The 72,089-nt window shown below is 37.4% G+C and overlaps 1 protein-coding gene across 1 annotated transcript; it reads right to left on the bottom strand.

Moving 5' to 3' along the window:
* Positions 1-24,177: 24,177 nt before the first annotated feature.
* On the bottom strand, positions 24,178-68,877 carry LOC103066754 (gamma-aminobutyric acid type A receptor subunit alpha1). Its single transcript, XM_088134749.1, has 10 exons — positions 68,760-68,877; positions 66,457-66,545; positions 62,190-62,302; positions 49,238-49,305; positions 41,507-41,727; positions 40,597-40,679; positions 38,891-39,034; positions 32,270-32,422; positions 29,290-29,492; positions 24,178-24,504 (listed from the first exon to the last, which is right to left on the bottom strand). The coding sequence occupies exons 2-10, from the start codon at positions 66,522-66,524 to the stop codon at positions 24,190-24,192; spliced, it is 1,368 nt and encodes a 455-aa protein (XP_087990875.1). The 5' UTR covers positions 66,525-66,545; positions 68,760-68,877; the 3' UTR covers positions 24,178-24,189.
* Positions 68,878-72,089: the final 3,212 nt, after the last annotated feature.

The following is a 72,089-nucleotide window of genomic DNA, read 5'->3' as shown; positions in this document are numbered from 1 at the left end:
TACTCTCAGAAGTTAGAAAAGAGTTTTTGAAAGTCAGACAGTGTACCAATTTACTTTAATTTAAAGTCTGAATTCTTCTTTACCTTCCATTTTCAAAAAAAATTAAGTATCAGATTCTTCCAAACCAAACTATCTCCTAATTTGTTCAGACATGGAAATGATTCTTACTCTATCATATATTTAACCTCTTTCTTCTCAATGTCTGCAGAAAACACAATCTATCTCCCTCTAGATAGCAATCCCATATTTTTTACAATATTTCCACTTTTCCTTCTAGATGGAAAATGAGATTGACAGCATCAAAGGCTTAGCTAATTTCTGGAATTTCTGTTCAGCAGCTTTGCCCTCCTTCCTAAAACACAGTTCAGCTCTATTTAAAGATTAGTTAATATTGGTTACATTGCTCCCTATGTTCCAATTAACCCAAATTTAACAGTTTACTTATGTGTGAAAAATGTGTGTGTAAAGAATAGTTCCACTAGATGGCAGCATGACAGATCAAGGGAAATAGAGGAATACAGTGAGCTGTTCAGTTACTTTGGACCTTTTATGCGGTTGCATAAAAGATCATCACTGTAGTCATCTTTATAAAAGTCTGTCCAGTAATGACCCACTTCCATAGTCTGGTTAATTGGCTATGAAATGAAGCCATCATATACAGTAGATGGTGATTTTCTCACATTGCACTTTTAATAAAAGATTTTCAAAAGCTGTTTTTTAATCAAGATTTATGGAATTTATGATAGCATACCAAATTATAGATTCTTTACTGTTCTCTAGTGAATCTTGTTGGGGGGGGAACTAAGATGTTTCCAGAGGGGGAAAAAAGAAGAGAGCTGCTAACTCTGGTCACTATGGAAACTAGAATCCACATTTTAAAAATGTGTGTGTGTGAGAGAGAGAGAGAGAGCTCTGAAGAAAGTCTTTTACACTGAAATTCTCAAAGGTCACTTAGAATGGACAGTTTCAAGACTTAATTATTTCTATTGTGCATCACGTACGGTTTCGTGTTACTTTAAATAACATGCAAACCAAAATAATCTTTATATACGTTTACATGTTTTCTGTAGCCCACCCATCCCACTCCTATTCAGTGCTGGCGAAGAAAGGAAACACTGGGTTAAAAAGTAGAAATGTGAGGAGCTGGCCTTTGCCTCTGATGGTGCTATGGAGCTGACTATTATTGCTGTCTGGGTGGTCCATCCACATAGCTTCCTCTACCAAACAGCAATCCTGAATGAACAGAGTGCCAGTCTCCATGTGTAAAGGTTCCCCTTCAGACCATGATGACCAGGCATTAGTGAGAGAGCTACATGCCAAGGGGAGGAAAGGTTTCACCTATTTTCACTTGCCTTTTCAGGTGTTCAGGCTGAAAGCCTGGAAAGAGCTTCTTGTTGCTCTTAGTTTCACTGTCACTCTGTCCTTCCTCTATTTTGGTTTTCACTAATATCATTGCAGAGCGTAATATATGACTAATTTAATTTCTGCTATAGAAAGGTGATCAGTGAAGAGGAGGATCACAGAATCATAAGCTTGAAGAGGCAATTTAGGCCACTGAATCCAACCCCATGCTCAGTGTGGGAATCCAAATTAAACCATCCCTGAGAGATTATCTAACCTCTGCTTGAACACATCCAGTGAAAAGGAGCACCCCCTACACTCACACACACACACACACACTTTCCTATATAATTGGTTTTGCTGTTGCACTGCTCTTACTTTTAAGAATTCCTTTTTTCTACTATTCAGTTGGAATATGCCTTCCATGTCCTGCACTCTGGAATGATGGAGGACAGGTTTTGACTTTTTGGGGGGCAATATTGCCCCTCGGTCTTCTCTTCTCAAGAACAGATATTCAGCGTTACTTCAAGCTCCTTTCTTAGAAATTAGCTTCTCGTTTCCTGATCTCCTTGTGCCCTTGAATTCTTCTTAAAGAGTGAGCAGCAGGGAAATATATTTATAAAGTGAAAGAAAAGCGAATATCAGATGTTTGCCTGCCCTCAGTCTACAGGAGCCATTGTTGGCTCTACATGAAGGAAGAATCTGTCTGAAGCCTTCATGAAGAAATGGGTAACATATGAAAAAGAGCCCTTACAAGAAGTTGTCAGGCCCCAGCCAGCAAGACCTGTTTTAAGGCATTGTGGAAAAGGATCCTTAAATTATTCAGAAAACAATAGACTGAATATTAACCTAGGAGTTATGAAATGGCAGATGCTACAGAGAGAATTGCTAACCTGGATTACCAAAATACATCATATACTAGCCTCGCCCTTTTTTTAAACAGCAGTGAAATCTGTCTATGCTTACCAATACTAGTGGTGGAAGTTTAATCAGATGAATGAAGGTATAGCAGGCTTATTTCAATGGTATGGGATTGGGGTAGTGAGAAACTCTGTAATTTCAAAAGACTTAAAAAACATTGGGAAGAAATGCAAAGTTCATTATTTCCTTATTTGCATTATGCATAGCTTAAAATAATCAGCTGGGCCATTTTAATGTTCTAAAGTAGTTGATTGTTCTTTAAAGACACACCACTCCTCTATAAGGGTTTACTCAAATCCAAAGCAAACCTTGTTAGTTATTCTTTGAAAGCAGTTAGTTATTCTTTCAAGGATGGCATAGTGTGGACTTGCATTGTGTTTTAATTGGAAGAGATGGGACGTACGCTTCAGATTTGTTGGTCTAACCCTACTCACAGTCTTTTTGAGGCTTGCATCTAGGGTATTTCCTTCCAAGGGAATTCCTCACAGAGGTGTGATTGACAGCTATCATTCTAATAGCGCAATCTTATGGATTAAAAAGAATCAAAGATGCAGAAGGTGAGCTACAGTTAGGCCATTTTGTTCATTGATGGCTTCTCCATCCCTTCTTAGTGTAAGTTGTACCATATTTTCCTCAGCTAAGGAAGAAAAAAAAAGCTAAATAGTATGTATATAAACATTTTAGTGATTACTCTCTGGAAATCTTTGTGTCCAGGTCACTTGATTTTTTACTTAGCAAGCAAGCAAGAAATCCAGGGGAGTGGGGGAGGATGGCATTTTTTAAATGAGTTATGAAAATAGTAGTTTCCACTTCTGACACTTAGAATTTAATTAGTGATACTAGCCACCAGCTACAATTTGGGGCTGTGTTCATCCTGTATCCTGAACGAGACTGGCTAACCACATTTTAGCTGAAGCATATTGTCGGTTTAGTTCAGCATGTTGTGCGCACCCAGAAAAGTGAGTTAATTCAGTTTTGAACTGAACTGTGGCTCAGTTGAGCATGGGTAAGCATCTCATGCAAACACAGCCTGAAGCTTTAAGATATATTTACTGTGGTTAATTTATGACGAGAGGGCATTACCACTTATAGGGGAGTATATGAAGGTCAGGCTTATGGGATTTTAAGGGGAAAAGCCAAGTTGCCACCATTATTTGGATGTTGATATTGAGGTTCCCTCTTATGAGTGAAGTGTAGAAGAGGTAATTAATCCCATTGAGTTCTCATGCAATGATTGTAATTCAACAGAAACAGAAGATTTTTTTTCCTCCAAAATTCCCTGTTTACTTACTTCAGAATTCCATGTTATAGGAATACAGCTATAAGTTCCTGGGCAAGGAAAGTGTCAGAAGAGAACTGAATCCAAGGTCATCAGATCATGACAACAGCTCTGGGTGGCTTGGTGTTGCTATGCAGGTGTGATGAACACATAGGGGCATTGTCAGACCAGACTAAGAAACAGACACCATGCAGACCTAAAGCTTTCCCCTTCCCTTCAAGGCCAACCTGTTTACTCACTCTAGATGTTAACACTGCTAAACTACAGCCACCTTACATCCCAGCACTGACTTAGTGAAGGAGCTCCTCTGTTCAGTTACAGAAATAATTCTGAAATATTTTTTCAAAAAACAAACTAAGCAAACAGCTTCCTAAAACAGCCTAAGAAACAAACTTATGATGTTTGATTGCAAGCTAAAAATTGGGGGAAGAGGGAAATGAATAAATTACTGGATTATTTATCAGATTATTTGGCAAATGGAGAATGTCAATATAAGGAAAGATAAATAGCTTCCCAAAATAGAAAGAATCCCTTCCAGATATAGCCTGAATTTATTCTCAGCGAAGCATGATGATTATGGTTTAGTATTCAGTGGCTAAGGCTGGAACAATAGTCTTCAGCAAAGCTTTGCAGAACCTTTCAGATAAACTTTTCCTGACAGTGCGGTTATCTGCTAAAGCAAAGCAACAGGTTAATGTCGCTCATCTCCAATCTATTTATAGCAAGTGCTCAGGCATTTTTTATTAAAAGGGGATTCAGACTGCCAATAAAGCATATTTTAAAACCTGTGTAGAGAGGGAGATTGATTTTACCAGGTAGAAAATAATTGTTTAAGGAAATAGTTGTTCAATCTTGGCAACTGTTTCAGAAAGAATAATTTTTTTGCACTACAGAATATAAAGCTGCCAATAGATTAATATATAGCTGGGTTTGGAACACTAGATGATGTCTTTTTCCATCATACCTGGTAGGAGGTATATGGAGATTACCCAAAATTTTTGCCACAGGATATTTCTATGTAGGGCTGAGAATCTGGGGTGACAAGTCAAAGGCCCCACCCCAGCCATGTAGAAATCCAAATCTTGCTCCCCTTAAATAAGCAGTCCCCACCCAAATGGGACTACTTACTATTAATAATAATATAACAGTTAATTTGGTCCTCAGACATTTTATTTATTGATTTCTTTATTTATATATCAAATTTGGCACTGCTCATCTTGTTAAAAAACAACTCTGGGTGGTTTGCAGAGAAGCTAAAATCAATTAAAAATACAATATAAACTAGTCCTGAATAAATAAGAAATAAATATAGTCCAATTTATGTTAATTGGCAAGTAGCTTGGGGAGTGTCATCAGGGCACCAGCCACCCCCGGGATTGATTAAGATTCTTGTTGCCCCACGCAAACTGGCAGAGCCAGGTCTTTAGTCCTTTCTGGAAAGCCAGGAGGGTAGGGGCCCCCTGCACCTCTGGGGGGAGAATATTCCAAAGGATGGGGGGCATGGCAGAGAAGGATTTCCTCCTGGGCCCCACCAGCCAACATTCTCCTGCTGACAGGAACTATAACATGCCCTCTTTGCCTGACCGGGTGGGACAGGTTGATGTGATGGGAGTGAGATGGTCCCTCAGGTAACCTGGACCCCTGCCACGTAGGGCTGTAAAGGTAATAACCAACACCTTGAACTGAACCCAGAAGCAATGCAGACATGGTGTCTGAATAACTGCAGTATGAAAGATAGAGTGATTGATGACATCTATTTCATATCTATAGTACCAAGATCCTTTCCTACTGTAGATTTATGATCACACATGATTGGTAAAATTCTCCCAGCAGATGCAGATTCAAGAAGAAGAAGGAGGAGGAGAAGGAGGAGGAGGAGGCGGAAGATATTCTATAAGTTTTCTTGTCTAAGCACCTGCAGTTATGATCTGAAGGAGCATTGCACAACTATCCTGTTGAAGTGAATCATCTCAGGTTTTAGGCAGCATCTGGATAAGAGGGTGCCAGGAAATCTTATTTATACTGTACAGAGCACTACAGAGTGTACCCTATTGTTATCCTTTTAGTTTGGCTATGGCAAAGGATCACAAAAGAAAAGAAAAATAAATAGCACACAGAAATAAGAATGGTTTAAAAAGCCTCTTCTAGCTTTTGAACCAGGATCATTAGGCATAAATCAAATACTATAACCACTGAACCACTCAGAAAGACCTACTATATAAGAGAAATTACAACAGATTTTCTTGATGAAAAGTTAGGAAAATGGAACAAAGTATATGTATATGTATGTGTATATGTGTATATGTATGTGTGTGTGTGTGTATGTGTAAGTGTGTGTGTGTGTAGGGGGTTGTATTAAAGGTAGTTGTTATACCTGCATATATGTGTATTTTGATGCTTTAACTTTGTATGTATATGAATTTAATTTAATGGTGCGTGTATGTGTATAAAATCTCCAGTATAAATCTCTTTTCCTGGAAAGGAAGTCGGGAGGGTCCAGCAGCAGGGGAACTGCCGAACTGAAGGGCAGTGCTAGCCTGCAGTCTGGATTGAAGCCTTTCCAAACCACGTCCAAAGTGTCTCAGGCCACAGTCCTGGCAGGGATTTTTGGCCTAGGACAACAATGGCTTAAGGCCAAACTGCTCTTAGTGAAAGCTACTTTCTTACAGGGAAGCTTTGCAAAAATTATGCTCCAGTCTTTTTTTTTTCCTTTTGTTTAAATTCCCTGGAACTCTTGGGAAATTTATTTATGAATTAACATAAATAAATGTGACCCCCCCCCCCCCCCGATTATTGTCCTAAGCTTTACTCCTAGAAATCTGGTCACCTTAGTTACTATCTTTTTTGCATCCATGCAGGAAGGAGTTTGCGGAGAGTATGAATGTCAGATTGAGATGTTGATTTAAAATTTACTTTTTGAATATCCATTTGGCTTAGGAATGTTTTTTCTGGCTGGTGTGGGTCTTCTGGGCTGTGTGGCCGTGTTCTGGAAGTTTTGTTTCCTAACGTTTCGCCAGCACCTGTGACCAGCATCTTCAGAGGGCAGGAGCACAGACAGGAGCAGTTCTCTCTGTGCCCAGGGTGATGTGGCCCTTTTGTGGGTATTTATAGAGATCTGAGGGGGAAGGAGGGATTGGGGGGGTGGGGGGATGGGGGGTTGAGTTACTGAGGGGCTACTTGTTTTGGTGTCAGAATCTGTGTGTATCTTCCTGGGGATTAGGCAGGGTTTTTTTTCTTTTTTCCTTCTATTGAATTGATAACAAGGGGCTGCTGGGGGTGATTAGCAAGTTCATTGTGTGAACTGTTCACATGTCCCGGTGGTTGAGCTGAGTTCGTTGACCTTTTGCAGGCTGTATTTTTCAGGATTGGTAGCCAGGTTTTGTTGATTTTTAGACTCTCCTCTTTTTTGTTGAAACTGTGCTGGTGTTTGTGAATCTCAATGGCTTCCCGGTATAGCCTGGTATAGTGGCTGTTGGTGTTGTCCAGTATCTCTGTGTTTTCAAATAGGATTTTGTGTCCAGTGTGCTTGAGAGCATGTTCAGCTACTGCAGATTTTTCTGGTTGCTGTAGTCTGCAGTGTCTTTTGTGTTCTTTTATCCTGGTCTGGATGCTGCGTTTTGTGGTCCCGATGTATACTTGCCCGCAACTGCATGGTATGCGGTATACTCCTGCGGCGGTGAGGGGATCCCTTTTGTCTTTTGCTGATTTTAGCACTTCTTGTACTTTTCTGGTGGGTCTGAAGATTGTTTGGAAATTGTGTTTTTCCATCAGTTTTCCCATGCGGTCTGTGACCCCTTTGATGTTAATTGATGGACCCAATTAAGGTGGTTAAGTCCTACAAGTGAATGGCTACTCCAAGAATGAAATAAAAAGAGCCATCAAACCAAGAAAACAACATGCAACTGAAGAAGAAAAACAGCCACCCACCAACAAAGTATTTCTGCCCTACATCAAAGGGGTCACAGACCGCACGGGAAAACTGATGGAAAAACACAATTTCCAAACAATCTTCAGACCCACCAGAAAAGTACAAGAAGTGCTAAAATCAGCAAAAGACAAAAGGGATCCCCTCACCGCCGCAGGAGTATACCGCATATCATGCAGTTGCGGGCAAGTATACATCGGGACCACAAAACGCAGCATCCAGACCAGGATAAAAGAACACAAAAGACACTGCAGACTACAGCAACCAGAAAAATCTGCAGTAGCTGAACATGCTCTCAAGCACACTGGACACAAAATCCTATTTGAAAACACAGAGATACTGGACAACACCAACAGCCACTATACCAGGCTATACCGGGAAGCCATTGAGATTCACAAACACCAGCACAGTTTCAACAAAAAAAGAGGAGAGTCTAAAAATCAACAAAACCTGGCTACCAATCCTGAAAAATACAGCCTGCAAAAGGTCAACGAACTCAGCTCAACCACCGGGACATGTGAACAGTTCACACAATGAACTTGCTAATCACCCCCAGCAGCCCCTTGTTATCAATTCAATAGAAGGAAAAAAAAAAAAAAACCCTGCCTAATCCCCAGGAAGATACACACAGATTCTGACACCAAAACAAGTAACCCCTCAGTAACTCAACCCCCATCCCCCCACCCCCCCAATCCCTCCTTCCCCCCCCCTCAGATCTCTATAAATACCCACAAAAGGGCCACATCACCCTGGGCACAGAGAGAACTGCTCCTGTCTGTGCTCCTGCCCTCTGAAGATGCCGGTCACAGGTGCTGGCGAAACGTTAGGAAACAAAACTTCCAGAACACGGCCACACAGCCCGGAAGACCCACACCAGCCATCGTATGCCAGCCGTGAAAGCCTTCGACCATACAATGTTTTTTCTGCTGCATTCTGAGCAGGCACCTGATTCCAGAGGCAAATTCCAGTCATTTTAGCTGTTGTTGTCATTTCATGGAAATCAATCTTCATAGATCTAAACTTTTCTTCTTTTCTCACATAGTAATGAGTTTCAAGCCTCTTGCGCTCTCACCTTCACAGTGTTATGCTTTTTGTTCATTACAGCTGTGACGCCATTAACGATTGTATCAACTCTGCAGTCCTCTTGCCTGATCAGGATTCCGTGGGGCCCTACAAAAACTCTATCCCACACATTCACTCCCTCCATCCTTTCAGTTAAGAGGTCTTTCTCTGTCAGGGTCAAAAGAGTCTTGGGCAGCATTCCTTTGCAAAAATTGTCATCCTAAATCAGCCCCATCTTTTCCCTCTCAGCTGAGTTAGAAAAACAGTTAATGAGCTGTCCCCTGGGCCCATCTACCGAGTCAAATGATTTATCCTCAGCTGCTGATTCATTGCTCAGCAACTCAAGGGACTGTGTAAGGGTTTTCCTTTCCCAGAAGGATAGCTATGCTTACAGACACACAGAACGTGGCAGAAGCCCTGCTGAATTCAGTGGGACCAGCTTCTAAGTGAAGCAGGCAAAGCAAACTGGACTCTAGCCTCAGGCAACAAGGTGAATTTTGGGGCTTTGGATGGCACCAATGCTGGGTCAGTGAAGACAGAGGTTTCTTAAAGGAGCAGCCTGAGCCTTTAATCTGCAACCTTTTGGAAGCTTCCCTTGGGGCAGAGGGAGAATGCAGTGGGTGGGGCCATGACACCAAATGGTTGTAGTCATATTATGCAAGTACATGGGTATATAGGCCAACAGAGTTGTCTCCATGTTGCCATGTTCATCAATGTGATAAAAGAGATTTGAATGAAATGATTTCAAAAGAAAGAGAACTGAATGAAAATCTCATGGGTGGAGTATGCTGTTGCATTTCCTTGGGAGCAGGGTAGATGGGAATGGGTGTGTGTGTGTGTGAGAAAGCTCTGCCTTTCACTGTATAATCATCTTTCCAGCCAGCTGCAACCTCTCTGGCTTTCAAAGCCTCCTATCCAAAGGAAGATGTAATGAAGGAATTTCTCCATTAGTTCCATCATTGTGAAAGGGGATCCCACATTTGGGGAATTGTTGATATTTTCTTCTTCCCTAGAGAAGCCATCCACCCATTTTCTGTTGCATATATTTGGTGGTATCCCATGTTATTCTCTTTATATTTAGAAGTGTAAGGTTCAGGTTTTGTTTTGGTAAAGCTGATGTTTGTGCTTACACTACCCTTTTCATGTGTTCCCTAACTCAAGTTGATGAAAAATGTTCACACTGCTGAATCTTGGATAGGAGCATATAAAGGAGTCTGTATGTGCTGTAGGGCCCACATGCTGCCCACCCATTCATAAAAATGTGGAGCATTGGCATTTTACTTCAAGCAGAAGTAAACCTGGTGGATGCAATCTTACCACATGGCTACTCAGTGTTCAGATTTCTGAGTAAAAAAATAGTATTGGAAATGGCTATTCCACATTGAGGTCCTTCTTCCCAATATGTACTGTAATACTTAATTGAAGAAATGAGTATGCCCAGTCACCATTCCGTGTATTTCTTTATCCCAAGGAGAATTCATCTGGTCAGCCTTTTTAAATGACTTAATTTGTACTTCCTGCATTAACACTATTTTAATTGCTGTTTTGTTGTTGCTGTTTTGCTTTTGTACTTAGATTGTATAACATTGTTGGAGCTAAGGCTACTTACTGTGAATGGCTTTTTGTTTTTGTTGTAAGCTGCCATGAGTTGGTGGCATGCTAATAATAATAATAATAATAATAATAATAGAAGAAGAAGAAGAAGAAGAAGAAGAAGAAGAAGAAGAAGAAGAAGAAGAAGAAAAGAAGAAGAAAAGAAGAAGAAGAAGAAGAAGGTGGTTATCTTATGAACTCTGCTCTTTTCTCAGTTTAGTGCTACAATTCTCAGCTAAAAACTGTGAGAGAAAATTGCTGTGATGGGTTCTTTGGAGGGAATGGCATGGATCAAAAAGTTTACTGCCGGAGCTGTTGACCCTTCAGCGCTTGGCGGAGCTGCCATTGTGCTCATCTTTCAGCTGCTTGTGCATCTGGAGCCAGGTCTGCTTTTCTGCATGCCAGTAACCAGTGTCACGCTTCACCACTGACTTTGTCCTGGTGTTTCTTGCTTTCCTCCTCTCTTAACTGCAACCTTCTCTTTCCCTTACCATTGAAGAGGTCCTTGGGGATTGGCTTGAAAGAGCTGCCTTAGAACAGGACTGTGTTAAGTTCCATTAAGAATGAGAGCAGGGGAACAAAAACCATCAGAAAAGAACCCATAAGGAGTGGGATGGGGGCAGCTGGCAACCTCTCAAACCAATTTGAACAACCTCTTGGAAAGAAAAGAGCAGGAAATATGAAGAAGGACATTCTGCTAATGAGAAGAAAGAGAAGTCTGAAAGGAGTTGGAACCTAGAAAAGATGGAAAGCAAACGTAGAGGCAGCAATAGCTTGGGAAAGACAAAACCTGGCATGGCTGGCATCTCCCTCAAGAGAGCACCCAAGCATATGCAAAAAGCCTTGGCTCACTTCTCAGCCCTCTCACCACAGAAGGGAGTTGTTAGCCCTCTGGCTGATCAAACAGCTGAATAAATTTACATTTGTCTATTCCTCAGACAATGCAAGAGAAGGGATAACTACCTATAATGCTGCAAGAAAATCAAGGACATAATTGAATGATATATTTCTCCCATGTAATTTAGAGAACCATGGAGCTTTGAGGTGCTTCTTCAATCCTCACCCACATTAGGACAGCAGATCACGTATATGTGAGGCAGTCTGAATTAAGGAGGAATTCTTGGCAGCCAGGATGTCCAGGGGTTTGAAACTTAAATCCTCAGAAGAGTGATTGAGAGAACTTTAGCTGTAAATAAAATGGTGAGTTGAAAAAAAAAAGAAACAGAATGTGTTTAGCTTGAAAAGACAAGAGTGAAGAGGGATTTAATAGCATTTTTGAAACAAGTGAATGGTTGTCCAACCAAAGAAAGCCATGACTCAAAATATAGGGCACAGAATAATGATCTCTAACTTACAGGAAATCAGATTCTGGTTAAATATTAGGGAAACTACCTAATAAGCACACCGAAAATGAGTTACCTAGAGTTACCTAGAGAGTTGATAGTTTCCCTTTCATTGGACAGCAGAGGCTAGAGAGACAGTTGTGGTAGATACTTTGACTGGGTAACTTAAACAGATCCTTCCATCTATAATTTAAATATGCTATAAGAAGCAACTTCTATTAAATCAATCAGCATAGCTAAATATTGCCCACACCAGATCTCCAAGGTTTCATCTATGAATCTTTCTCAGGAATATATAAAATGCCAGAGTCTTGGACCTTCAACATGCAATGCTTGTGCTTTATCACAAAGTGATAGCTCTTCCCATGAATGATGAATCTTCCTTGAGTTGGTTTATTGCTGATGCAATGAAGCTCTCCCACCCATTGGTATCCAAGTCATGTTCAAGAAGCAACAGTTTCTCTGCATCTTTTCATTTGCAACTTGATGAAAACCTTCTGATGTTTTCTCAGATAGTCTCCCCTACTGGCTATTCTGATTGGTAAATAAGGTGAGTTGTAATCCATCATAGTCTATCCTCTTAATGATAATTGCATTTAAAAAGAAAGTTAAATCTTTGACAGATTTGTGAGGATGGAGGAACTGATTTTGTTGTGCTTTGGAGTGTTTTTGTTATTAATGTTCTAATGACAATTGACTGAGGGCAAAGAGAAAGAAGAGATGTGTCTATTAATTTTATGTTTTGCATCAGTTCCTTTCCATAGATCAGCTATGCGAAATATTGTTTGATATTTAGCCCACTGAGTCCTTAGAAATTAAATTCTGGGGCATAGCTATATCAGAGCTAGAGTTTTCTAATGTTGACATAGGATGCCCTGAGCAGGTTGCTCTTTGCCTGAACCCATTTTACCTTCAGCCCTCAAGCTCCTTATGGAACAATTATTATCTCAGCTTTATGTTTTACCTGTCTCCTAACTCATAGGAGTCTTTGGCAACAGTGACAATAAGATAGGTATATGCATTGTTGGAACACCTGAAAGACCAGGCTAGGGACAGATCGTCATGGAGAAAATTTAACTGTGTAGTTGCTGAAAGTCAACACGGACTTTATGGCACATAATCAATAAATTATCATTTTGCTGATTCTGTATTTGCTTTTGCTGCACTGATACATTCCACATGGTGCGTTTAAAATCTTACTCATGATCTTTGCATAATAGGATCATTGGTGCTGCTGGCAAAACACTTTTCATTGTTTTGAATTCACAAGACCCTCAAAACCCTGCCAATTCTGTTTTTTTCCCCCATAAAGTAAATTCCCATTAGTTAATTCATTTTTAATTAATTATAATATTTATAATGTATTTCAAAAGAGCCAGTTTGGTGTAGTGGTTAAGGCATCAGGCTAGAAAGCAGGAGACCGTGAGTTCTAGTCCCACCTTGGGCATGAAGCCAGCTGGGTGACCTTGGGCCAGTTATTCTTTCTCAGCCATAGGAAGCAGGCGAGGGCAAACCACTTCTGAAAAACCTTGCCAGGAAAACTGCAATGACTTGTCCAAGTAGTCACCAGGAGTCAACGATGACTTAGAGGCACCAAACAAACAAACAAAGCATATTTCTCAAATTGACTAACAACTATTTAAAACTGAATTAAAATATTAAAGATATTTAAATAACCAAATAATAGTATCAGAACAGTCCTTTTTCAGTTTAAAGACCCTCTCAAGTCAAGTTCAGTTCTTGATGACCAGTGGACAGATCAGTGGCAATAATGTGGAAGAATTTTGCCACTGCCGCCTTCTAGGATTTCTTTCTTTTTTCTTTTTTTACTTCCTGGTATGACATATAGTTGTGGGATTGCCCAGTGATCTTCCATGCGACTGCTAACCATGCCTGTTAAGCTCCTAAGTCCAGAGCAGCCCCTCAGACCAATGGTGCCCTGCAGACTATCCTGAACTTTTTTCATGATTTAATGTTATCTCAGACATTTCATCTGGTTGCTAACAACTCATTAGTAGCAAGGATCATGAGGTGGGTTCAAACGTTCTTCAACAGTAAAGAATAGCCAGTCTTCCCTATCACAAAGATTTTGTCTGTCAAGATCTGAACCAAGCATTTTGATAGTTGAACTCTGGAAAGAAGTGAAATCAAAAGCTGAAAATTTGAATAATATATTTTGAAAGAAGACTCTTTCTTTAGGATCACTATCAGTTCATCTTGGAGTCAGGTTTGGGTTGCCATCCATAGCACTAAGGTAATTGTTTATCAGGAATATGGGTACAAATGAAATAAATGAAGCAATCCCATTCCACAGACAGCTCTATGTGATATCAATCCCACTTCCAAGTAAGCATATATAGCAGCCTTCCCAAAGCTAGCAAGTGACATAAGCCCCTTAATTTGCAACCACTCTAGATCTCCTATTGGAGAAGAATAGTGTACAGCATTGCATCTCAGTTAAACAATGTCAGTTAAAACAACTAAAGGTTAGAGGTTGGGCCTATAGATATAATGATAAACTGACAGGATATAATGTAAGGATTTAAGGATATCAGACCTTAGGGCTATTTTTTTCTGGCAGTATATAGAAAACTGGTAAAATCATGCCAAAATGTAATAACTTCAAGTGTTGAATTGTATTTTTTTTTAAGCATGTATTCTCATATACATATATATATATATACATACATACATACATACATACATATATTCTCTTGTAATTTGGGGAAGGGGCAGGAATTCCATGAGAATTCGTGGTAGGTAAGTAGGTAGGTAGACAGACAGACAGACAGACAGACAGATACCATAATGTGTCTAGGAAGCTGCATGCACAATTTCTAACCAAATTAATTATTCAGATTGTTAGCCTAACCCCAATATTTCCATCCTACTTGAGGCAGACTCAGCTCCAACTTTAGCAAACTGAAAAAAAAAAAAGGATATTTGAAAGGGAATATTTGCATGTTTGGGGGTGTGACAAGTACAATTACAGTTCTTGATTACTTGCAAGATGTTAAGCACATTCAGATTAATATTGTGAAAGTTCACCCGTCTGAACTTCCACTCAGTATAGGTTTTGGCTGTCGTGGTAGCAGTGGGTAGATTTATGGCAGGGCTAGTGTGTGCCATTCAGGGAGGTTCTGGACTATAATTGCATTGTTTCCTAGTAAAGTAACATAGCTGCTACTTTTTGATTTGTCTGATTTATATGCTTTGACCAAAAAGGTATATTCATCGAATAATATTCTCAGTACAGTTGTAGTTATGTTCTGAAGGGACATGAATTTTCATTTCCTATTTGTATTGAACCTGCATTTATAAGGCCATAAATTTACCTTATCTATCAAGTAGACTTTCTTGGTTAATAGAACAGTAATGATAGTAAAACAAAGTAATAGTTGATAATGCCCTTTGTGAGTTCAGGATACATAAGGATAATAGCTTGTCTGACATTCTTTAGAGCCAATATTTACCTTTATAGCTACTTATGGCCTCCTGAGACCCATTCATTGTGTAATTCCCATTAAGAGCTGGTAGTAAAACAGCCTGTTGTCTTACTATTTTTCCCATTAAGAACACCAGCAGTTATAAATAGCCTGTCTTATATATAGATGTATAGCAAGCATGTTTTTTTCCTAGAGGTATCTCACTTCTTGATTTATAGGCCACACTATTTCTTTCTTTTTTTAATTGTTTTTTTCTTATTTCCATTTTCTTTCCACTTCCTTCTTTGCACTAGACATTCATGACAAAACAAAAGCTTACATCTCTAGTCACATGCTCACCCATCTCATGTGATTCATTTTTCAGTCTCCCGTTATCAGTTTCAATATAATAGACTTTGAAAACAGTATTTTGTGATCCATAATTTGTAAAGAATCATCTCTAGACTTCTAGTGTCCTGGTGCACTAAAAAACCTCTAGGTCAGACTCTCTGAAAGTCTTCCTGTTTGGGAACACATATAGGAAGTATTAGTTTATAGAAGCAATAAGATAATACTTATATAATTATTGTAATAGCAGATTTTGAAGAAAAGGTCTCTTCCTATTCCTTCCATTTGGAATATATATTTTTCAGTTTCATCCCTAATTTTCTAATCTTGGCTCCTTTTTTCACATTGTTATTGATAAGGTTCACCTGTGGATGAAGTTAGCAGCATTCAAGACCATTCCTTTCCCATGTAAACATTTGCTGCTTCCTTTCTACTTATTTCAAGGTCCGAGCTCCTCAAGCATCTCCCCAAAGGCCTGCTGCTAAATATCCATGGTGGCTACAGATATACTATAGTGTCTGGAGTCCCCAGTCCCATTCAACATACTGGGTGCAGGAAAAACTGATAATGGGATAATGGAGAAAGTTCCTACATCCTGGATCATAGTTTGCATTAGACCATGATTTGTCAAGGAAGACTTGTTGACAAATGTTGAAAGATAGCATTATAGCCACTTAAGCAAATCTCCCCAGATAATTTCAGTACAACCTCATTTGCTTCTGACTTCCATTGCTTGGTATTACTGCCATTGATGTCCTTCCACCTGTTATTTGGTACTAAGGGTGGACATCCCGGCAGAGCATCACTTCTGTAGGTTCTGGATTCTGGAGCCAAAGTTCTCTATTATGTAAAGGCAAAGAGGCAACGTTTTCTATTATGTAAATGCTACAGCAGCTGCTGCTGGGGGCTCTTGGCACTATACATGGAAATCATTTGAACTGGAGAGACAAAATTAAAAAAATGTGATGCACAAGAGGAGGGGAAGGAATGTGGAGAAGAATAAGGATGTGTTTCAGCAATTAAAACAGAATTATTGTAATGTTTTATTTTTATTTTTCTATCTTTTCTAGATTCTCACTGGCAGGATGAGATCTAGATCTTTTATTTTTCTATCTATCTTTTCTAGATTCTCACTGGCAAGATGCTCACATGCACACAGAGAACACTTCAACCTGAAACAGGGATGTCCGCCCTTAGTACCAAATAGCAGGTGGAAGGACATCAATGGCAGTTATGGCTCCAGCCGCTAAAGTACAGAGAGGTTCAATAAGGGAGAGAGAAAGAGCAAGGCTCTTGAACAGTTAAAGGAAAGATTAGAAGAGAAAGCAGATAATTGGATCAGGAAAATTTCAGCTCCTAAAAAAGCTGGAGATACTAGAATTCTCCCTTTAGTTACTGAAGATGAAAATGTTCCTTACATCTCAGGGAATTGACTTTTTGATGGACAAGGCAAGACCCACATAAGCAGGCCAGGAGCATGGGATGCTGCATAGGACACCCTGAGGTCATTTGCCTAGTAGTGAGTGCCTCCATAATTGTGCATTTAAGGGATTTACACCCACCCAAAGATATTTGAAAAAGTCTTTCAGATTTATATGAAAAAAAAGATGCATAGTCTCCAAAGTGTCATGCAACAAACAACCAGAGGTGGGGGAGGGAAAGACTATATCTACATATCAAATAAAAGATACTTAAATCAGTGTGAGCAGCTAAACTTGACTAGACAAGAAGAAATGCTAGTTGCCTTCATTTTAAATTCATTGCCTAGAAGTACCAAGCTGTGGTTCATGCAGTAAAAATGTAAAAGGAAGCCAATATTAATTTTGTGATAAATTGTTTACAAGACCATATTTCACATAATTCTGAAGGAGAGAATGCAGTTCTTATTCAAGAACCTGCTTGCAAGTCTAGGAGAAAAGAAGGAAATGCTTCATTCACAGCGGCTCAAGTCATTTGCAACTCAGTTGTCCTAGAAAAGGGTGACAAGACAAACTATTAGACTACATTCCAGTATAAGAAAAAGTTAGAAGGAGGTATAGCAATGAATGCAAGAATGGATCAGTCATGACATAGCATCCATTTTGATTGTGCAGCAATTTCTAATTTCATTAAAAAGCAAGAAAGTGTCATTCAATTAATGAGTATGCCGTTTACTTAGCAAATAGATCACCTCATCCAGGACAGGCTCTATAAGATTTCATTATGCATTAGACAATGCAAAGGCACTCATTTTAACAATTAAAGCTACTTTATATATCCCATATCTGGAATCAGTTTGCTGTCAGTAAAATATATCACAGAGAAGGGCTAGGACATAAAATTTAATGACAATCATTGTTATATAACTGAGAATTGGGAATCACGTATGAAAGGCCCCCTCCAGAAAAACTGACAATACAACTTAGACTGTGTAAAAGCTACAGCAAAGGCAGCAAAGAATTGCAACCACAAAAATGGTGTAACCAAATGGCACTAGAGGAGGGGGCACAGAGATTCAGATGCTCTTGTAAATGTGAGGGCTTAAGCAAAAGGACTAATATTACAGCCATGTGTAAATCAGTCCAGGTGTACATGAGTTATAAGTGGCAAAAGCAGAAAGCCAATGAATGTGGAGAGAAAAGAAACAAGGAAGCCTTTAGTGCTAGTTTAGAGACACTTGTAAGTGAATGTATGTCACCATACCAGATGGAAGCAGATATATGCTCACATTCATAGATAGTTATACAAGATGTGTATTTTGCTACTTGCTCAGTGAAAGCAGTGAAGTACCAGAGAAATTTAAAGAATATATGAGTTTAGTAAGCAATAAATTTGGGTGAAAGCCTCAAGAAAAAATGGGGAGATTATACAGCAGGCAACATGGAAAGCTCCCTGAAAGAGGAAGGCTTAAGAATGAAACCACAGGGGCCTATACACAAAAATGAAATTGTATAGCAGAGAGGAGATGGGGTTCATGCTGCAAGATGCAGGACAGCATCTTTCTTTTTGCAGCAAGGAAATCCTGGTAAAATAGCTTGGAAGTGACTCCTGCTATTTGGTATCCAGATAGAAAGAGAAGAGGATGGACATTATCTCCTCTACCACAGGGCCAACAAAGCCAGTACATCTATGGAAACTCACTTCCTAAAACAAACAATAAGCCTATGCCTGAGGCTGACAAAAATTCAGGTCTGCAGGTGGAAAGCTCCTGTACTTTCCCATATTGACAATGGGTAAGTCATTTACCAGGCATTGCTAAAGCAGTTGGAACCCTGTGTAGGAAGGTAAGTGCACAGCCAAAGGACTGGAGTCAAGAAGGTGGATAGATACCTAAAGGGCACACTGAAATCTCAGACTGGCAGCCAACAGTAATATCAGACTGGCAGGCTACATGGACCCAAACTGGACAGATCACAAGTCCACAAATGGACAGTTGTTCCTGTGTGTGTGTGTGTGTGTGTGATCATTTGGGAAAGCAAAAAGCACTCAGTCACTGCCCTATCATCTACTGTAGAAGAGGATGCATTTGTAGCACAAATGTGCCCAGAGCTATGTAGCTGCATGAATGGACTTTGGGATAGATGAAGCAATGCCAACAGTCCTCTTTGAGAGCAAATAAGGATGGATTCAGTTCCCCAAATGGAGCAAACTATATCCAGAACAATTAATGAAGTACTATTATGTGCAGGATGCTTAAGAATAGAGACTTCTGAACTGAAATGCTGCCCATCAGAAGAGATGCTGGCAGATGCACTTTAAGCCTTTGCCCAAAAATCAACCCAAAGCCCTTTGAGAAATGTGGGAGCGGTGACTCGGTGCATGAGCCAGTAAGAAATGGAGGCCCGCATCCAATGGCACTCACTGTTCAGCACCTCCTGACCTCCTGACCACAGGCAGACAGGATAGTTTAAACAGAGAGTCAAGGATTTTCTGTGTCCGTCTTTGTCTATCACTCTGCACATCCTGTACGTGCAGGGCATATGCTCTTTTGACTCTCAATGCAGATAGTGAGGTGCCAGTTTTTGCCTACCGTATAATGAATTTCCTGTAAAGAAATCTCCTTTCTATGATAAAAACCTGCTTCACTAATAATTGCACAGGTCAAAATCCTACTCTCTATGCCCACCCAGAATGCTTCATCCTCCACTGTGGTTGGACGTAGAGGGGGGGGTGGGATCATTGACAAGCCATTCCTTTCAGTCTCAATCCAGTCTCTGCATGTCCATTTGTCTTAAACTTGCAGTGTTCTATGGGTTTTATCAAAATACACAGGCTATATTTTATTCAGTTAAAAGTAATGTTCTTTTTTTTTAATAGCTCTTTTCATTTTTCCCGTTAATTTCCCTATCAGGATAAATGGTGTTGGGATGATACATTTTGGATGGCAGTATATAGGTCTTCTGTTCCTAAGACCAGGAACTTTGACTGAGGAGATCACACCAACACACTGTTGTTTTTGTTACCTTCTTTAAATGAAAGTAAGTATATCCACATTGGTATACCCATATTCAGGAAGTACTCATTTCATAAGCTGATGTTTCTGGCCAAGACCACAACCGATGTTGTAGGAAAAATTCTTTCAATTCATTTCTTCAATATTTCTAATATAGTAAGTTCTGCGTTTTCTTGGTTCTTGGCACATGATTCTGTTTTGTATATTGGGTCAAAGGACAAAACCAAACCTATTTTTGTTTGGTTTGTATAATATTGGGTCATAATTCCCCTTGACCTTTGATGGGTTAAGCTCATAATGCATCACTGGTTTTACAAGACGTTCAGTAACCAACACCCCTTTCCTGCATACCGGAGAGTACTATAAAAAGAAAAAAGTAAAGAGAATTTAGCTCTTTGTTGAAAAGTCTGCAATTGACAGCTATGCTGTGAATACAAAATCTACTTTGACATTTCAAAACCCCCACAGCAGTTCAATCAAATGAGTTTATCAGCATCAGTGAAGTTACTCTGTCTATTTAGATGGACCTGCAGTGAGACAAAAACACAGAAAGAACCTTAAGGCTCTAGCGTCTTGTCTTTTAGAAGCTTTTAGTTTGACCATTCCACTTGAATGGAAGAATCCTAATTTGTAATCAGATGTAACAAGGCAATGACAGAGTGATAATTTCTAATCTCCACAGGAAATCTTAAGAACTTTTATGCCGTTCTGTTTTATTGCATTGATGTTTGCCAGTGAGAAAAATGTAAATTTCCACAGTCATATTTTAGGTTTTTAAACGGTTCTGAGGATTTTTTTTTTTTTTAATCATTGGGCATTAGGGAGGAAGCAATGATGGTTGCACACCTGGAAAGAAGGGGAAAAAGAGGTGTGTTGTTGGAAGGACTGGTGTGATTATTTTTTCTACAAATGTCAAGATGGCTTCTGCAAAAAAAAAAAAGCAAAAAAAAAACAACCTAGGAATGAAATCAATATCACTCTGATGGACCTTGGAAGTGTTGTTCTTTTGAAACAACACCTTTAAAGTGTATAAATGATAATGTTTCAGTTACGTCCTCTATGACTGGATCAAAGTTGTAGCTAATTTCATTATGTTTTGGATTTCATCCAGAGAGACAGATAGACAGACAGACAGACAGACAGATGCCTTGATGCTACGTAGGTTCATAGTTCAGTGCAGGTTTACAGATTAATTACATATAGTCTGATAAAAAGGGCCAGAAAAAGTGCACTCTCAATTACTATTGTGGAAGAGTTCCATGTGGGGGAAAAAGATAAAATATTGGGTGATTGATTTCTATATTTATGATAAGCCCTTCATATCTGCTTCAGCTCTTATTTTTATTAGACCTTAGGAGAGCCGTATGTAGTAGATGAGAAAATGTCTTCAAGTCATTCATTTTTATTGGGTTGGATTTGAAGGGCTGGAATCAAAGCATCTGAAGGAACACTAACCAGCGCTTTATGTTTTCATTTGGGTTGTTCTCTTCTTGGATTTACTATTATTTAACAGTCCATCTCGAGCCATAAAGCATGGGTGATAAATCAAAGGAAACACATCAAGCAAGGACTACGTTGTTCAAACAAAATAGAATAACTCTTCAAACAATATGTACAAACAGCAGGAACTTTTTTTCACATCTCTTGTCAAATTTTCTGTATTCTGACATACTTTCTAAACCACTCAGCCCTTCCTATAGCATGGCAAAAGGGGCATTGGCCTGCATGGTCATTTATAAACATAAATAAGCCAAGTAAAACATTCACTTGTGTTACTCATAGTTTTTTTTTTAACTTTATTAGTATCATAGAATTACAGTTCAACATAAAATAATGAGATTTTGCTAAACTCTGTAAAGCATTACATGCATCTGCCATAAACAATCTCTGTTATAGATTTAGGTCTTATTGCCACATTGCTGCACTGAAGTGCAATAAACATTCAATGTCATCTTGTTTAAATTATTCCAGGAGTAAACAGAAACTGACCTCTATAAGAGTGTATCATTATTTTCAAGGAAGACTTACTATTATTACATGGTTTAGCAAAGCATTGTAAAAAAGCTACACAGAGAGTACCTTGTCTTTGATAAATGTGCAATCAGATTTATACAGGATACTGTTCACAGAGACTAACAAACTAAGAGATGAGATAATGCATCATTGCATAGCAAAAAAAAGAAAGAAAAAAAGAAAAAAAGAAGGAAAAAAAAAGCAGAACTAGTTAAGTAATATTCATCTCTAATGTGCCAAATGCAGACTGAAAATAGCCAAATGGATAACTAGGAAGGTCAAATGCCCTTGATGAACACACTAGATTAAACGCCAAAATAACAAGATAAACAAATACTGAAGTGAAAGAGTCATATTTTATTTTGATTGTTTTTCTATACATATATCTACACAAAATGCCAGAAGATAACACATCCTCTTTAGTAAGCTTCAGTCAGATTAGCTCATCAAGTTTAGACAGGACTAAATGGTAGACAATGAAGCGTTAGTTTTTTTTAAAAGTCACCTTTTCTAAAGAAAAAGTATTCTATTTCGTTTTGTAGATACTAACTGTGCAGCAACCTTTTGATTTATTGAGAAAGAGTATATAAAACATTGCCTGTAACATATATAGATATCAACCTCACTATCGTATTAGCTATTTTGACTGAAGGTCCATATAGCCTTATTTTTAAAATGCATTCACTACCATGTGTTATGGATTCTGAACCCCTGCATTAACACCTCCCCAAGTCTTTCAGTGCTTCAACTCTTTTTTTTTTAATATCCATCTCTGTAATTTGATTTTTCCCCCTTTAAAATAATTTTTCAGCAGAAATGAAACTGGGTAGAATTATTTGGGGAATACTAAGTACTTGAAAAATGGACATTTTGGATTTAAAGCCCTTACATATTATTCCTACAAATATATTGCTACAGTAAAAATGAAATGTAATACGTTTTACTCAATAAAATGTATTTTCCTGTACATTCGTTTGTGTATTTTTTTCTGTATTTAATGCTACATATATTACATCACTTATTGTTAACAGTTATGTATCAGCAAATATAGCAATAATATACAGATGACGTTTGTCTTAAATATTTTACCATTTTCCTACCAAATATAATTCCATATTTTTCTATTCACGCATTACCTGAGCATACCAGTCTTTAGCCTAATAGTATACACTAGATGATAGTTTCAAATTGCAAGCTATCGTACAGATAACCGCTTTACAAATGGAATATATTGTATTCCAAGCTCTCTTCCTTGTCTTTTTCTCCCTTTTCTTTCAAATGCCACTGACTTTTCTTAAAAGAAAAAAGTGCAGGTTCTAAATGTTTCTTTTAAAAATGCAACATATTAAGAGTTTAGAGAAGTAACCCCTACACAGTATAATATGAACATAAAAAAGTAAAAAAAAATGTACAATTTCATGATGTATATGTACACATGTTACTGAAATAATACATTTTGTCTTTCATTTTGCCATATGTTGCAACCTAAAACTTTTCCATTGCAATCTCTCTCCATGTTGACTTGAAGGCAACCTCCATGGGCCATTTTATAAAATAATACATTCAATGTACCTAGATCTTCTTAAATAATCTTTTCCTTCTAAAGCAAACGACTAAACAAAAGCCTGAATTCAAATACAAAAGCCCAAAACGAGAAACGACCCTGTATTGTTTTATCTAACAGGACAAAGGGGTTTAGAGCTCTGCACTGAATGTGCCATTGGTCTGATATTATTAAGTCAAGTGACAATCTGATGCTTAAAATAAGACTGAAGTGAGAGAGCATATTAAAGCATTCATTATATGAATCCATGTGCTATTCTGTGAGAATATCTACCATTAGGAAATAGACTTTTTTGTATGTAAATATGAACATTAATTTGCTTTAAAACTGGTGTTTGGGAAGTTCAGCAAATAGGAAATCTAGGAAAAATACTATATTTTCTGGAATCCAGCACTCTGGATAGATGCATATCCTATAAAAGAATTCAAATAAGCAGCACTCCAAAAATGGAAACTAGAATACCTTATGTGCAACGTGAACATATATAAAGACGGTTTTACCTTCTATCATTTTGCATAAAAATATTTCTGTTCTGACATATACAGCGTCCCTTCTGGGAAGATCCAGCAGTAGGCTATCGACAAGCGATTTGGATTTCTTTCATTTCTCTCTCTTGTTCAGAGTCACGGTTCAGAATCTGGTGTCTACATCACGTTATTACAGCCCTAGAGTACAGAGTTAATATCTTTTCTATTTTTATACATATATATATATATATATATATATATATATATACACACATATATATATATATGTGTGTGTGTGTGTGTGTGTGTGTATATATATATACACACACACACACATACACTTTTGCTTTATAAAATAAGGGAATCTCAATTTCTTTAAGACAGAGGCAATGAAGCAAATGAGAACTGCTGTGTGTTTAGAACCGAAAAGCAATTCCCAGTGCAAAACAGATGGACAACTGTTATGGATGATGGGGCTAGTGTGGAGGGTTTTGGTCCTTAAGCTGGGGCTCTCTATTTAAGTAGGTTGCCCAATACACTAAATTGAAAATCCCAAAGAGCAGCGGAAACGCTATCCTTGATAGTCGATCGATTTTGCTGACGCTGTTAAAAGTTTTCTTGGGTTCAGGTGGCTTCGCTTCAGCTTTCACTTCTTTCGGCTCTATCGTTGCACTTTTAGCAATGGTAGCTAGTCCAGGGTCCCTTGCAATATTTGGGGTAAAGCTGGTTGCTGGCGCTGGTGCTGTGAATGAGTTGTTTTTCATAATGAGAGGGTCCTTTACTTTCTTTGGCTACGAATAAAGAACACAGATTTTAAACTAGGCATCTTTTCATCCATATAACAGTATTATTGCTCTGAAATATGAATACTTGGTTCAGCTCAGTTGTCCCAGACAGGCATGTAGAAACAGAAACTTTTTTTTTTCTTTTTCCAGATATTGCACATGGTCAGGTAGACTGCAGAGACAGAAAATAGGAGCAGGAATATTCCATCTCTTCTGTTGAGAAACCAAATGTCTTTGCCTGTTCAGATGTCACCATATAGTCATTCCATCCAGTTAAACAGTTTCCATTCTGGTTTATCATTATTAGAACTGTAACTTCTAAAAAGTGATATGAATGGAAAAGTTGGACTGGCATTCAAAAGAGTTATGAGTGGGTGATGCAGAGAGTTTTAAAAATTAATATTCAGGTGAAACCAGAATTTTTCTTATTAGGACTTAAGGACAATCAACTAGAAAAGGCTCGTGTACAATTGGTGTTATATATGGTAACTGCAGCAAGGCTATTATATGCACAAAGATGGAAGAATACAGAAATGCCCATAATGGAGGAACGGATTGTGAAGATGGCAGAGCTTGCAGAAATGGCTAAACTGACTTGTTTGATTAAGGAGGCAACAATTACTTTTATAAAAGACTGGAAACCCTTTATGGACTTTTTGCTGAAAATGGATGAAAATGAATTGGTGATTTCAGGAATTATTGATTAAAAAGGTTTGTTTATAGGAAGAAGGAAGCCATAATGTGTAATTTGGGAGAGTAGAAATGGTAATTACTATGTTCATAACTGCTGCAAAGATCAGAAGATGCTTTTTCAGATATCTTTCTTTCTCTCTCTCTTTTTCTTGTTCTTTCACTTTTTCTTTTATTTCATATTTCTTTCTTTTTTCTACTTTTCCTTTTATGTTTCCATTGTTTTTTAATTTTATGTCAAATATTCCTTTAATAAAATTATATTTAAAAAAGAGTTATGAGTGGCATGCCAAAGATGCGATAGGAGGATGTGTAGAATACAGCTTGACCAGCAGAAAGACAAAAAAGCATCAAATGCGCTAGATATTGAATTATATTTTAATAATATGTGTGTATGTGTGTGTGCGTGAGAGAGAGAGAGAGATTAGGTGAATAGCTAAATAATGTCCTCCTTGGAGCTTAATCAGAGGAGTAGAAATAAGGCTCAGTAAAGTGTCTCCATTGCATCCTTTGATGGGCTTCAAGAAGGCAGGAAATCATCAGAAATATGGCAATATAGTAGTCGTAGAATTATTTATCTCCCAACTCTATGTTCCTAATGGTCTATCCTCATTCATAACTTGCCCAATGCCATAGAAAAATTACACTTTCTTTTTAGAAACAAATATATGAAGGAGCACCGTTTCTTTCTGTCATTTTAGTTACAGAAATGAATGGAAATTTAAAGGAATAAGTTCTGGATGAGAAGTCAATTTATTTCTTATTCATTTCATATCTTTTTTTTTATACTTTCCATTATGGTCTTGCTAGAAGTACCTTTTAAGGTCACAGAATGGCAAAATCCAATGGAGCTGGCATTCTCCAAGACCAACTTTCCACAATACTTCTTCAGAATTTGGCATGGAGGGACACACTTATCCTAAAACTGTAAGCTGCATAGGCAATTTCTTCCAAAAAACACTTGCCCTTCCAACACCCCCCCACCCCCCACCCCCCACACATTCTTCTTCACAATCCCTTTTCTCCTACTACTGGACAGAGGCAAATCCTTTTTGCTTCTGGTCCTTTGCTTGAACCTCTCAGAAACCATTTTTGGTGGCTATTCTGCACTCATGGACGTTCTCCCTTAGGCTGTAAGCAAAGATGAACCCTAAACTGCTTGAATATTTGTTTTTGGAGTTCCCAGTGGTAAATTTCTTTCAGGTGGTTTGTAGATTCTTCCTGTATTTCCATTTATCTCTGGAACTGATGAAATTAAATACTAAATCAATGGGTATTTAGGAAAGTCATCCAAAGACATCTTTTTCACCAAGCTTTTAATTCTTAACTATATTCATGGCTGACTTACATTTTTGTTTTTATTTTAATTATGTTAATTTGATATGTTTTATGTTTCTTTTGGAATAAACAAAAATGTGGGGTAAAACTTCAATAATAAATAAATAATTCACTGATATTTTTGAAGATAAGAAATAGTGCATGGATAGAATAAATCCTTTAGAAGCCTTTTGGATAAAAAGTGCAGGCTATTTTCATCTAATAAGCAGAATAAACACAGTTAATCCCATTTGCAGAGCATGATCCAAAAATCATTTATTTAAAGTCAAGGATACTTTAGTTAGCTGACTTTGTTCAGCATTGGTTTCCAAGTTCTTTCTGATTTTTTTTTTTTTAAAAAAACTTCCAATATTTTTCTTATAATCCTATGCAGGGCAAAAGGAACCATAAATCCTTGTCACTTCATCTTCTTAATTCTTAGAAATGAACCTCAGTGAATGAAGCAATGTGTTATTGAGATCCCTGGGGAACTGCCATAGAGGTATCATTCACTTCTTTCACTGATCTGGGGACTAAAGTCTTCTTTCTGACTGGGCAAAATTGATCCATAGGCCAGATCCTGACCTGGTCATCATTTCTTGGCAGAAATAGCAGGATTGAACAGTCAAGGTTAAACTTTGCTTTGCAAAGTTTGAAACTTGGGTGTGCTTCGGGCTTTGCTGCCAAATACTGTGAAGGAATGTACAGCAAATCTTGAGAATAAGGAAGGAATGAGCAATCCATTGAGGGGGGACTAAGCAAAGATTATTCCATCCTGAGAAAGAGGAGAGTGTGAGGAAGAAACCCAAAACAACCCTACTTTGATTTTTTTTAGTATCAGAAAGGACATAGAGAAACTTGGGCAGGCATTCAAGATTCTGCCAGTCTATCTTACTACAATGAAGAGCTCTGCTGCCATCCCTGCTGTGTTGGTTTCTTGACTGGGCCCACCTCAAATGACTGTCAGGTACCTTCACACTTGTGTTGAGATCCTTTTAGAAGCCAAAGAATAGTCTCACTTCCAAAGCCTTCTTCTGAGGAGGATGGGGTTGCGGGGGGTGGGGGGGAAATCAGACCTTCTATACTCTAGCTCAGTATTTCTCAACCTTAACAACTTTAAGATGTGTGGACTGCAACTGGTTGAATCTGAAGTCCACACATCTTAAAGTTGCTGAGGTTGAGAAACACTGAAATACTCTATAGTTTGTAGTAGAGTGGCAGCCTTTTATTTTATTTTTATTTTTTTATTTTTCCGATTTACAGTATATAGCCACCAATCTCAGCACAGGTAACTCTGGGCAGCGTACAACAAAGCTAAAAACAATCAATAAATACATTAAAAATATAAAAAGCAAAATAAAACAGAGAATAAAAGGATGTTTAAAATAAGGGAGCCACCTCACTAACTTCCCCGTCCCCTGGGCCCCCCAGGCCTGCTGGCATAACCAAGTCTTAAGGGATCTCTGGGAATTCAACAATGATGAGTATTATCCAAACACTAATAATATTGATTATTTTCTCTTCCAGGAAATGAAAAGCAGTACAGATATAATTGTGATGGAATGGACTTTTGAAGGCCAGGCTCAGGGAGATAAGCGTGTTCTTAGCCCCCAACAGGAGCGTGGGAAGTTCAAGAAGATGAGGCTGGCACCTCCCTAAGGAATTCATGGTGTTGTGGCTGGCTGGCTTGGAACTAGGGTTCAGTCTGGTGAGATTTCTGTCTTGAGGTTGAAGCTAATAAACGCAACAGAACTGTATTTGCATTGTCTCTTGGAGTTCTTTGGGCTGAACCTGACAATAATAGATCTAATCTAATCTAATCTTTTATGTGTGCATGTGAGAGAGAGAGATTGAGAAACACTGCTCTAGGTTCTATCAAGTATTGTCAGAATAAAGTAGTGCTATGTGGGAAATTGTATGAAATAGCCAGTGGACACACATTTTATCTCTTGCCCTTGGTCTCAGAATTGCTCCTTTCTGCAATTTCTTTTTTTTTTTTTTCCCCAGACTCAAGAGTCTGAATCACACATGCATATACATCACTTTATGTCCTATGGCATGATGAATCATCACTCAACAACTTGCTGCTGAATGTCCCAATTTTCTCTATTGAAAAGTCTTATTTTTAGATGGTAATAAGTGGGTGGTATGAAATTTCTTTTTGAGGATTCTGATGAGTGATGGCTGTTTCACATATATCAGCAGTTGCTTGATAATCCCTGAATAAATAGCATGCATGTGTGATTTTGTCCTTAGCAGCTATCTGGAAAACAGCCAAAACAAATGAAATTTCTATACAGATTTAATCATTTTGATTATTTAATTAACAAATGCATTAATAAATACCTTACTTGTTCATATCTACTATGAAATTCTACTTTCTGGATTATTTTGAAAGTCATTGTGGTGTTGTATAATACCAGTTTGTTTAGCAGGGTCGTAGCAGGTAGATCAGACCATAAAATCAACTCCACAGGAAGGTACTTTCATTGATATTGGCTATAATAACAGGATTTTGAAAGTCTGATTGTGCTGTACCTCTTCCTCCTTCTTATAGTTCAGGAAATTAAGGAGGTGTCTGCCTGAACGGCTTTCAAATGTTATCTGAACATTCTGGACTTTAAAAACGCTGTAGCCCCTTTTGCCTAAGCAAAGTTTCTTCATATCTCTGTCAAGGTCATCTTCCTTACCCTCTCTATATTGCCCATGGTATATGCAAGTCATAAGTACACAGCAACCATTTCAAATAGGAATAAAATATCATATGAAGATTTGCCTTATTACCTTTTCAGGAACCACACTCTTGCCATCCCATGCGTAACCTCTCTTTGTAAAGTAGTTCACTGTGGCAAATTCAATCAGCGCTGAGAAGACAAATGCATAGCACACAGCTATGAACCAATCCATAGCTGTAGCATAAGCTACCTTGGGAAGAGAATTCCGTGCGCTGATGCTCAAGGTGGTCATTGTTAGCACAGTTGTCACCCCTAAAAAACAAAACAAGAATATTTCCAAATCTTTCAGGCTGCCATTCTGTTGCCATTTCTCTTCAAGAAAGCAATAGATTTTGCTTGTTTCCTGTACCCTGCTGAAATTAGCTGAGTGTGTCAGAAAGAAGTTGGGATATAAATTCAATCAAATAATTAAATCAGCCAATCAATAGGTAAAACAGATCTTTCTGGATCCAAAAAGGCCATTTAATAAGGCTGGGGAATTTGAGAGACGAGATCCCATTCATGGATAGAAAGCAATCAGTAATAGACATTTGAGGGTTGTAATCCAGGAATGAACATGGTTCCACACTGGGTTCTAGTTTTTCATTTGGTGATTTCTCCTGGATAAATGTTAAGATTTAGATTTAAGAACATACACTAGAATCTAATCTTAGAAGCAGATTTTTAATGCCTACTCCCACCAGTCCTAGCTAATAGAGTGCAGTTCAAGGGATTGTGGGAGTTATGGCTCAAAACAGCAGAGCAAGTTGCTTGTTCTCATCTCAGATTTATCTGCAATGATCTTTCTATGCCATATTTTTCATTCTGTCTAAAAACCAATAATAGGTGGTGAATTGAAATTGCACCCAGAGGGGAATAAAACCGAATAAAATGGGAAATCAGAGGCAGTTCATTGGACAGGGTGAGATAGTCTACCCGGGACAAGTGATCATAATGCACTCATAATTTGGGACTGTATTAAAGCTTTACTTTACTACTTATTTATCACTGATAGGTGTCATTTTGTTTCTACCTCTTAGATGGGTTTGTGCCAACCCAGCTGTTTGAATTGAATTAAAGATGCAATTTTGTTTGCTCTGGTATAATCTTAAAGTGAAATGGAAGGCATTTTCTGTTCACTAGCTCATTTCTGAAACCCGTCTTGAATTCTCCAGCCAGTTTTTGCAACTGTTCACCTCAGGTTCAAAGGCTAGCTATTCATGCTAAGTTAGGAATGGCGGAAAGATGCCACTGTGACAATACCTTTTGCATGTTCTACAGCGTTGTTCCTCACCTGCTGCTGAATAGTTTTAACTCACCACTCAGCTTTTAGTAAGAATAAAAAATCTGCATCTTTCTCCACTTTCTACCGTTGCCTTAAATCACATACTCACCAGTTACCTTGACAACTGCAGACGTTTCAGGTATTAAACCTCTGCTATATTTTGAGGTTTTCACTCACAGTATATTTTCACTGTGTCAATTGTTAGCCAAAACCGACAGCAATGAGAAATATCTTGCACTATCCATATTCAGATGCATTATTTATGGAACATAATCTGACTTTTCTATTTTCCATCAGCCCTGTTCAGACTGTATAAAGATCCCCCCCACCCAAAATCTAACTTTAAGATGGGAATTCTACTCAGAGGGAGGATTTTAATTAATCTTAATTTAGTTATATAATTGTGATGGACCCTATTGTCCTCATAGTTGCAAGCTATTTGATGGAACTTTACTTTCTACCTCTCTAGTTTCATGTGCTTACATTTATATGAAATATTTGAAGCATTCTTCTTGGGTTACTTAAAGGAAAAAAAAAATCCATCTCCACCCCCACCCCACACATAGACAAAAATTTACATAGAAAGGCCAATGAAGCAAATACCATGAAATGGAGACTTGGAATCATTCAGACAAGCTGAAATTAAATCCAGACTGGCCAAGAAGCAATTTTGGTAAGAAGAAAATTAAACTTCAGTAAACCTATATTGGATGGTAACGAGCTCCTCCAGAAAGCACAGGTTCACACTTGGGGTGTTCTGCCTGACCTCTACCTGATAGCTAGTATATCAGATGGAGCTAGTATATCAGCTGCAGCTTCTCTTGGGCTGACTGGAATTAGTGATGGTTATCCACACCTTGGTCACATATAATACCCTTTCTGGGACTCTACCTTTCAAAAGCCTCTAGAAATTGGAATTGGAGCAAAATACAGCAGCTGTTTTGCTGATATATGGATTATATGATGCCTGTTCTGAATGATGTGGTTGGACACCAATTGCCTACCAGACATTTTAAAGTATTGATGTTGGCCTTTAAATCCCTAAACAGTTTAGGTCTGACTATTTGAGGGAATCCAGGAGGAAAGGCCAGTTCAAAGATTTCCTCCATTGCCAAAAGCTCACCTATCTGCCACACCAAAGAGGGCCTTCTCTTGTGTGACCACTCCCTACCCTACTTCCCGGTTATAAAATATACTCACCAAGGAAATGTGCTTAGCCCTCCCTCTACCAATAAAAATGGTTTCAAAACCCACTTTCACCAAGCTTTTAATTGTTAATTGAACTGAGTTTCAAATAAATCCATAAATGTTAAGTTAGAATTTTTAAATCATAGTTCATTGTATGGCCTCGTTCATACCAAACACTAATCCATAATGGGAGGAGATTGCAAAACAACAAATCAATCAACCACATTATGATTTATTGTTATTAGTATTGTACAAAGCTTCCAATCAGTGCTTTGCTTTGACAAAGTTCATGTCACACACACACCACCCTACTCCCCCACCGCAATGCAAGGCAGATATGTTGTTTCCCTCAAAAGCCTTGCCCAGCAGGTCCAAAAGCCCTGATGAAGCAATTGCATCACCTCTGCTTCTCACCAAGACAAATCATGTTATTTTTGCAATACAAAATGCCTCACTAAGACAAAGTGCCACTGCCATGGACACCTTAAGTGTGATATATAAATCAAAGGGCATTAATGCTACATATGTTAATGCTTCTAAACAATTCAAACAGATTTGGATAATGCAAGACACTCACCAAACACAGTTCTTGCTGGAACTGATTCTCTGTTAAGCCAGAAAGATACCTGGGATAGAATTACTGTCATTATGCATGGCAGGTATGTTTGAATGACAAAGTACCCAATTTTTCTCTTCAGATGGAAATGGGTGGTCATCACAACATATTCTCCTGGATATGAGGGGGAAAAAAAACAAGGAAATTTCTTAAAATATAAATAAGGGAGGAGGGAAGGAGAACTTCTTCAAAGTCTTCCATCAGAAATATAGTAATTCAGAAATTACTGTACCTTTATTGCTTTAAATTACTATTTACATTTTTCACAAGAACTAATCTAGAACATCGAGAATGGTTCAGCATTCTAGTCTGCTATTTTAGAAGGAAGCAGTTGGCATTTTACAAGAATAGGAAGAGTCCACACATGCTCACCCCACACATACAGACAACTCCTAAGCCTTTGATTCTAAGATATCATCAGTTGGACACATAGTAGAGTTGAATAAATGCCCTCTCTTAGATTCAATGGATTTTGCAAGTAATCCAGGATTTCCTCTCCTTTTGTCTGTATATGATTTATTTGATCTCAATAGTACAGTTTGCTACTCACTGCATTTGCTAATTATGACATTTAGAGGTAAAGAGTTCTTCTGCAATCATCTGCTTTTTTTTCAGTCCATATCATGGCTTCCTTGCCTACTTGTGAGTCATCAGGCTGAACACAGCTTATCCTCCTTGTAGAAGCAGGGATGTCAAACTTTTTGTGAATTAAAGGAAATTCTTGGTCATTGAGTGATATGTTGAGAGCTGCACTATGAAAACATGTGGGTGAAGCCCAACACTTGGATTTCATATCATTCATAGTTAATTAACACGGATACTGTTAATATGATTATTCTCCAGTCATTAAAAATGTCAATCTAGTAACAATTTTGGAGGTACCTGGTTGTTGTTGTTGTTTAGTCGTTAAGTCGTGTCCGACTCTCCGTGACCCCATGAACCATATTGCGCCAGGCCTTCCTGTCCTTCACTGCCTCCCTGAGTTTGCTCAGTTTCATGCTCATTGCTTCAGTGATGCTATCTAACCATCTCATCCTCTGCCGTCCTCTTCTCCTTTTGCCTTCAATCTTTCCTAGCATCAGGGTCTTCTCCAAAGAGATCTCTCTTCGCATTAGGTGACCAAAGTATCTGAGCTTGAGCTTCATTATCAATCCTTCCAATGAGCAATCAGGGTTGATTTCCTTTAAGATTGACTGGTTTGACCTCCTAGCAGTCCAGGGGACTCTCAAGAGTCTTCTCCAGCACCACAGTTCAAAGGCATCAATTCTTCGGCGCTCCACCTTCTTTATGGTCCAGCTCTCACAGCCATACATTACTACTGGGAAAACCATAGCTTTGACTATGCGGATCTTTGTCGGCAACGTGACGTCTCTGCTTTTTAATATGCTATCTAGGCTTGCCATGGCTTTCCTCCCAAGGAGCAACCGTCTTTTAATTTCATGGCTGCAGTCTCCGTCTGCGGTGATCTTGGAGCCCAAATAAATGAAGTCTGTTACTGCTTCCATTTCTACCCCTTCTATTTGCCAGGAATTGATGGGTCCAGATGCCATGATCTTAGTTTTTTTAATGTTGAGTTTCAAACCAGCTTTCGCACTCTCCTCTTTCACCCTCATCAAGAGGCTCTTTAGTTCTTCTTCACTTTCTGCCATTAGGGTGGTATCGTCTGCATATCTGAGGTTGTTGATGATTCTCCCTGCAATCTTAATTCCGGCTTGTGATTCTTCCAGCCTGGCATTTCTCATGATGTACTCTGCATATAGGTTAAATAAGCAGGGTGACAGTATACAGCCTTGTCGTACACCTTTCCCTATTTTGAACCAATCGGTTGTTCCATGACCGGTTCTAATTGTTGCTTCTTGGCCTGTATACAGATTTCTCAGGAGACAGGTAAGGTGGTCTGGTACTCCCATCTCTTTAAGAATTTGCCACAGTTTGTTGTGATCCACACAATCAAAGGCTTTTGCATAGTCAATGAAGCAGAAGTAGATATTTTTCTGGAATTCTCGTGCTTTCTCCATGATCCAGTGAATGTTGGCGATTTGATCTCTAGTTCCTCTGCCTCTTCGAAACCCACCTTGTACATCCGGTAGTTCTCGGTTCATGTATTGCTGTATATACTGTTAATATGATTATTATTATAATATATATATTATTATATATAATATATATATTATTTATATATAATAATATATATAATATATATTATATAATTATTATATATTATGTATAATATAATATATTATATATTATATTATATTATATTATATATATATAATATAATATAATATAATATAATATATATAATAAATAATAATAATAGTATTTACTGTTAATATGATTATTCTCCAGTCATTAAAAATGTCAATCTAGTAACAATTTTGGAGGTACCTGGAGACTCAATCAAATCTTCCTGTTGCCATATGTAGGCCTGAAAGGCCACATGTTGTACCCCTTGCTCTATGGTGATGTATAACATAAAATAAGACTCTTCTTTTACTATCTGGGTAGAATCCAAAAATTAAGGTCATGGTATAATATGACCGCTAGGCTTGTGCAAAACCATTTAGAGGGATACTGTACTGGGCCTTCATCTGAGCTGGCTGCCTGAAGTGTGGAAGCATCATATCTGGGCATGCATGTTGATGTTGCTTTCCTTTGATACCAGTCCAAGTGACCTTCCCTTGTCTTGGACAAGGAAAGGTCCTTAAAGTAGTTGTGCTGAGCTTTAACAGACTTAACAGACTATGACTGTTTGATGCTTCAAGCAATGGTTTAAAAGGGTCAGTTTGCTTTCTTTGCAGAGCTCCTCTTAGAATGGTTTTGTACAACCTTAATGATGATCAGGCATTAGCTTCATAATCACATGCTTACAGGGCTTGGCACAGGGCAACCTGCAATAGGAATGAATGGGCTGACTTCAATTAATGAGACGCAATTTACCCATAGTTCCTTTTGGTCTCATTCTCTTTCTGCTCACTGTGCCACTTTTAGATTTCTATTTGTTTTTATAAATAAGGAGAAGTGTTCAGTTAAACATTGATGGTGACTGTTCACTATTTAATTTCTTTTGTGAAATGGGTGTTTTCAAGAAATTAAACAACCATTTTTAGTTTCACCTTCTATGAGTATTAGTTTCAAATTTAATATCTTGGAAAGATCAAATTCCTTAGGGGACTAATAATACGCTATTACATTCAGCACTGACAAAACAGAAACAAAACAAATGTTAGTTGAAAAAAGAAATGAGAAGGCCTGAACTCAAATAAAAAATCTTCTTCCTAAATTAGAGAAGACATATAAAATAGTCCTGGGGATTTGAAAAATCTAGCTTCAATCCAGCTCTATTGAAGATCAGGCATTAGTGTCTTGGATGAAGATGTTCATTCTTTAAACTATTGATGATGATGATGATGACGATGATGATGATGATGATGATTTATATCTATAGCCCATCTTTCTTTGGGAGTTTAAGGCAACAAACTCCTTTCTTTTTATGCCCACAGCTACAGTCTTGTGAGATGGGTTAGGTTGAGATGTAATATATTGTTCAAAGTCACCTAGTGAACTCTATGGTTAAGCAGGAACCTGGATATGGGTCTCCCTGGAACAAATCCAAAATCTTAACCATTTCATTATGCTAAGCTAATGCTATCCTCTGGCAAATACACTGATGGACCTTTAAGCTTTGTTCACTGTTTGCTGGGTTGGAGAGCTCCCATAATAAAGAGGCTGTCTGCTAACATTTGCTTGTATTATTTGGGCATAATCCTAGTGTGGAGTTCTTGGTGCTCTCTGAGCTTGGTTGCTTGCTTGCAGCCATTTCATTACCAATCTAGTGCCATAACATCATCACTGCCATAATCATAATCTCATTCCTATTCCCCAGCCATAGATTTTCTTCAACCTATGGAAACACTCTTAAGTAAGAGCATTGTGAAATAGACACCTCTAGTTCTGTAGGTAAGCAAACCATGAACAGGTTTTTACATCCTGTCTTAGGAACCTCCACTTCTAAATCTGTAACAAATCCACACACTACAGAAAATGCAGCACAGCCATTTTATCATGATTTCAATAAACAGTACTGCCAATCTCCCATTTTTCCATCATCCAAGAGGTCTCAACAGGGAAATGTGAAAATGTCCATCTAAATAAGTATATTACTGCTCAGTTTTCATTCATTTCAGTGAAGTCTGATGGGTAGTATTTTGTCCAGCTTTCATTGCAGAGTGCAGCAAATCCTGTTAAAGTGTTCTGGTTTTTATTTTGTAAGTGTTCTGAGAATTTGATTCAGATTGTCCTTCTTACGATTTTTCTATTAGTACATAAAATTTGTACATGCTATTAGTAGTATATACTATTAGTATATAAAATTTGTTTGCTAGTTAGTTGGTTGGCTTTATATAACATCAACTACCCAAGTCTTTCAGCTGTTTGGAATAAATTTTTGAGGTTAGTTCTACAAATTGCTCAGATCTAACAAAATATGATAGAACCATGAATGATACAATTATAGTACAGAAACTGTTTATTTCCTTTTTACATTTCATTCACAAAATCATTTAATAAATAATTTATTCTTTTCAGTGTTTGCCTGTAAAATATTGTAACCATCACATCTATAAAATATTGGAAGCTTTTAGACTGCTACAATCCACAGACCAACTAAACTGGAGCTAAGGGAACAATTCAAGAATCTTGGCTAGATTTTCTGAAATCTTAACATTGGTTTCTCTTCAAATTGAGAATAAAGGTTTATATGGGGATTCCTTAGGTTAAAATGTATATTCCATTCAATCACATTGTGCTTACAACCTGCAATATTAATAGCATGGACAAATGTTCTTACAGTTCTGTGAAAGCATACCTGTCCCTTTTCCAATGTTCAGAATGTTTGCATATTTTTGCTACTAAATGTTGTCAAAGGTTCATATGGATCTTACTGATATATGAAAGGAGTCTGAAGTAAAAAAAAAAAAAATGTGGTTCTTGTTTCTTTTACTTGATAAACAAAGTCATCCAACTTGACTTTGGATGCAATGTGCAAGTGTGAAAAAGTAATAGCCCCCTTATATTCAGAAATCTGCTGCACTACCTTACAATTTGAATTATGCTTCAATTTCTACAAACTTAATTTTCCTTTTATCCATTTTTTTTCTTTCTTGTTTTACACCTTTTTTCTATTCTCCTTCATTTTCTACTATTATTACCAGTACTATTACTACTACTACAACTCAACAGCAGCAGCATCTTTTAAATGTAATTATTGAAATTGTTTCTTTTTTAATAACAGTGCTTCTAGTGGTTTTACTGTAGGTTTTGTTTTCACTAATCAGTGTCAACTTCATGCAGAACTTGTTGTTAACCATAAGTAACCATGATTCATGCCTTTTAGGCCATGATGTTAATTTTGTTTTGATGCCTTTGCCATTTGGATTTCCCCCCTTGCTTGGGCTGCTTCATATTTGATAGCACTTATAAAATGCTGTGAATAAGGACTGGAATGCTAACAATGTTCTTTCCATTAAGATTCCCTTTCTGATTGATTCTGTAAACAATCTTTCAATTCCTATATCTTTGAGGGAATTTTTTGTTCATGTTCCTGAAGATGTAGCCCATCAAGTAGACTGCATGTCTATGTAATTGTGAAGCTCTTGGATGCCCCTTCATTCATGACTGATGGGGGAAAGTATGTGTGTACATGTAGGGGAGATTTGGACTTATTATAGTAGCTAGAGCCATAGAAAGCAGCTCCATAAAATAGAACAGAATTCCTTTCTAGAATGGAAACAAAAAAGTGCTGTAGAATTTAAGACTACTGATTTTTATGTGATTATCACAGAGGCTTCCGAGGATCATGCCCACTTCATCAGATGTTTATATAGATCTGTATTATACACATCTGATAATCAATGTCCCCAAAGCCTATGCAGTCATAAAATATGGTTAATCTTTAAGATGGCTCAGCATTATTTCATTTTTCAGCTTCAAAAGTATAAGACAGCTATCTCTTTGGGAAGCTTTCAGCTTTTTTGGGGGGGGGGGATGATTTAGTTTGGATTTATGATTATTCAATCCAAGCAACATCTTGCCTTGTTATCCCAGTCCCACTATGTTTTTCTTTCCACTCTCCTCCTTTTTTGAGCTATAGAGAAAAGAAACTAATTGATTGCTTTGAAATTTTAATGTCTGTGTAGCTATAAGCAACATGTGTTCAGCTTTACTGTTCATAGAGAATATCAAGCTGGGGAAGGAAAATGATGTGAAGATCTCCTGGAGGAAAAGTGGAAGATTCTCATTGTTTCTTTGTTAGATTTAATGAAATCTGAACCTGGCGAGAACAATATTTGAGTACAGCCAATGGTTTGTTTTGTTTTTCAGGAACATTGCAAAGCAAAGATACATTTAAATGAAAGATGTTCACTTCATACAACTTTTAGAATATGGATCATTAAAGAGCAAATTAGGGATTGTTTGCTTTCTTTTAAAAAAAGCCACACTCATCTAAGACGTAATATTTTTAAGATAAAACTGCTGTGGCACAAATGGTGGACATGTAGCAGCACTGGGTTTTTTACCCACCTGTACTGGATTGCACAATTCCAGAATCCACAGTTTGTCCCATGAGATCATATTGGTTTAGCCGGGAGCCATCTTCAGCAACTACAACAGAACGTGCAGGTTCCCGTGTCCATTCATACATCACCTCTGATTTTGTATAAGCATCTAGTTGGTAAAAAAGAAAAAGAATTCATTTCCAAAGTTTCTTTAAAAAAATCCCTGGCCACATCAGTCTGACCAAGTGCCATGTGTTTGCCTCTCCCTTTTTTTAAAAACTGTTTCCAATATTTTATTTCTGAGCAACAGTAATGCTGTGAATCAATGACAGCATTACAGTATGCCAATGTAAACGTTTTCCCCAAAAGATCAAGTAGTAAATATACTGAAAGACAGTTTGAGACTTACAGACCTCTTACTGACATTTGTGAAGAGTTAACTTTTTTCATATGACCAAATATATCAAACCAACATTCAGGAATAAAGATGGGTTATCTTCACTCTACTCTACCTCAAGTAACTTAAGCAATGACATAAATGCAGCTCTCAAGAAATTCTTGGAATGTTTCAGAATATGCCATCAATGATTATCACCTGAATCACATTATATCTTGAATTCCCTTACTCTTGGCCATACATCTCCTTCAGACTACTAAGATAGTTCAGGCCATTTCAAGCAAACCTCTACCCGAACTTCTCCAAAGCCCTGAAATTCACAGAAAGGTAAGTTCATTTGACTTCAGACTGGTTGGTATTCCCTGCCCAAGAACTTTTGCTTTTCTCCTTATGGGAAAATATCTTATTAAGTGTCATTTTTAGATTAGCTTCCTAACAAGTGTGTGTGTGTGTGTTTTAATTGTATCAGCAACACAAAGTTGGAAGATCATCCATTTTACTATAAAGTGGAAAGGTGAAATGAAGTCATTTCATTGTAACATCCCGGAAGAAGAAGCTACAGACTGAATGCACTAGTTTCCAGAATGGCACTGAATCTTACAAAAAGGGCATTTACTGAGAAAAGAATGTAGCTATTGTGAAGGAATACCACAATTGCAAATTAAAAAAAAAAAAAGAATGCATGGGACAAACATTTGGGCTTTAAAGGATTCCAACCACTCATTCACAATTCTAGTTTTCATTTTAGGATACGCCAAATGAGAGGCTTTTCAACTAAAGTCTACCAGCAAAGGACAAGAGGTATTCAAGAATATCCTGTTTTTTAAAAAAAATGCCTAGAACAATCTCCTTGTTTTCCTTGAGTGCTTGTTTTCAGTTTTTTTTCTTTAAAAAAAAGAGGGGGAGAGGGGTCCAGAAAGTATTTTCATTGTTGCTGTTTAAAACTTCCTGTTCCTGCCTATTTCTTATGTGCAGTTCAGAATGACAGAAAACAATTGATATGGCATATAAATTGACAGTCAATCAATCCTTTGAAGTAAATCCTATATTTTCTGTATGAATTAATAAAGTTACTAAAACTATACTTTTTGTAATAAGATGTAGCCACAGATAAGCATAAGAGTTTATATGCTGTGCTATCACTGTGCCCTCCACATGTTGCCTCATGCTCCTGTTAAATATTGCATTATGTTTATCCATGTAGAACATTTTTATCTACAAAATAAAGCTGCAATAATTGGAAGGTATCATATCCACAACCCAGGGCCCTATTCTAACTGCTAAGAGGCCTGTAGAAAGGAGAAGCTGGAAAATAATTATCAAAGTCAACTTACAGCTTCCAAATTTCAATGGGCAAGCATGTGCATCCATGGGAAAGTCTTCTAAATGCATTGGGCATTCTGCTCTCACTGTGAGTCTGCAAACAAGTCAAAAGCAATAGACCAGATTTACAATATAAAGTGGCTTTAATGCAAATGACAATAGCAGGTACATATTCCACTGCAGCTGATTAAAGCATTGTATCAAATCATTGTTTGCAGCAAGGTTAACCAGAGATTTTGCTCCCTTGATTTAAAAGCCCACCCCCTGCCTTTTTTTTTCTATACAAGAATCCAATAAAGTCTATGCTACTTTTTGCCCTAAAGACCAAACTGTAACATATTTATTCTAGTGTCCACATCAGTGCACAATTATGAAAATTAAGTAATTGCAGTGTGTAATTCAAAACTGTTTCTCTGTGATGCATAATATGCCAAGTTAGATTTATGCCAGAGTTATTTTGTCCCCCAAATTGTCCCACTTTGTTCTTTGCCATTTGAGTCATGATCACTATACTCAAAATGGAAGATGGATGCATCATTATAGAGTGACAAATATAGTTGTTACTTTCATTTATATCCTACCCTTGTAGGATTAGACTGTAATAAGAGTCTAATCCCCAAACCTGTTAAAGTGAAATATGGTGTCTTTGCTTCCATCCCAGGGAATGCAGAAAGTTCAAAGGCCAGAAAGTGAAAAGAGGAGTACAAACCAGAAGAAAAATTAACACTGAAAACAGCTACATTCCATTGATCCTTTTTAAAGATGTATGTATTTTATTATCTAATGCAAATCTTGAAAAAATCCAGGACTCATTAAAGCAAAAGAACATTTATAAACAAAAACAAAGACACACCCTGAAATGTGTGCAGCATTTTTTTTTTTTTTTTGGCATAAATAAAATGCCACATCTTTGCCGCTTACCTCATTGTGTAAAGCAGTGTCCCATCTTCTGTAATCCGCAAAAGTTTGTTAGGCATAGTCATGTTGTGAGCCACTGATTTCTTTCCATTGTGGAAAAATGTATCTGGTGTCCATATTTTGCTAGCCATTAAATTATTCAGTCGAAGTACTTGCATGGGTCCTTTGAACTTCAGCCTTTCATCCCTCCAGCTTTGTCGGAAAAATACATCTATTGTGTATTCCTAAAATTAGAGAATGGTGAGCTTTGAAAATACTTCATTTAGTAGGCTTTCGGAACAATACTGAGCTATAACAAGTTCATCCGGAATATCTGTGTTTTGTCATTTGAAAGTCATAAAGCAGATGAACAGAAGTATGAATAAGGCCGGCCCTTTCTTCTAGAAAAAAAATGGATTCCTACAACCTCCAACAAATGTTGGTTTGCACAGTCATGTGTTGTACTTTACAATAAAATGATAGTTTTTATTTCAACAGTTTGCAAAGGTCAACCCTCTATTAAAACAGAATTCTCATGCTCTGGGTCACAATCCCAGGGAATTACAAGCAAATTTGAGGGGAGTCTCAAGTCTGAGCAGGGCTTATTCAATTAGAAGAAAGAAGAAAGACCCAGAAAAGGCACCATTTTATAGGACTCCAGCTTTGCAGACAGAATGTAGCCTGGAACAAATTCTAGTAGGGTTTTCACATTCAAAGCTGGGTTGAAACTTGTTCCCATGCTACCTTGACAAGCCAGCAGCCAGTTTGTCCAAGCCAAATGAACGATAAAGGCACAGCCCGATGGCTTACATATGTAAAGCTGGATCACTGTCAGTTGTGCTCAGACAAGTTGGCAGCAAATTCAGGATTTTCTGTAATTGCCACTCTAAAGACCCAGCAGTAATTCTAAATAAGTATGAAACAAGAAGTGAAAGGAGCTGTCTCCAAACTAAAACTCACATTTCAGGAATAATGCAAAACTAAGCAAGCTCATCCTTTAAATACGATTTTAAACTTGATGTTTAATTTTTCATTTCCATTTAAAAGGTTTGATTTTGTAAAGCTTTACAGTTCAGTCATTGCTTTGTTTGATAATATAGATTAAAATTTAATTATTATAAATAAATGGTGTGGTTATTTCTTGCTCAAATCTAACTGCCAGTGAAATGGTTATTAATAGGAAATGTTATTTTATCATGGTAGGGAGTCAGTTCACCACAAAGTCTGAGAATTCCTGAAATGCCAATTGTCAATAATCATGAGAGAGATTGTGGGGAGGCTGGGAAAAGAGCGGAAGAGAAGGGAGACATAAATAATCAAGAGATAGCAGACAAATCAGTTGACAACTTATCTCATAAACACAACCTAGCCCAGGTGGAAAAAAATCTGGGTAGAAGCATTTCAAATCATTCAAAGGGACTCCACCTTAATTAACTCACCATATATAAAGATAGGAAATTCCTCTTACAATTTCCAAGATTCCAACATTTAAAGGTACCTTGCTGAAATCTATGCAGTTCTTCCTTGAACTTGCCCTGTTGTGTGATAAATAACTAATTCTTTCTGTCTCTCTGACTCTTTCTGATAGCATATGTCTATGCAATTTGCAATGTCTATGCAAATTGACTTGAGAAGGAGATGGCTGGGCTGCTGATGTCATGTGAGTGGTAAAATACGGCTTGGGCAGCCATTTATGTAAATGGCAGCACTTTGCTTGCTGCTAGCGTTTCGATGATACATATGTTTCTCCTCAAGCCATGTTAGATTCAGAAAGTAATTTAATAACATATCTGCCAGCAGAGTTCACTGGCTGTACTGACTAAAAGCATCTCCATCAAGATACCTTGTTGCTGATTTGGAGCACTATGCATAGATTAACCTTATGACAACATTATAATAGGATCTTAAAACCAGGACTGCAAACAAGGTATTATATGGGCCACCAAGGAGGGATTTTTGTGCATCTGCTAGCTGTAATTCACATTACTTCAGCAAGTTGCCGGGTCCTTTTTCTGAAGAATTTTTGCTGTGCAACGGTGAATAATTGTACTATGGCTACTAATGAGTTCCAGGAAGTTCTGCTATAGCTGAGGAGTTTGACTCTTAGTTCAAAAGATTTGAGAGCTAGTTTTCTGCAAATGACGTTTCTCAAGAAAGAAGGACACATATTTCTAGCTACTGTATCTGTGAAGCCAAACATTCTCCTGAAAATTCCCATTTCTCCTGTGAAGCCCTGTCATTGCACTATAAACCGCAGCTCATCATTACTGCAAGATCCTTTAGATTTTATGGCATAAATTACAAAGTGGGAGAAAGATTTAAGACAATATTGTTATTGAGAATGCTTATATTTTTTTGCTCCTTTGGGCCCTTCTTGGATCAGGCTCTGTAAGATAAAGTTGTTTGTGGCTTTCATGAGGAGTATTACCTATGTAAGTTGATGAATGAAAAGGATCTGAATGTTTTGTCTGCCTATAACAATCCTTTAGCAATTGAATTAAACCAAAAGGATTCTCAGCAATTAAAGGAACATAATAATGCACAGGCAGATGTACATAAGGTAATGGCTGTGCTGTCCCAGTGGATAGAAAATTTCACCAATTGCAAAATAAGGTATTTTATCGCTGAGAGGATGCACATTTACAACAGCCATACTAGTTTAAATTGGAGATTTACCATACTTTTGGGAAATAGGGCCATGTTGCACAAATCTGCAGGAATAAGTCATACTTACCCAGTACACAATAGGTGCACCTTTTGAAGCTATTTCAGAGATTGAGGAACCATGAATACTACCAATGCTGGGAATGAGAGTATGTGAATTAACCTGGAGATTGATGGGCACTTGATAAATATGTTTCTGGACACAGGACACTCAGTTTACAGGCTATCTGTAAAGATTGTTTCTGCAAATGCTGACTTCAGGTACCTTCCTTACATATCACTTCATACACAGGACAGAAGATTCATGTGTGGGGTGAAATCCAAGCAACAGCACCAAATCAAGGTGAACCCTTTATCTTTACAGACTGTGCCAGGTGATAGGCCCACTCTTTTAGGGAAAAATTAACTTCATTGGATCAAGTTAATTTGGTCTACAGTCAAGCAAACTCTAATTTTCACAACTTGGTGCATATTTTTGACAACAATGGCCTCTTTATCAACATGGTATCATAAAGAGACTCAGGAGTATTGTTAAAGTTTATCTTGATACCAGAGCTATTTTTGGGCAACCATGTCTTTTGCCTTATTCCTTCAGGGAATCTGTGGAAAAGGAAGTGTCAGTTCCAGTTGTGACTGTTAATCACTAGGTAGAACCAGAACCATACCCTTTACCAAGTGCAGAGGATCTTTTTGCTTACATTAGCTGAAGGCAAGTACATTTGCAAAATTGACTCATCATGTGCCTATCAATCACTGGAGTTAGACTCAGATTTAGACTCAAAGCAATACTTCACTATTAAGACTCATAAATGTCTGTATCTACCAAAGATATATTTAGGGTTTCAACTGGGTTTCAATTTTTCAATATATATTAGAAGGTTTACATTATGTTGTCTTCTTCTGGGTGATATTTCGATCTCTTCCTTTAGGGAAAAAAACATTTAGCACTACTGGACAACGTGTAAACTAGACCTGAAACCTATGGATTGCAAATGAAATTACATATGTGTCAATTTCTTCAACAGTCTGTAGTTTACCTGGTAGCATATTGATCAGCATGGCCTCCATCCCATTAAAATAAGATTGATGAAATTGTTACAGCACCTCATCAACAAATATCTGAATGAACAATATAATATAATATTGGAATATAGTAATAAGGATTACTATAATATTATATTACTATAATAATTTATAGGTCTGTTAAATTATTACAGACCATTCCTGTTAAATTTGTCTACACATGCTACAATCACTGGTAGGCATGAGCCCATAGTTATTCATGATAGCCTGAGCTAGATGAAGATATAGAAGAGTTTGTACATGTATGTGCTGCTTCTTGTTCTGTGCAGAATCAGTCCTTTAATGTACCCTTTTACCATGGACATTGGCAAGATCAGGATGGGAAAGAATCCTTAAGAACTATACTAAAATGAGCAGACAGACTTTTCTTCTGGCTGTACACAATTACTCCAATTAGCTGGTGGTATTATCTACCAACATCAGTAGCAGTGAGATATGCATTGCTATATAATTCACGTCTAACTTTTGGTCTATCAAGACAATTAGACTCAGAGAATGGATTTACCTCCAGTGAAAGTCAGTGCTTTTTGAGACAAAATGGACCCCTCTGTACCATAGCACCCAAGCTAAAATGGTGCAGCAGAGAAGGCAGTTCAAACATTCAGGAAAGCATGGATGAAACAGCTGGAACTACAGCTGAGCAAAGGTCAAGCGGGCTCCTATTCAAATACAGGAATGTTCCACACATGGTAACTTAAAAGTGTTACTATCAAATGTCATAGTCAGCTAAAACCTTCTTTGGCCCATATTGTGGGAAAGTATCAGAAGAAGCAAAAAACAAAAAAGGGGGGGGCGGAGCAGGGGGGACATGATCACACAAAGACCCCACAATATTCAGGCCAGTGAAAAGGCATGTGGGAATTCTAGCAATCTTGGCTCTGCTGATCTCCAGGGACCGCTTGGGTGGAAGAGGTTTCCTAATTTATATGATATAGATGTTGGTAACTGTCTCATCCACATTCATGGTGATCATCTACTTTCAGATGAAATTGCACAAGTGACATTTTCTCACTACTTCAAAGGAAATGTGCGTTGCCTCATGCTTCCATCAGAGAAACTTAATACAGGAACTTTTATTGTACCTTCTTTACTAGGAGATGCTCTATTGGTTCTTTGGTTGAGTGAAGGGGTCCACTCTGTGTGTGAAAACTCAGGAAAGACTGGCTTTATACTTAGTATTTTTGTTGCATTTGTAAGAGGGGAGGGGGATGTAGTAAAATGTGACTTTAGGGGCCACCTTTGTAAGTGGCAGCATTCCATTAGATGCTCTGAATCACATGATATGTAGGGTTTCTTTTTTTTTTCCCCTGACATCTATTTTAGATCCAGAAAGTGACTGAACAATATATCTGTCAGCAAAACTTAACTATTACATACGTTGTATTGGAATTAAATCACAGTTTGGATTAAAATCACTTCCATCAAGATACTTTGTAACTAATTTAGACTACCACACATAGGTACACAGAATACTAACCTTGTGGTAATAGGATCCTAAAATTGGACTGTAACAAGTTATTACACTGTAAACATAGCCTATGAGCGTTCTCCCTATAGCAAGTAGATGCTGGAAAAGTTCATCAAAATTTAAATTCCAAATCTGGAGGTATACTTTATTTATCAAATTATAAATTTGGTATAGCAAAGGAGAAGAGCACAAACACAGGCTGAGTCTCATACATGTGTTTATAATAATATTAATAATATTAATGTTTATTAATATTATTACAAATATGTATTACAAATGCATATTTTTTTTATGAAGAGAGAAAGGTAGTTTATAAAGGGGTGCTTTGAGGATAGCCTTAGTCAGTTCTTTAGTTTGTCTTCCAAAACTAAAAAAGAACAGGATTTCAGTCTCCAAAGTTTTCTACTAGCAGTCAAACTAGATGTATTTTCAGATTCTTGAAATAAGTATTTAGGAATTAGTTCTGCAATAGTATTTGCAGTTCTCCAATGAAAATGACTTTGTAGCTCATAACTCTTACAGTATTCTGGGTTTATATACATTATACATGGTGGCTGATCAGTTTTATACATTATTAAATAGATCAGATTATCAAGATCCATTCTGATTATAATCATGGATCCCTTGTGAAACAGGCTTTCATACCAAACTTCTGAGAAAAAAAATGGCAGTGGTGTGTGTGTGTGTGTGTGTGTGTGTGTGTGTGATCATCTTGGATATCTTAGTGATTTGGTTTTTTAATACTTTCAGCCTTGGTATTTTATTGAACCTGGTCTATGAAGTAGAAGGTGAAAGTACGGTATTATAGTGGTTCGAAACCTACTTTCTGAGTCAGTTCTAGAAGTTTGCAGGTGGAGATTTTTGTTTGTTCTCATAGCTATTAAATTATGAAAATGTATAGTGTTTATTTCTGTCTGCATATTATTTTAATTTGATAGAAAGTCAACGATAAGACTATTAGGGGGGTTGGGACTGAGTGATATTAGTATGCTGATAACGCTGATCTCTATTTCCCCTATCCTTTGGAATTAGACTGCACCATTCAATCAGTAGACTGGTGTCTGGATCTGCAAAAGGTTAGAGGAAAGCCAGCCAATGGAAACTGAACCCCAACAAGACAGAAAATATGTGAATTTGGGGTTTCTAGTTCCAAGAAATGATTATGTATCCTGCTTTGAGAGGGCCTGTTATTTTCCTTATAAATGTGTACGTATGTAGCTTGAGAATATTCCTAATTTCATCCTCACTACAAGAAGCTCGAGTGACTTGTAGTGTCACTAAACAGAGATAAGCTAGCCACAGTAGTTTCTGCAATGCCAACTTCCCATCTAAATCATAGTAATATGCATTTCCTGAGAGCGCCCTTAAAATGGCATTGATTGCATCCAGCACAGAAGGCAGATGCTAGAATGCTGTTGGAAATACCACTCAGAAACTTTATAACAAGCCTTTTAAAGCAACTGAATTGATGCACAATGTTCTTCCTATCTGAGTTCAAGGTATGACAGGAGTTTCATAATTCAAAGTTTGAGTGAAGACCTCTATATTATGCCTAAGTATGTCTTCTGAAGGGGCTGTTGGTGTGTGTGTGTGTTTTTTTAATTGTTTTAGTGCAGAGTTCCTCAACCTCAGCAACTTTAAGATGTGTGGAACAACTCCCAGAATTCCCCAGCCAGCTGAGGTTGAGATACACTGTTTTAGTGTGTGTGTGTGTGTGTGTGTGTGTGTGTGTGTCTAGTAAATCCAGGTTATAAAGAAATGCTTTTACCAACTTTATCACGTTCTCTTAAATCCTTGATTTATTTTATTACTAACAAATGTGACATAACAATCTTTACTCATCAGTAGCCAGAATGTAGGAGAATTCCTTTGGACTCAAATGTGCTTCCTTGTGGCTTTGTTCCAGCACATAATATATAATGAAATCCCTCAGAATCAGTCCTAAGCTTGAGCTTTTATGCATCACAATTTATTGCCAAGCTTTTAAAGAACTGAGTAATCAAGCCTGACCTCAACATTACAAAATATTTACAGGAAATAAAAGATTTATTTAGAATCAAAAGGAATAAGTGGAAGACCAATCTTCTAAATAACATATAAGACATGAGACAATGCAGAATTATTTTATTACTATTTTGATCGGTGGCCTGAACAATCATAAGAAGACAATATTTATTCTGCTCTGTTTTCCCTAAGCTGGTTTAGGATTCAAATGGCCCATTCTCATGGTGAGATGTTCATCACAAGCAAAGTTTCCCTTCCATTTGCTGCTTCTGTTGGAAAAGCCAAGTTGGAAAATCTACTACTGAATGAGCCAAATATTATAAATGTTTCAAATGACTTGAATCATTAAGCTGAAGATGGCATTCAAGATTAATGCCTCAATGCACTCAGACACTGTCAGTTGCAAGGCTGTAAAACTGCTGGAGATGTAGAAAGCATTTTGGACAAGAGCAGTGATCAGTACATTCAGAATTCCACACTGTTCCTGAAGGCTAAACAATTCTTAACATACTAGAAGGCAGTAGAGCATTACTTACCATGTCATGATCTGACACAGGACCAAAGCTGGTAACAAAGATGTCAGTCTTCACTGCAGTTACACGCTCTGATGAAGCAGGAAATTAGGACAGTGAATACCTATCATTAACTTTCTTTAAATTCAAGCAACAGATTCTCTTGTTCCAACAGAAAATGCATTTATGTTTATTACAGATACTAAAAGGAGGTAATAATTCTGTATTAGATGCTTTGCATGTGCCCCAGAATCTCTGGGCTTTCCATCTAGACTTATGAAAGACTTGTGAACCCTGCAGAGCTGCTACCAAGCTACTGTATATATATATAATACAGAACTAGAGGGACCAATAGTCTGACTACAGATGTTCAAAGTTCATCCACACTGTTTGATCAGTTAAGCTCAGATCCATAAAATCATCTGCAAACTATGTGTGTTCCTTTGCATACACACTTCTTCTGAGAAGCAATTAAATTTCATAAGAACTTCTCAGAAGGAACCCTCCCAATGCTTTGTACAGTCCCCCAAGTTCAGAACACAATTTGATGATTCAGAGTGAGATCCTATAAAAGAAAGGTCAGTGATATGCATAAATTCCTTTCTCCACAACCGTCTTGGAAAAGAAAAAATAAGCAGACATAACATGGTTACAAGCTGGTTAGGAAGGGCATGTCAATGCACTAATAATTCAATATCCTATTACGTAAAGTGAAAACTAAAGAGTAAGGACTTCAATATCCATTTTACCTCTCTAAGTATTAAAGAAGGATGCCAACATAACATTGCCAACAATGACTGTAATGTATTATTTCTTTTTTACTCTATTGCTCTTAGGAACAACAGCCATAAGAATGATGATGAAAAGGCACTGTGATGGTAGAATTTCCTAATTAGTCATCCAATAAAATTGGTATGGCCTAATCAAATCTCCCTATGAGGATATTACAGGAAGGGGTTTCTTAAAATTTAATTAGGTTGTAGTATAATTCTAAAGATTGTTGCAATGAGAACTAACCTTTTATTGCAAGTGTAAGGTGATTCCCCAAAGAAATATATTCATTCTGAGAAAACTGAGTATTCTTTTCCTAGCCTAGCAAACAGCTCCAGAACTAAAGTCTGCAAGATTTCAATGCAAGCTGGGTAGATTATGAACTGAGCTAGCACTGGGTAAAAACGAACCCTTACTCCCCTTTTCAGGGAAAAATGTTTCAGATAGAGTAAACTGAAGCAGAGAAACAGGAGAGAAAGCTTCATCTGACTTCCACTCTCTGCCTCAAATTGTTCACCATTTACAATGGCTTTTACTGAAATAATAAGAATAATAAAAAACTTTTTAAAAAACCCCAAGCTTTCTGAATTTAGCTAAAAAGATATGTGTATAACCATAGAGTTAATCCTCAAATAATTCATGGAATAAGTTCCCATTATTTCTAGTATGTTGTTGTTCAAGCTATAAAAGAAGATTTCTTAAGTCCAGTGAAAAACACTATGACTACGGCATATATTCTATTCTGAAAATCATGAAAGCCAGGAAAAAGAAAAGTGTTTCATAATTTGCTATGGCTTTCACTATTCTGAAGGTGCTAGAAAGTTTCCAATCATTTCAAAACAGAGCTGGATCTCATCCCAAGTCAAGCGGGGATGGGAATTTAACAGGGAATTAATTTGCTAGGATCTTTGAATAAAAATTGCTGCAAGCTCACTGTGAGGTACAGGAGGTACAGCACTGTAATGGTTGAAAAGGGTGTTATAAAAAATTAATTGTTGCTGCTGATTGGTCCTCACTGACTTTTCCCATTCTCACCGAGGTGGAGATTTGACTATATCCACTACACGTGTATTTGCATTTAGAATCCTTACCCACCCACCTGCCCCCCCAAGATGCTGAAGATGGAGTTTCTATGTCTTGTCAGTTCTCTGCAGCTGAAGAAGTGCTCTGGTATGGACCACTGGAAGCAGCAGTCACAGTGGTTCCATGCCACATTTCAAATATTTTTTTTTTCCCCTCCAATCTTGAATACTGTAGATCAAAAGTAAAATGAAAGAGGTATTACTGAGTTGGGAATGGCCACCTCACAGCTAGATAATTCACATATTTCTTCAAATAGAAGTCCCGCTGTGTACAGCAGTACTCACTTTTTGAAAACTACACATGTACCATCAACTTCAGTTTCTCCTTTGATGTGAGTTAAATGGATTTCTGCAATTGTTGACATTTCTGTTTCATTTCCTGAAGGAATTTCCTTCCTTCAGCCAACCCCAAATCTATCACTTTCCTTAACACTTGCTTATTTCCTTAACCCAACCTGTTCTTCTTTTTCAGTTTCTAATTTCTTTTTTAATTTTTTTTAAATTGTAGTTAATTAGTTATGTGATATAAGACAGTCCATTTTCAAACAAATGTACAAAAATAAAAATAAACAACTCACCACTCAAAAGAAAAGGAGAAAAACCAGCACAACAAATAAAAATATAGAAAAACACAAAAAAACTATATTTAAAATATATTCCAAGTTCACCTGATATTATCAATCTTCTGAATATGAATCAGCTTTCAATATTCACCAAGCCTGTGCAATGTTCCCCCCACCCCCACCCCCAAAGGGAAAGGTAATGTGACATTTTCTGATATAAAATTTTCTCAAAAATTGCTAGGTCACACATCTCTAAAATCAAATCCTTTATATCTGGAGTTATAGCATTTTTCCATCTCCTAAGAATTATTCTTTTTGCTATTCCTACAGGACAAAATTATTATCTCTTCCCATAGTTCCACAGGTTCTCCTCTAAATAGATTAAGCATACTAAATCTGTTCCTTGTATTGATCTTATATTCTGACAGTACATCTTCAGCATCAAATCTTGTTTGCATACCTACTGTTTAATTTTATAAGATTAACCTGTATATCTGTCATCAATAATAATTCATAGTCTGTTCCACAATCTACACCTGAGACTGTCCTACATGATTGTATTGCACTTCTCCATCTTCCTCCTTCTATCATATAATCGGTTAAATTCTTGTGTTGTCCACTTGGCGATGGCCGTATGTAGAGCCAACATTTATGTTGCTTGAAGCTGGTGTTGGCAATGAACAAAGAATCTCTGCAAAACTCTATTAGCTCTAAGAGCATAGACTTTATAATCAGCAGCTATTGAGGAAAGGATCTTTTCATTCTTCACAGCTGAGCATACAACATAATATTTTTTTCTGGTCACTCTTCTCTCTCTTTTGTCTCTTCCTTGTGTGAAACTTCGCTGGCAAATACCTGTTAACTCTCCCTGTTACTTTGTTCAGTGACTACATGTAGTCTTCAAGCCTTAGGCTATATACCCTTTTTCTAAAGCATGAATAACTAACTTAATCAGCACTAAGGGTGATGCCATAAATATATCAAAAAGCAGACAGGTTGACCCTATGACTTCTTGCAAAGACATGCTTAGATTAGGAAGCACTTTATATAAAATATTTTACTTATTTCAACAATATAACAAGCATCACAGGCACAAATACACTGTTGCACATGCATAGTTCCAGGATATTCAGAGTGGATCTTTAAAAGCTCAAGAAATGAAACACTTTGATTTAGGGCTTAATGATTAAAATCTGTTGCAATCACATTTCTAAAACTTCTAAAGCTCTTGAATGTATGCAAATGATGAATTTGATAGCCTGAAGTGTTCTGGATTTTACAGGCATCAGAGAACTGTTAAGATTCTTTCACTTATCCTCCATAGATTACTTGACCCTCCAGAAAGACTGGGGGGGAAAATCATCACACTTTTTGAGTTTTGCACAACTTTCTGTTTTGGATAATCTTCAATCCTGATAAAGTATACATTGTCAAATATTGTTTCAGACAGCTCCTCCATTTTAACAAAAGAACCACTATTTTAAATTCTTTTTTAAAATTATCTCATCTCCAACAATTATCTCCTTATCCTATCTATTTCTATGATAAAGTTGTATGTTTGGTAACATTAAAATAATTTCTACCAAATATTATTTTGAGGTATTGTTACTTGTTATAATGACTGATGCTTAAATCAACACCTATTTTTTATTTCATATGAGAAAAATGGGTAGAGGGGAGGGATTGAGAGAGAAAGATTCTATTTCCACAATACACAAAATCATTATGTACCCACCCACCCCCACCAATAGGTTTACAACAGTCCTTTAGAAACTTGGCTATTTAAAGTTCTTTTGGATATTTAAAGTTCTTCTATTCCACTAAAACCTTCCTTCTGACCTCAAGGAGGAACATTTAAAAAAAAAATTAAAAAATTAATAATGTGCAAAATTTTCTAACTGCAGGATAATTTTGATTCCCGTTGTGAGTCTTTCTCATCTTTCTTTATGTATATCATATGAAAACAGTACAATGAGATGAACAGTTAATGCCATTCAAGAGATCTTTAAGCAAATGTGTACAATTCAAACCCATAAAGTATGACCTACAATTCTGGTTGTATTGTGATTCTCATCATTATATACTTATGAAGTTGACTTAAAAATTAAAGTAACCAATAAGGTCTAATTTTATAAATATTATGGTTCTTTGGGGGAATACTTCTGATCTCAAGATTGTTTAAAGTTTTTCTGTGCATGGTGTGATGGAATGGAATTATGAAAGCCAGGCTCAGGGAGATAAGCGCGTTCTTAGTTCACCACAAGAGCATGGGAAGTGCAAGAGGATGAGGCTGGCACCTCCCTGAGGAATTCACAGTGTTGTGGTTGGCTGGCTTGGGAGCTAGGGTTGAGTCTGGGGAGATTTATGTCAGGTTTAGCCCAAAGAACTCCAAGAGACAATGCAAATTCTGTTCTGCTGTGTTTATTAGCTACAACCTCTAGAAAGAATCTCCCCAGACTGAACCCTAGCTCCCAAGCCAGCCAGTCACAACACCGTGAATTCCTCATGGAGGTGCCAGCCTCATCCTCTTGCACTTCCCACGCTCTTGCGGTGAACTAAAAATGCGCTTATCTCCCTGAGCCTGGCCTTCATAATTCCATTCCATCACACATGGAAGCCTAAAAGAGTTGAGTAAATCAAGATGTTGGGGCTGCTTTCTCCACAGTAGCCCCAACTCAGTGGAACCATCCATTTGAAATCTGGACTTGCAACAGCTTTTTAGTAAGTTGGCAACATGGATATGTTTATGTGCAGCTCACAAAGCAGGGATGTTACATATGCATAACAAGGCTAGCCCATGTATGCTCATATTGCCATATTCTGCACCAGCTGTAGCTTCTGGGTGGTCTTCAAGGGTAGCCCCATGAATAGCACATTGCAATAATCCACCCATGTGGTGACAAAGGCATGAGTGACATGAGGAGAGCCTCCTGATCCAGGAATAGTCATAACTGGCACAGCAGCTGAAGCTGTGCAAATGCCCTCCTGGCCATAGCTATCAGTTGTTTCTCAAGCAGGAACTGAGAGTCCAGAAAGACACCCAGATTGCACACCAGTAATAATATTAATATGCCAATCCAATAGGATTTACAATGTTTTCTACAGAAAATTATTTAAAATGCAACAATAATATGAGAAAATGAGACAACAATACAAAGGAATAGCCTCAAAAAAATGACAAAGAAGAAACAAAAGACTACCAAGAATAAAATGTCCAACCTTAGGCCAGGGTATCCTAGAACCCCTCCTAGAGCTTTTTTTAAAAGCTAGATTTTCACAGGTCTCCTGAGACATAACAATGCAGCATACTAAAAATTGGAATGGTGACACTGATGGAAAAGGGACAGGAGTAGAACAGGGAAAAGAGGAAAAAGTCCAGCTCATTGAGATGAAGCCATATGGAATATTAATGTATCTTGAATCTCCTTCATTCAAATAAAATGAGTATGCACAATTTCTTTCAGTGTTAGATAAATAAATGTGGTACAAATATTGATTTCTGTCATTAATAAATGTGAGGTATTTAGAGTAGTATCATATCTAACTGGTAGCATAATTTAGCCCAACCTATATACTTTTAAAATCCATGGATCTCAGCTCCCAATATTCCCCACCCACCAAAATCATTGCTGAGAATCTGGGGAACTGAAATCTATAAGCTTGGAGGATGTCTAATTTGTGGAAGGCTGAGATAACCCAAGAAGGGAGCACCAACATCTAAAATTTATATTAAAAAATACTGAAACACGGACTAATCAAAAGGCATAAGTGTTTCAACTAGAGATCTGTATCACTGCAATAACTCAGTGTAGCTGCTAGCCTTACAGCATGTAGAAAGCAATTGGCAGGTATTGCTATGTTTGTTTGTTTTAAATAATCACGTTCCATCTATTTTGTAGAGCCATCTCTTCCTGCCCTCTTCAGAACAACAAAACTCCCATCATGAATCAGCAATCTATAAAATATTGCTTTTATATAAGGTATCTCCAGATAATGTCACTAGGCATAAATGGAAAAGCAAAGATAATAAAAGAATGCTCAGGTAGAAATAGGTCTGCCTGCATTACTGTGATTGAATGCATGTCATCACTCTCCTTCGACAGAATAGAATATTACACATGAAAAGTTGAATCCAAATGTCTTGCCATGGAAGAAATAGAAGCAATCTATGTCACTTTTACCCCCACAACACCCCAAATATATTCCAAAATTTGGGGGACACTCCAGAATAGACTGGAATATAGGAAACAAAGGACAATTCCCATTGCATTAGCAGAGGGCTGCTAGCATAGTGTTGGATATAGCCCAGAGAGGAAAGCTGTCATATAAATGAACTTTAGAATGCTTAATGTTTTTATTGGATTATAGATCTGGACTGTTACTAAAACAAAGATATGTAAAATTTTGACTGACTTCTGACTTCTGCATTTGTCTAAATCATAAAAATTACGTTGTCTTGGAAGGTGCCTTATTACCTGTCCCTGAATTAAGGAAGCATAACTCATATTACAAGTTGATTACTTCAGGAAATTCTGGTGGGATCTGTGAGTCTCCCTATGGTAATTTGAGGAATCTGAATTTTTTTCATGCTTTGATAGGTAAACCGGAATAACACCTCATTGGCATCCTATCTACTGCAGACCTCCATCTTATTAAACATGCATCTTAGAACATATCCTCACCCATCTTAACTGATACACAATTACTTTAAGTTACATAATATTCAATTCAATTGATCAAAAAATCTGATTTTTGTTTAAACGACTGTGCATCGGCAAATGGAGAACAGGATGATAAAGAACAAACAAAAACTGCATGTTTTTAAGCACATTGTTTCAGAATAAATATATTTGTATTCTTAAGGAGGGACAAAAATATTAACATTCATAAAGTAGATCTAATTTTTTAGTTACTTCGATAACTAAAAAATGGAGACCCAATGAAATGCGTTCCTTAACTAAAGTATTCTTCAAAATTCTTTGCTTTTAAAAAATTTTTAGGCAATGTTACTTCAGACATTTTAAAATGTCATTGGTCCAAGGAAAAATGCACTTTAGTTTTCTAATATTTTTCTGCAATAAATCTGGATAGTTATAATGAACATTGAATTAATTTCTTATGTTGCACCACTTTATAATTCTCAGGAAAGATCACATTAGAATTAATTATCAAAGCCTGTTCTATATTTTTTCCCAATTCCTCAAAATTTTTCAAGCAAAATGGATAACTAAATGGCTGATGCAGCTGCCCATTAATGTAGTTAAACACAGATCAATATAATGCATTTCTAAGGAGAGGGTTAATACCAGATATTTATGTATTTATTAATCAATGATGGCTTGCTAAAATAGTTTAGAATAGAACCCAGCAGGTTCCAATCCTAAATCTTCTGATACTATTTTTCAAAATTTCAGAGAGAGAGATCTTTGTAGAATATTAAAAAGATTGATTGTAAATGAGGTGTATATACATTTTTCTCAGATATTGTTAATGTTCTTGATTAGTAAGAGCTCCTGAATTTAAGAATAATTCATTGTATTTTTTTCATAAACCTGATAGATATTGTATCTATCTATTAGACATAGGATCCATATCAATAATCAAGCCTCTAATTCAATAAGTTCCTCTATTACTCCATTCTTAATCTGATCTGATCATATTTATCCACATGTTTAAATTTTGGGTGAACAAGGAATGAAAGGATAAAAGAATCCAGGGCCAGAAATTGTTTCTACTTTTCCAAACTCCTAAGATAAGTTGTATTAATTAACCTATCTTAGGAGTTTAGGATTTAGGAAAATATTGCCCTAACAAACTGAGAAGCTGCTATTGAAACTATTTGTTAAGATTTAAGAATGGTATTGCCCTAACAGACTGAGAACCTGCTACTAAAACTACTTGTTAAGATTTACGATTCTAAATAATCTGCGTTATTAGTTTTACATGAAAACACTCAAAGTAGCACTTCAGATTTGGGATATCTAGGTATCCATCTTTTTGTTTGTTTCTTTCGTTCCTTTACTGTGTATTTTATTTAATCCTAAGTGGTTTTTTCTTTATTATGCATAAGTGATGAAATAATTATTTGCCATGTATAAACCAAGTAATAGGCAAGGCACTGTAGGTGTTTAATTTAAGAATAGAATTTTAGGAGAAATAATAATTTTAATCATAAGCAATAACAAAGACTGGATTTCAGTAAATGTCACTGTCCTCTGTTCAGTAATAGCCATACAGCCATTGAACTTACATTATTTCAATTGTCTATGAACTGCTTAAGTTTTCTAATTTGGGATATTGGTTTAATGAGATGTAAATTAGAGATAAAAGGATTTCATTTCAATCTATTTCAGCATTCTGCATATTTTAATATAACTAAAACCAAAATAAAACCCTACAATCATTACAAAACCACCGGTTTCCTAGGTACTAGAGAGTGACCTTCAACCTATTTGATCATTCTTGATTCAAGCTACCAGAGTGAACTTCAACATAATTTTAAAGCAGTTTAAGATGAAAAAGAAAAAGAAAATTTGAATTTGATTAAGGGTCAAAAGAATTCCATCGGCTATCTCTCCCACATATAGACACACACACACCAACTCTGTTCTGGTAACTTGTCCTGATATGCACACAGAGAAGCAGACACAGCCACAAAATAAAGGGATTGTGTTGTCTTCTCATGCTATCCAGGAAGAAAAGGGAAAGGAGGTTGACATTAGGGATGGGCAAAGTAGGTAACATTTCCACTTGGACCACCACTGAAGCCAAGGGCTCTTCATGCATGCTCAGAGGCAGCCTTGAAGCACTGGGCTTTTTGTAGGAAACAGCGCTTTGAGGATGCTTCACTTCTGCTAAGATGCTTTGTGGAGCCTCTCTTTCAAATGTTGTGGAGAGATGCAGTTTATGTAGCAATTTCAAAAAGCTGTATCATCACAAAATGGGTGGGATTGTTTATCTCTCAAAACTTGCAGTACAGTGCCTGGTTTATGAAAGCTGTTAAAGACACCAGAAGCATTTGCAATCCTGGAATTTTTGCCAGACTTGAAAAGGCAAACCTCCCCTTCATGGACACAGCATTCCAGCTATGACTTGATCCAATCTCAACCCTTTAAAATGTCTGCTTTGCCTGAAACAAATCTAAACTGAGCCTGTGAAATTGCCCAGCTTTGTGCATATGATATGATCAATCAGTGCTTCCTATCAGGGTCTAATCTGCACTTGATCCAGCAAATATATTCCCTTATTCTTTATTACGGGGGGGGGGGGGGGAGAGTATGCTAGGATCCATTAATTCCTAGTGTATACAGCAATCAAAATTAAAGGGTGTGTGCTTTGCTTGTTTATGCTTTAGTAGCCATAATCATTAGGAAAGCTGGAAATATTACCCTTCCTATCCATTATTCTCAAGCTGATACCTGATACATGTTTACTTAGAAGTGGCCTGCACTGAAGGTATAATCAAAGAATTATGCATCGAACTACATCCTTACCTTACCTTACCTTACCATCAGAAATTATCACATTTTTTTCAAATCATGGGAATAATAATTAAGACTGCTTTGCATACTGAAAACACAGTAAAAAAAAAACCCAAGATGTTAGCTTTCTAAATCAGACTGCTTTAACATGTCATCAGATGTCCACAATGTACACCTGAGGTTCTTGTGAATTTAAAGCCATCAGTGCTAACAGCCTATGCAAAGAGACTGAAAACGTCCTGCATGTCACATACTTATTTCAGCCTACCTTGAATGGGGTTCTGCTTTGAACACTGTTGGGTTCATTAAATACTTCAAATACTCATTCATCATATATTCTCTGTTCCACAGACTTTCTATGTTAGCAAAAAGAGATGCATGGAAACAATCATGTTTAAATGGCAAGTGAGCAAAACTCCTACAAATGGTCCTGTTGGTGGAGATGCTGATGCAAATGGTAGAAATGGGGTGCTAATTAATACGATATGACGACAACCAAACAGAACCAAATATTTTCACTATAATTATTCTGATCTCGCCACGTGCAGGAAATAAATCTTAGGCATGGAAGCCAGAAAGTAGGAAGAACTCCAAGCCATCTCAGTGGTAATAGCGTATTCCATTGTCCACGGGGCTCAGATATTTAACTTGTATCTATCTGGGCCCTCTGATTTTCAGTCCTACACTCTGAGCTATCCGTGCCCCAGCTTGAATAGCTCTGGAGCATTTTAATAATATGGCATCAAATGTCCACTTCCGAAATCTCAGACACAACATTGACCTAAATTTTCTGTTCTTCTTAAATAAGATGCATCCGCATTTATTTCTATACTGTGTTAAATGATACTACTAGCTCTTCCCATGAAGACGGATACAACTGACTGATACAATGATATCATTGTATTAATGAAGAACTGAGAAGTATTTATTTTTGGACTAATCCTACTGTTTACATAAAAGCAAAAGAAATACTGTTATTGTAAGTGCACAAAATGATTATTGGTATCGTTGCATTTTACTTCCAAAATTACATTCAAAATTCAAGACGATCCATTGTTTTCTAGAGTTCCCACAATGCTTAACCGGACAAATGTTTAATAACCACGAGTCAATATGATCAGACAAAGTTCTTATTCTAAATAGATTGCAGAAAGTGATAAAAGGCAGTGAATATTTAGTTAACTACAGAACGCTTTGATGCTTCTTTAGTTACCATTAAATGTGACAGTTGGTCAACTCTTTAGATTTCTATGAAGGATGCATTCTTGAGAGTTGAATGCACTTTTTTTAATATACTTAGTGAATGATTTGGGATCTAGACAGACTGTATTGTGCCTCTGAAATGAGGGCTGTGCAAACAAACAAAAAAAACCTTTTTGTCTTTGTCACGCAGTTGCAGCTACCAGTGAAACTGCTTAAGGTGCTGTTTAAGTGGGAAACACATGTTTGTTTGCATCCAGAGCATGCCTTCTATGAACAGAATGGTTACTTTCGTTTATGTAAGTGACCAACATCTAGTAAAGGCTCTTATGGGAGGAAGGGGGAAACAGTTGTCTTCAAATCTCCCACTACAATGAATTCCCTTCCCATTTCACCCCTTACATTGTTCCTGAATTTTCCATTATTATTATTATTATTATTATTATTATTATTATTATTATTATTATTATTATTACAGTTTTTGGGGGAGACAAGATGCTCCAAGGACAAAAGGACAGAAAAAATGTCTATGCTCTGGTATCTGGTTCACAGGACCTTTGGATACAAGCCATTGTTTTCTCAGAAATTATATTTCCTGAAGCAGATACAGACATCAAATCTGGGTACTCAATTTCCTCCACCTTCACATATATGGCTTTCCTAGTAATAGATTTTTTGTTCCTTTGAAAGTCAATGAGATTGTGAAATATTAGTTTTGGCTGAAATTCACATTTCTGGTGCTTGTATAAAGTAACAAATCAAAACTGCATAGAGCACCACAATTGGCAATAATATTTAGTGTGACAAATCTTGGATATTCCAGGCATCCACACCAAAAATCTCATGCCTCCCACCCCATCTTTGACCCTAAATACACACATGCTAAAAGTAAGAAAAAAATAAATCTGCCCCTAAATATTAGAGGACACTGGAGAACTCCAAGAGAAAATGTCTTAAATTAAATGTTAATAGTAATGCCGGAATCATATGAGATATTATTTGTCATAAATTGCAATTTATGTAATTGTTAACGTATGATCAGAACTGCAATTTTACTTTCCCTTCCTCTATGTGCTGGAGTTTATACATAGGCAACTAAGAGTAGATAACCTTTTGCAAGAATCATACCCTTCCCTAATGTACATATTTTTTAAGAATGTTTAAGAAATTGTGAACTAAATTGGACAATGCCAAAAAGTGCTAATTTGAGAGTAGGTGCATTCTACTTCACATATAAATTTCAGGAGTGCAAGTTGAGGAACTGTTAGTGAAAATCAGATCTGAATCAATTTCTGTTATATCTCTTTTTGAGCTTTTTACCTCAGATTCAGTTGAAGTGAATAGGTACTGCTTAAACGAATCTGACAACAGGACTAGCACCCCACTCATACACTTCTGTGTGAAAAAATCTTCATTCTTCTTACCAGAAGTATGATTGCGATCACTAGCACGATCTTCAATTTAGCTTAACTAAGTCAGAGATGAAGGCTGAATCAAGTTTAATGGAAAATACTTGAATGATGTGATACGATATCAGTAATGGAACCCCCGATTTTCAATTTTTAGGTTTTGATTCAAGCATTACTTCCAGATCCAGTGCATATTCTAATAAAAAAAAATCCATTATGTTTCTATTCAGGATTGGAAGGGATCCTGGGAAACACCTTTATTCAGCTTTGCAATAAAGAATGTGGAATGTTTTAAGAAAGCAAAGAAAATAAGGTGAAAGTATGCTGCTAGGTGGATCACTCACTGCATCTTCATCATCTAGTCATTTTACTGTTTCATAAGTCTATGAACGAGGATGGGGAAAATGCATAAAAAGTATTTTAAACAACATTGTTCTTATGGATTTTTCAAAAATTACAACAATACATACCTCCCAATCCTGGTCTCAGGCGGTTATCATACCCATCAAGTAAACGGTCCAGAATTCGAGTGAATATAGTTGTGTTGTCCTTAATTTCATCTTGTAAGGAAGTTTGTCCATAGCTGGAAACAAAACCATACTGTTACATGCCGGTCAATGACTGAAATAAAGATACTCATTCACTCACCAGTGCTGTTAGCTTAAGCCATTAATCCACCAACAAACCTATTCAATTATAATTCTGAAACTTACTTGATCTTTCTTCTACTGATTAGTAGATTTGAAAGCTCTTCCATCAATCTGAATTATGCCCGTATTATATAATGCCTTCTCCTTTCTCTTTTCAAGTGTTCATATTCTTTGAAAACTTAGGTTAAACCTAGATAATAAATTACACTGAGGTTTTTATTGTTCAGCCCATCTTTCATGTATTTCTCTCTGATAAATGAGCGCTTTGCAGGTATAAGAAAGCATCTTCCCATTATGCACCCAATCCTAAAACAATTTAGTAGCCCTGCCTGCAAGGAAAATGCACTGAACTTGATGAGCACTGATAGCTCCATATTATGCAGCCTTGTTTACCTTCTGGTAAAGTCCACCGGCCCCATTGTTAAAAAAAGGTATAAATATTTTGTTATTTTTATTAAGATGCATTTCCCTTTTAATCTAAATATTTTGGACTTCTTTGATACTTATATTGGTTTAGGAAAACAAAACTAATTCATTTCCAGGGATACACATCTGCATCCACATTCCTCTTTCAGTAATGCTAGTATGTGGTTCTTAGTGGTGGACAGTTAACATTACTGAAAGTATGCACATGTGCGTGTGCGTGTGTGTGTGTGTAGCAAAACATTTTCATACCTGTAGAAAATAGTTTCCAGGTATTTGCCATAGCCACGAGTTAAGCTTTGGCCTTATCCTCAGATCTCTATTGTTCCCGTTATTAAGACCGTACAGTAGTTTCTTTTCTACACCTTCAAATACAAGTTAAACTATTTCTCATCTATCATAGTTGTCTCAGAGCCAAATCCTGGTGTCCTTCTTCTGCCCTTTAACCAGGGAAGATCCTATTTGTAAAATGTGATGTTTGCCAGTGTAAACTCAGCAGGACTTAGCCCTTGAACCCCCAGCTGCTTCCTTCTTCATCATTCTGTCACATACATTATTACTGAATCAGCCTTCCTTGGGTATCTGATGTGATGTGATTAACAAACACAATTTTGTGAAAATCTCTTGCAAGCTATAGAGCTTCATCAATGTTAATCCTGGGAATATCACTTTTAAGGAATGAATTATGCAATCTTAAAAGATCATTTAGCTTCCCTAAATAAATCTGTGAGCTCTTTTCTAGCCAGTAATCATAATAGAGAAAAGCAACTTTTTGTTGTGTGTGTATGTGTGTGTGTTATAAATTTGAACAATGTGAAATCCCAGGTTAGAAAAGCTAATTTTGTTCATAATCTTTATAATAATTTAAATCCCTTTAGCTTACACTGCTATCTATCTTTAACAATTACATTTAATTGATTCTTATAATACCTCACTTTTAGAGGATCATACCTTTATTTTCTGTTTTAAGCATACATTTGTAAGCTAATGGATGCCTCCTCTTTTGATAATAGAAAGCCCTTTAGTTTTCTTTTAAATTCAGGCAGTAAGGAACCAGAATGACCTATCTTATACTATTTCATTAAAAAGAAACAAGGACCTTCATACATTCAAGAAATGATGGAATCTAACTCCCAGGTTGCATCACCTGTCAACTATGTCTTTTTGGGGGTGGGGTAGCATTTGAAAGATATTTTCACTTCAGAAAACCAACCACAAGCGTGCCATTAACAGCTAAGACTGGCAGAAGGTGCCAGGCTTGCAGTTTCCTTGTATTTTCTTTTTTCTTTTCCCAGATGTATTAATTTTCCAAATATGAAGAGAAAAACAAGAAAAGGATAAAAAGGACAAAAAGAGTATAAAACTAAATTTACAGACATTATAAAATTAGCTTTACAAATTTCAAAATGACATTAATATAAAACTGCATATTAGAATATCATCTCAATTTGAAGTCCTCTGTCAATACTGAAGTCAATATTAAAATCAGATTATTATAATTAACAACTATAACTCAATAAATTGTAACACAAAATATTCCCTTGTATTTTCACTCATACATTCACTCAGATAAAATGCAGTCAAACTCTTGCAGAAATATAATAAAATCCCACTTTTTTTTTAATGCGAGAGATGAAATCAGTTCTAATTCTTCTATGCATCCAACTTTAGTATAAGTTTGCACTACCTAAAAGCCAGCTGGATTGTCTTCTGAGGCTACCATTATTTTCAGTACCAATACAATTCTTTGAAGATCAGTCTGATTCTTAGAAGCCAAACTGAATTTAAGATGGGTCTAACTATGGATACCACTTCAAAAGCTACATATTTCATCATGTCCCAATAAAACCAATGGGAATTTCCCTGAACAGTGAAGACCTTCAATGGCATTTAATTGAGTGGGCAATCCTATATTTTTTACAGATAAATATTCTTGTTGAAAAGGCAAGTATAAAGCTGATATACCAGTTTAATCTAGAGATGTCATTAATTGTGGAATGGGACTTTTAAATACATCCTCATAATTATCAATTTCTAGATAAATGTGCTACTATCCATTTCTACATAAATATAACTATATCCATATACCCATTTATTTTATGATATTGGGGCAAGGTGCTTATGTTCAGATATTATGTATGCATGTGTGCATTCACATGTCCTGCTAGTATTTAGTACCTTAACATTAATATACTGACTCAAATAATGGAACATGAAAGATTGTCCAGGTTGTTCACTGTTAGTTAACTTTGTAACAAGCAATTAGGTCAGGCAGGCAGGCAGGCAGGCAGGCAGCCAATATCTCCTTGATACTCTGAACAGTGGTGGCCATTCAGTCATTGCCATTTTTTTCCCTTTTGGGTTATTGATTTGTAAGTAACTACAAGCCACACTTGAGTACAGATTGGTCAAATGTGTTATCTAAAAAGTGATTGTTTTTCAATGTAGAGTTTGAACAACTTGAAGAAAAATGTCATTTACCATGTTTGTGGTTTCACACTAAAAAAAGTCTAATAAAACACTGTACACTGACTCCATCTACAGGTCATTAGAATAGTGACACCTCATACAATTTTTCAAAAACAGGGAAATGCTTCTTGAATTCTCTGGTCCAAATCTGTAGTTCCGGTGAAACGTGCAAGCCAGCACGTGGCATGGAAAAAATGATAAAAGAAACAGCCTTTTTGTTCTCTCTTCTCATATTTATTTCTTTTTCTTCTCTTCAGGAGATCAGCTTTTTCTTCTTTCATCACTGATCTGCTATATAAACTATTTCATTTATATATGTTTTTATTTCCTATTCTTTTAGAAGACACAGTGAAACTAAATGTGATTGTCTCTGACACTCCGTTTCTTTTTACAAATATATATTATTTTTATAAGGTCAATTTAAATTACTTTCCTGAACAAAGGCTAGAGAACAAGGCAGTTACTAGTGCACAGATATTGGTTGCAATTTGTAATTTAAAGGAAAATATGTATTTTTCATTCATTAGTTCAATTGCTGATAAAAATGCAGTCTATGGATTTCAGCATAAGACGACTTTCCACCCACCATTCAGGCAGGTGAAGTGTATTTATTCAATTGATGTTAGTGACAATTTCCCCAATGATGTTACTGCTCCTAGACTGCATCCTTATCCTGAAAACTGTCTGCTGAGATGAAATGTTCAAGTCATGGGTATAATATCTAGACCCTATTCTTAGTATTATTAACCCAATGTCTTTAATGAAGTCCACTTTCATGAGGAAAAGCCAGTCTTAGTGTTTGCAGCCTTGTCTCATTCTTTCAGTGAAAGCACAAGATCATAGAAGCAGAATAATTCCTATGTAAAATGCTATATATGCAGCAGAACTGCTGGCAAACTTTATCTGCAAAGAGGACTATTCTATTTGTAGCTACATTCAGATCATTAATCTAATCTTAGTCTGGGTCAAATAGTCCTTGCTGAACACTTTTTCAACAGCAATTCCACCAAATATGTTTTGCAAACAAGCTTTCGTTTTCTTTCATTTTCCTCATATATTGGCTTGGATGGGACTGAAGCAGGATCAACTTCTCCCCAGAACAGTATGTATGAGTCAAGCCTTTGTCCACACTTGCTTGTAAGCAATGATAGAAGAGTACCAAAATAATTTTTAAAAAGCAAAACTCTTTTCCCACCTTTTTCCAGGCAATGTGCTCATAAGAAGAACCCAGGCCCAAAAGCGGTCATAAAGAAGATGCATCATTTTGCTAGTAGATTATGGAAGCTGAAAACAATAGAAAACCAAAAGTCAGCATTCTTTGCTTTGACAGATTATTTGAAAACACAACAGGTTTAAAAGAAGTTGGGATGGCTTTCCTTAAAAGCAAAGAGTTGTCTCACAATGGCATGACTTTCAAAGGGAAAGATCCATTCCATGTATACTTAAGTGTTTCATTTTCTTGAAAGTGGGTTCTTCACTGAGTGAGGTCCATAGATAAAGGTTAATTCACTTTATTTTTATTTTTCAAGAATCTTAGAATTCAAGTGTCCTTATAATTTTTTTTTCCATCCCTAAAAAGGATTACTGTTAAGTTCAGGATTTTTACAATAATGTTTTAAAAAACAGGCAGAACTTAGAACCTATTTTAGCTTTAATGAGTCAGATCCCACCACTGGATTATCTCAGGAAAAGAGAGGAAAGGTCCTCCCCTAAAGTCCCTGAAATCTATAGAAGGTCCTGAAAAGGGCAGAACTTTCTTCTGGAGAGAAAGCCATGCCTATGCCCATTTAGCAAGCTAGTTGAACAACAGCATAACATTTAAAAAGCTGGACAGGAATATAAGATATAGAATTTCAGTGCTTTCTTTGGCTAGCACTGGTCCCATAAATCCCAAAAGCAGCTTCTGATGAAATGAGGTACTGATGATTGCATCCATATTGCCCTCATAACCAGCTTTCTTTCTTTCTTTCTTTCTTTCTTTCTTTCTTTCTTTCTTTCTTTCTTTCTTTCTTTTTCTTTCTTTCTTTCTCCTTGCTCTTAGAATACCCTGTTGCAAAATATTCCATATTGCACCTTTTCACTTTATGACTAAGTCCAGTCCAGTTTCAGGGAAGTTGCTTTCTAAAGGCAAACCTGCCCTACATTTCCCACCCCCACTTGCAAACTTAGATGGTATTTTTGCAAGGGAGCCTGACTATTGCAATTCTCCCATTTAGCCAAGGCTTAGCTACTTGTCCCTTGCTCATATCTACAGCTGAAATCCACTTCAGTTGCACTATTTCTACCAGATATACCCTTCCTCCTCTTCCCCTCCCCCCAAATCTCCTAGCAGCCCTGAAACTGAATACAGTTTAAGAGAGAAGCAGAATTCCAGACAACATAACCATCATTGCAAAAGGGCAGAGAAGAAGACAACATAACAGGATGGTCCTTATATAAAATGTCCGAAGGCTAAAGCTAAAGACAGGGCAAGGTGAACAAAATGATGACAGGTGTCCAGGTGGAGTGTAATAAATGGATGTTCACAACACTGTTTCTCCTGGAAGAAGAAAAAAAGAGTGTTGCATCTCTAGGAGAGATGAGAAAAGCTCCACTTCTTTTCAGCCTGAACTTTTGCACTGATCCTCCTCTAGCAAGCCATTTCAGAGATACCAGCAGATGGCAAGACGCTTTTTTCTTACTCTACAGTTCTTCCATACCATCATCCTTAAAATAATTAATGGGGGTAGGGGTGGGGGTGAGAATACACTGCTATTGTTGCCTGTAGATGAGAAGGGAAGGTGGGAAAGCAGCAAGTGCAAAAAACAAACCACAAGCAAACAAACCACAAACAAACAAACCACAAACAAACCAATCCACTTCTTATCCTTTCCTGCTCCCCCCGCCCCCACACACATCTACCACCCTTATTTTCGAATAGTTTAAAAAGAAAGAGCAGAAGGGAAATCCCCATCCATCTCTTCCACCATAGGCACATCCGTTCAAACCTTGAGCCATCATTCAAGAGGCATTTCTGCCTTAAATGATTTTGCCTGCTTCAGAGCCAGAGATGGAGACTTGGAGAAAAGGGCGGGGGGGGGGGGTAATATTTATGGATTTGCAGCCAACATAGCAACTTTGTTTTCTCCCTGAGAAAGTCATCCATTGCCTCCAATCCAACCAGCTCTCGTTGGAAACGTCTGAAATAATCCTTGTTAATCTCCGACCAGATCCTAGGGTCCCCATCTCCCTCCATCTCGGCCCCCCCACCCACTCCTCCTCCCCCGATTATGATCAATTGCCCATCGACCGCTGCGGATTTTCACCCGGGGTCGGGGGATGAGGGAGGTAGGGGGAGAAAGCTGGGTCCAGCATTCCGGCGAGGTACCTGCTAGAGAAGAAGGCTGCAGAAGCAGCCCCCTCCGTCCATAAACGCTCCGCCTGTGAAAAAAGGGAGCGGGCAGGGAAAGGGAAAGGGAAAGGGAGGGAGCCTGAAAAAGATGCTAGAGCGCTACTCACCTCGAGACCCTCTGGGCACGGCGTCGCCGATGCAGCGGGAAAGTCTGCCCGAGAGGCTCCGCCAAGAAGCCAGCGCGGCGAGGAGGGAAAAGGGCGCTTTAGAGCACTGAGTCTCCGCGGCTCTTCTCAGTCATTCAGGAGCTCTTAGCCATCATGGACTCTGCCGCCGCCGCCGCCGCCGCCGCTTCGCTCTTCGATTTTTAACACCCAGATTCCTTTTCCCGGGATTCGGCTCGCAGCTCTACAACAAAAAGCTTTGCACTTTACCAAGACAGTAGTAGTACGTCCCGGGGTAAACCGGATGTGAAATAGGCTGTGACTTCATGCCAGAGAGATTTTATTTTAGAAAGGAAGGTGGTACCAAGCTCTCATCTAGAGACCAATCCGCCCATTTTTTTTCTCCAAATATGCAGCACAATTTAACTTCAGCGCTCTCGCCCTAATCCCTCTCTCTCTGGCTGCATGCTCAGATCCTTTCTACGCTCTGCATCACGATGGCTGTTGCTGTGGTGGTGGTTACTGTGGCTGAAAGGAAGGGAAATATTTTGGAGACCAGATGGAGGAGAGAAACTACACTTACAATCTTCGGAGAGTTGCGACCGAAAACTGGTGCGGAATAATGATAACCGTCACTAACCACCACCCTCACCACTCATCCGCCCCACTCTGCCTCCCTTCTTATTCAGTCTTTGGACAAATATTCATCCAGTTGATAAACATACAGGGAACCTAGGAGACGTTAAAGATGATTCTCTCTCTCTCTCCCCCTCTCTTGTTAGTACACGCACCCATTCGGTATATTTTGTGGTTTCATTGGAAAGGTCTTGTGCAGCCAGAGAGGGTGGTTAACTGAAGCTTCAAGAAGGATCTGCTCAAGGCAGAAAACACTTACGCCTCTCTACACCTTCGGGCACTCTTAATTGGGAGGTGACATTTGTCTAAAGTGATCTTTACAATATTGTGGAGAAAGAGAAGCTCTGTTGGGAAGCGGGTTATTTTGACAGGGATGTGTGTGTGCCACTTCTGTTTCTGAATGAACAGTTCACTTACTTTGCCAAATGGTGCAGGAAAATGATCCTTTAATATCACTTTGAATGAAAGTCCCTTACCTGCTAAGCATCTTCTCAATGCCGTTGCCTGTTCAAGGAAGCATCTATCACTCTCCACAGTGCCAGCAGAATACAAAAATCAATTGGACAATAATAAACACTTAGGCCTTAAATACTGGGCTTTCGCCAGGTGTACACACACCTTCCTATAGCTATATTGCCCCATCCTCCTCCTTTCCCTTACTACTCATCTGTGGAATGCAGCTGCTCATTTTATGAATGGATGCATTTCTAAAAGCAAAAAACAGCTGATTAGCAATGGAGCTCTCCATGGTACTGGAAAGCCTAAAGGGAAGAGGGCACTGTCTTCATGCGGCACCTAACCCTAGTGAACAGAATGAGAAAATCCTCACATTTGAGAACACTTTTAGCACAGAATGCAGATTTCCTTAAAAGCTAATAACTGGGCATTCCTAAGAAAAATTGCTTTGCTGGATTTGGATTTCTTGCCCTATTATGGAAAGCATGACAATATTAACAGTTTATGGAAGAGTGGGGAATGGAAAAGAGATGTTAGAATTTTCCTGAGCTGAAAATAAAAAGCATTGGCAATAATTCATGTGAATAAGAAAGCAATATAATAAGAGAGAGAAAGAGAATGAGAGAGATAAAATGGGGGCTTTGCTAAGACTCTGAAAGGTTTGGGGGAGTAATGTTTATTCCACTTCATTCTTTCTCACCATACCATGTGTCAATGTCATTTCCTCCTTCCCTAGAAAGAAAATTGCATCATTTTTTAAATAAACCTCCTGTATGCTGCAAATATTCAGAACCTTTTCTGATGTTGGGATTTTGTAGTTCAATAATTTCTCAAGGCCATTATCAGGAACTATATTCATATGAAAAAGTTGATGAAGATGCTCTACCAGCATTTAACCTCTTGGATGGGCTCTTTGTTAGGTTTTAACTTAGTAATTTCCAAACTATCAATGTATACCTAATCTGGGGAGGGTGACAACATCAGAAATACAGTCTTCTCTTAAGAATGAGATGAGGGTAGTAGTAAAATATAGAAGTTTGGTGTATTTCTTTATTGCCCGTTCCTGAAGTCAATTGTTAACATTGCACATAAATTATTTACACCTATGGAAGGGAAGAGGGAACCAGAATGCTGCCTACACCTTCTCCCTTGCAGTTGTTATGAACGTCTGCCTGTAAAAGCAACTGTTGTAGAGGAAAGCCTACTCAATCTACAGAGGCTTTTCCTGTGATCTAAAACTCTTGAAAATTGGCATTCTAAACTCTTAGAGGATGCCTTAATAAAGAAGGGTGTATTCAACAGATAGTTGCCTCCTCAGGTAAAAGGCAAAAATAATGGCAGTTGAATTCATCCCTGCATCACTTCCTACTGGCATGTAGAATTTACACCAAAAAAGAAAAAGAAAGTAGAGGTCTCGGGAAAGAACCCTGCACTTCTAACAGTGTTAATACAGGAAACTTGTGGAGCAATCTCATGCCCAAGCCAAAGCTCCAATGTGGGGCCATTCTGACTAGTCTAGTGGCTTGCCAGTTGTAAACCAAGAGGACAGAAGTGACAACAAAGAAAAATCTTCTGTCAATAGATTTGCCAGTTGTGTTTTTCTTTCTATAGAAGGTCATGGGAGTGAATAACTTTATATCTCTGCTGTTTGAAGAAATGGCCCGCTAAATAAAGCCATATCTGTCATTCAGTGCTGACCAAGTATGTCTGGGAAACTCACTAGTAGGACATAAAGGCAAAAGCCTCTTCTAGTACCAAGTGGCATTTGCCTTTGATTTTGGTGGAAATACACAAGTTATCATGATTAAGAATCACTGATAGCTCTGTTCCCCATTAATCTATTTAGTTCTCTTTTGAAACCATCTCAGTTGATAGCCATCATCAAATCTGATGGCAGCTAATTCCACTGTTAAATAATATGTTATATAAAGAAGCAATTTATTTTATTATCTCTGAATCTCCCCACAATTAGCTTTGATGAATGACTCAGATTCTAATATTGGGAGATAAAAACTTACCTTTGTCCATATTTTTCATACTACATGATTTTATATTTGACTATTATGCCTTTTCTTACCTTTCTGAGCTAAAAATCTGTTTCTCCATAAGGCACATTCTCTCATCCCATGTTCGTTGTGTTTGCTTTTTTCTGTATTTTTTCTAGGTGAACATTCTGAAGTGAAATGACCAGAAAAGTACTCAGTATTTTAAAGACAATCACAATATATCCATATAAAAGGA

This window comes from Python bivittatus, unplaced genomic scaffold (genome assembly GCF_059951505.1).
Source record: "Python bivittatus isolate LINGU-HERP-01145 unplaced genomic scaffold, Pbiv_v1 ctg000080_np1212, whole genome shotgun sequence".
NCBI lineage: Eukaryota > Metazoa > Chordata > Lepidosauria > Squamata > Pythonidae > Python > Python bivittatus.
This window is presented reverse-complemented; position numbering and strand designations above follow the sequence as displayed.

Bases quoted from the DNA above. Each gene is read 5' to 3' on its own strand.
- LOC103066754 (XM_088134749.1), bottom strand. From the start codon at position 66,524: ATGATGCATCTTCTTTATGACCGCTTTTGGGCCTGGGTTCTTCTTATG. The intron at 39,035-40,596 runs GTAAGTTGACTT...TTTACCAACTAG, and splicing joins CCCATTGAAATTTGGAAGCT to ATGCTTATACAAAATCAGAG. The intron at 32,423-38,890 runs GTGGGTAAAAAA...CCTCATATCCAG, and splicing joins AATTGTGCAATCCAGTACAG to GAGAATATGTTGTGATGACC.